Genomic DNA, 71,766 nt, shown 5'->3' with positions numbered 1-71,766 from the left:
GCAGAGCCCTGGGACAGTCAGTCCTTGAATTCTCCTTTTTAGAGACCTGAGTTGTTCTTGTGTCATGTTTAATACTCTTGTAATGCCTCTTGGCAAACTGGAACTGCTAGGAGTGAGAATATCTCCTTCAGAGTAGCACCACATTTCACATTACACGAGAAGCAAACCTCTCTTCATTATTCATTCCTGACACTTCATGTTAGCTCTCAAGGCTTCCTTAAGGTTTGCCACATTGGGTCAAATTTTTCACCTTTGAGTTCAGTGCTCTCTACATTCCCCAAACCAACTGGCACAGCCTTTCTCTAGCAAGCAAATGTTTTCCTGCTAACTATCCAGGCAAATTCTAGAAACCTCTTTTTCATAATGTGTTATGTAAATTACAAACCACTTCTACTTGTTTTTTTCTAATCTATTTAATTCACTTTTAGCTTACAAATAAGTGTGCATTTGTAACAAGAGAAACAGTCCTTGTTTCCTCCTCTGTTTTTAGGAATGAAGTTTCAGATGCCCACATTGGGTTGTGTATCCTGAAGAGAATAGGACTGACTTTATGAATGCTGACTTAGTACAGCTTGGTGCTTAATAGATGTTCAATACATTTTTGTTAATGTTATCTTCAGTCCAGCCTTGGGTGGCTCCCATCTTCCTTCTGTGGGACTTTTAAACCAGCTGCTAACGCTCATGCCAAACTGAAGACGTTTCTACATATGATTTTTCAGTTTCCATTCCTTTACAGATATATGGAGTAGTCTTGGTTTATTAATTGGAAAGTAAATTGTGGAAGAGAATGTATAGAATCCAGGTTTAATTGGAAAGCATGGATAATAAAAATGCTAATGGTTATCTCTGGTAATGTGTTATGTGGTTGATATTAGCTGTTAAGCGATTTAGAAGAACGTCATTGGCAATTGGTAAGCGGCTAATCGGTAAGCAAGTTAGGTTAAATTGTAAATCTCTTTTGAGGTCTGTTAATATTTTCCTGCTATTTAAATGATAACCTGTTTGTTCCCCTGTGTTTTTGTAAAGTTTCAAAGCTTATGTTCGTTTGTTTTACAGTTGAGTTTGTAAACTATTATACAGATGATTAGATTTCAATTTTTATTCACTTTTTAATCACTTAGGTAAAGGAGGCAGAAACAAGCGTAAGGGTAAGAAGGAGAATGAATATAAAAATAGAGACCTAGTCTTTAAAGAAGATGGACAAGGTAAGAATTCTTTACTTATACCTTTTCTAGTAATGTGAATTTCACAGTTTGATCTGAAACATGTCTTAGTCATAATGCTGAGGAGTTGTCTGATAACTCCCTTGTTTTTCTTCATCTAAATGATTTTTATCTGCTTATGTGTTTTTCTTTTTGTTTTTTTTTTTGCTGTGCTGGGCCTTCTTTACTGCGCATGGGCTTTTCTTTCGATGAGGACAGCAGGGGCTGCTCTGTAGCTGCAATGCACGAGCTTCCCATCGGGGTGCCCTCTCCACTTGTGGAGCAGAGGCTCTTGGGAGACCAGGCTTCAGTAGTTGCAGTGCATGGGCTCAGTAGTTGCAGCTTCTAGGCTGTAGAGCACAGGCGCAATAGCTGTGGCACAGGGGCTCAGTCTTTGGGAGGCATGTGAGTTCATCCTGGACCAGGGGTCAGACCAGTGTCTGCTGTATTGGCAGGTGGATTCCCTACCCCTGAGCCACGACGGAAGCCCCTCGTATCTCCATCTTTTCCCCATTTACAGTGCCCTATATTTCTCCATAATTTCTGTATTAATTTATTGTACACTATTTCTTTTCTCATGCAGGTTTACAATGTGGCATTTCTGTAAACAAGGTGTCCTGTTTTTATTCTGTGGATAACCATGGTATAAATGACAGTGAATTGTAGTGTTTGGAGCAGAGTAAGCCTGGCTGCCAACATTGAAAATCGCCTACTTTTGCACTCATTTTTCAGTAGACTATGAGAAATCCATGCCAAGACCTCAGCCCCTCAGTACTCCAATGTCACTAGTGCATGATCATATTTAATAAAGTAACAGAATAGTTGACTCTCTCTTACTTGAGTAAGTGCAGACTAAAATAAGAGTAAAATAACTGACTGAAGCACTTACTTTTTCCCCTTTCATATTTAGCTAAGCCCACAGAGGAGATGAAATATGAGTGCAACTCCCATATTTTGTTTATAACTTAGACTCACTAATTTTCAGTGCTTTCTTCTATTCTTTCTTTTGGAACATGCACATTTTCCTCCTACCATTTTGTTTGTTTGTTTGTTTTTTTCATTTATTTTTATTAGTTGGAGGCTAATTACTTTACAGTATTGTAGTGGTGTTTGCCATACATTGGCATGAATCAGCCATGGATATACATGTATTCCCCCACCCCAACCCCCCCTCCCACCTCTCTCTCCACCCGATCCCTCTGGGTCTTCCCAGTGCACCAGGCCCGAGCACTTGTCTCATGCATCCAACCTGGGCTGGTGATCTGTTTGACCCTTGATAGTATACATGTTTCGATGCTGTTCTCTCAAAACATCCCACCCTCGCCTTCTCGCACAGAGTCCAAAAGCCTGTTCTGTACATCTGTGTCTCTCTTTCTGTGTTGCATGTAGGGTTATGGTTACCAGCTTTCTAAATTCCATATATATGCATTAGTATACTGTATTGGTCTTTATCTTTCTGGCTTTCTTCACTCTGTATAATGGGCTCCAGTTTCATCCATCTCATTAGAACTGATTCAAATGAATTCTTTTTAATGGCTGAGTAATATTCCATGGTGTATATGTACCACAGCTTCCTTATCCATTCCTCTGCTGATGGACATCTGGGTTGCTTCCATGTCCTGGCTATTATAAACAGCGCTGCGATGAACCCTGGGGTGCATGTGTCTCTTTGAGATCTGGTTCCCTCCGTGTGTATGTCCAGAAGTGGGATTGCTGGGTCATATGGCAGTTCTATTTCCAGTTTTTAAAGACATCTCCACACTGTTCTCCATAGCGGCTGTACTAGTTTGCATTCCCACCAGCAGTGTAAGAGGGTTCCCTTTTCTCCACACCCTCTCCAGCATTTATTGCTTGTAGACTTTTGGATAGCAGCCATCCTGACTGGCGTGTAATGGTACTTCGTTGTGGTTTTGATTTGCATTTCTCTGATAATGAGTGATGTTGAGCATCTTCTCATGTGTTTGTTAGCCATCTGTATGTCTTCTTTGGAGAAATGTCTGTTTAGTTCTTTGGCCCATTTGTTGATTGGGTCATTTATTTTTCTGGAATTGAGCTGCAGGAGTTGCTTGTATATTTCTGAGATTAATCCTTTGTCTGTTGCTTCGTTTGCTATTATTTTCTCCCAATCTGAGGGCTGTCTTTTCACCTTGCTGATAGTTTCTTTGTTGTGCAAAAGCTTTTAAGTTTCATTAGGTCCCGTTTGTTTCTTTTTGCTTTTATTTCCAATATTCTGGGAGGTGGGTCATAGAGGATCCTGCTGTGATTTATGTCGGAGCGTGTTTTGCCTATGTTCTCCTCTGGGAGTTTTATAGTTTCTGGTCTTACATTTAGATCCTTACTGCATTGGAGTTTAGTTTTGTGTATGGTGTTAGAAGGTGTTCTCGTTTCATTCTTTTACAAGTGGTTGACCAGTTTTCCCAGCACCACTTGTTAAAAGAGGTTGTCTTTTTTCCACTGTATATTCTTGCCTCCTTTGTCAAAGTCCTCCTAACATATTAAACTTTCTTCTAGGCGGGTCTCGTTACATACAGTTATGGACTTTAGCCCTAAATATTCCATCTCGTAAGAGCGAAGCCTTTCTCCTATGTAACTCCAGTAGCATGGTCACAGGAAATTTAACCTTAGCATTATACTGTCACTTGGTAGGTACTCGGTTCTAGCCCCAGTGCTTGCGCTTAGTCACATCTGACTCTTTTGAGATCTCGGGGACTGTAGCCCACCTGGCTCCTGTGTCCACAGGATTCTCCAGGCAAGAATACTGGAGTATGTTGCCATTTGCTTCTCCACAGGCTCATCCTGGCCCGGAAGTCTAGTGCGTTGTCTCCTTTGTCTCTTGCGTTTGCAGGTGGATTCTTCATGGCTGAGCCACTGGGCAAACCCCTGTTCAGGAATAGCCAGGAGCCATATGTGGATGTTGAAATGAATTGAAGTTAGCATATTGTTCAGTTCTTGTGCATACCTTTCTCTCAATTGAAAATTCTATTCTCTGTTGTTGAGCTGGTGTATATATAACCACCATAAACATTTGTCCATTTGTTTCAGTCATTTCCAGCACTTCATAACAAAGCCATGTAGTTATTCCTGCATAGTGCAAGTCACTAAACACACACACACACACACACACACACACGCTCAGGAACAAACACAAATATTTTTATTGATTATTTGAAACATGATGTGTTTCTAAAGATAATCTGGTCTTTGACCTTCATATTTTTTCCTTACGTTAGAAGTGTGTTTCAGGGCCAGTCTTTAAATTATCATTATCTTTTCTTTGTTCTTTTCTCCTGTGTAGCAGCCCTGAGTACTGAGCTGGGTTCATGGCCTGTGATGCAAGGGACTGTCCATAGTTGGAATCCCATTTACCTTTCAGGATAATGACAGATGAGACAAGAATCTCTTTGGGGGAGTTGTTTCTCAGTCACTAAGCCATGTCTGTGACCCTTGCGGGACCCCGTGAACGGCAGTACACCTGGGTTCCCTGTCCTTACCATACCCTTGCATTCGCTCAGACGCTTATCCCTTGAATCCTGTGATACCATCCAACCGTCTCATCTTCTGTTGTCCTGTTCTCTTCCCCTCCTGCTTTCCCTCCCACATCAGGGTCTTCTCCTTGCAGTCGACTCTTTGCATCAGGTGGCCAAAGTATTGGAGCTTCAGCAGCAGTCCTTGCAGTGAATATTCAGGGTTGATCTCCTTTAGGATTGACTGATTTGATTTCCTTGCTGCCCAAGGGACTCTGAAGAGTCTTCTCCAGCGCTACAGTTGATACACTTCAACTCTTTGGCGTTCAGCCCTCTTCATGGTCCCAACTCGCACATCCATACATGACTACTGGAAGAACTAGAGCTTTGACGGTACAGAGCGTTGTCATCAAAGTAATATCTCTGCCTTTTAACATGCTGTCTAGAGTTGTCATCGCTTTTCTTCCAAGGAGCAGTTCAGTTCAGTTCAGTCGCTCAGTCATTTCCAACTCTTTGCAACGCCGTGGACTACAGCAAGCCAGGCCTCCCTGTCCATCAGCAACTCCTGGAGTTTAGCCAGACTCATGTCCCTTGAGTCAGTGATGCCATCCAACCAGCTCATCCTCTCTTGTTCCCTTCTCCTCCCGTCCTCAATCTTTGCCAGCATCAGGGTCTTTGCGAAAGAGTCAACTCGTCACATCAGGTGGCCAAAGTATTGGAGTTTCAGCTTCAAGATCAGTCCTTCCAATGAACACCCAGGACCGATCTCCTTTAGTATGGACTGGTTGGATCTCCTTGCAGTCCAAGTGACTCTCAAGAGTCTCCTCCAACAGCACAGTTCAAGAGCATCAGTTCTTCAGCACTCAGCTTTCTTTACCGTCCTGTCTCACACATCCATACATGACTGCTGGAAAAACCATAGCCTTTGCCTAGATGCACCTTTGTTGGCAAAGGAATGTCTCTGCTTTTCAATATGCTGTATAGTTTGGTTGTAACTTTCCATCCAAGCGTCTTTTTATGTCATGCTTATGGTCACCATCTGCAGTGGCTTTCAAGGCCCCGAAACTAAAGTCAGCCACTGTTTCCACTCTTCCTTATGTATTTGCCATGAAGTGATGGCACCGCAAGCCATGATCTTTGTTTTCAGAATGTTTAGCTTTAAGCCAACTTTTTCCCTCTCTTCTTTCACTCTCATAAAGAGGATCTTTCCTCAAGGGTGCTGTCATCTGCGTATCTGAGATTATTGAATTTTTGCCGGCAGTCTTGATTCCACCTTGTGCTTCATCCAGCCCAGCATTTCTCGTGATGTACTCTGCATAGAAGTTAAATAGGCAGGTTGACAATGTGCAGCCTAGATATGCTCCATTTCCTACTTGGAACCAGTCTGTTGTTCCACATCCACCAGTAACTGTTGCTTCCTGACTTGCATACAGATTTCTCAAGAGGCAGGTCAGGTGGGCTGGTATTCCCAACGTTTTTGAATTGTGCACAGTTTATTGTGATCTGCACAGTCAAAGGCTCTGGCATAGTCAGTAAAGCAGAAATAGATGTTTTTCTGGAACTCTCTTGCTTTTTCCATGATCCAGTGGATGTTGGCAATTTGATCTCCGTTCCTCTGCCTTTAGAAAACCAGGTTTGAACATCTGGAAGTTCACAGTTCATGTATTGTTGAAGCCTGGCTTGTAGAATTTTGAGCATTACTTTGCCAGCGTATGAGATGAGTACAGCAGTGCGGTACTTTGAGAGGTTTTGGCGTTGCCTTTCTTTGGGATTGGAAAGAAAACTGACGTTTCCTGTCCCCTTGCCCCTGCTGAGTATTCCAAATTTGCTGGCACATTGACTGCAGCACTTTCACAGCATCATCTTTGAGGATTTGAAATAGCTCAGCTGGAAATCCATCACCTCCACTAGCTTTGTCTGTAGTGATACTTCTAAGGCCCGCTTGATTTCACGTTCCAAGATGTCTGGCTCCAGGTGAGTGATCACTCCTTGGTGATTATCTGGGTCGGGCAGATCATTTTTGTGCACTTCTGTGTATTCTTGCCACCTCTTCTTAATATCTTCTGCTTCTGTTAAGTCCATACCATTTCTGCCTTTTCTGGAGCCCATCTTTGCATGACACGTTCCCTTGGTATCTCTAATTGTCCTGAAGAAATCTTTTCCATTCTTTTATTTTCCTCTCTTTGCTTGCACTGGTCGCCAAGGAAGGCTTTCTTATCTCTCCTTGCCATTGTTTGGAACTCTGCATTCAAATGGGTATGTCTTTCCTTTACTCCTTTGTTTTCACTTCCCTTCTTTTCATAGCTGTTTGTAAGGCCTCCTCGAGAGCCATCTTGCATTTTTTGCATTTCTTTTTCTTGGGGATGGTCTTGCTCCCTGTCTCCTGTACAATGTCACGAACCTCTGTCTGTAGTTCATCTGGCACTCTGTCTATCAGATCTAGTTCCTTAAATCTGTTTCTCACTTCCACGGTATAATCATCAGGGACTTTATTTATATCATACCTGAAAGGTCCAGGAGCAGTCGCCTTTAATATCGTGGCTGCAGTGGCTGTCACTTTGATGTTTGTCCTTAGTAAACCTTTAGTAATGTACCTGCTTTATATTAACTGCCTGTTTCTTTCTCTATTCTGATGCCTGCGTTTGTCATTTAAAGTCAAGAAGACGTCATCCCGTGCTGGCTAATGCTTATGTCAGTGTCTTCAACTGACAGTAGAATCTGGTGGCCTCTTGACTATGCTTAGATAGAATTGTCTTTAAGCATTTGACGCTTTATCTTGAAATACTCTATTAAGGACTTTAGAATAAGCATCAGTGTGTCCTCAAGCAAATGTTCGTTGGTGATCAGCCTGCTGTTGCTTATCAGTAGAGTTAATGAGGGAAAGGAGAGGCAAGATTTTGCAAATATGCAGCATGAGAGGTTGCTAAGCCAGCATGTAGGGCGCAGTCTGAAGTGAGCCACTTTGGTGTGCAGAGGTGGAGCATGCAGTCGTGAAGACAAAGACTGAACTGATTTTCTCAAATTAGTGGATGACTTAAATATACCCAGTAGCGATAGCTTTTCGTGGAAATAACGTTTGTGATTTTGGATTAACTGCTTCACTTTTGTCAACTTTTACTTGCTCAGAAAACAAGAGGATAAGTGCATCAGTTTAGCTGAATGAGACCGTAGCCATTGCTTGAGAGCCTAAGAGTTCTCCCATTTTTGTGGATAACATTAATATATGTCCCCTGAGACAGCTCTCATTTGTTGTCATACTTGAACCTTTTGTTCTGTTTTAAATTATGGTTTGGTCTAAAGTTAGCACTCACAGTGAAGTTACCAACTTAATCACAAGTGTTGCATTTTTAGGAAAACTGGACAGTATGTTACGGTTTTGTTTTTCTTTTTTCTTTTCTGCCCCTTCCTAAGAGTATGCCCAGGTAACCAAAATGTTGGGAAATGCACGGTTGGAAGCAGTGTGCTTTGACGGTGTGACAAGGATATGTCATATCCGAGGAAGCTTGAGAAAAAAGGTCAGTGTGGAGGTATATTTTCCTTTAGTCCAAAGCTTACCTTTAAAACATTTATCTGTGCTTCCAAGTGACTGAATTTGGTGAATTCTTGAAGACTTCAAGAATAGTGATTTATATGGCAATATAAACGCATAAAATTAGAAAATGCTTGATAACTTTAATACTAGGACTTAGATTTAGAAAGAATGATTTGTGACACCTAGACTGGACTTATGCCAGAAATGTTTGCTCTTGCGGAAACAGACAGAGTCCGTGTATGAACCAAATGGAAATGGTAAGCCGTGAAAGAAAGAAAGAAAGAAAGCAAGAAAAATAAAACACCTGAAGATTATTTTTCAGACAACAGAAGTCCAATTGTTAACTAAACCTAACATTTGGTCCTGGGTAAGACTTTGCTTTGTGGGAACAGCTGTATGTGTTGTTAGGAACATTTGAAATTGGAACATGGTAGAGCATCTTATTTAGTAATTTTGGCACGTTGATTGACCATATTGTTTAAAAGTTCCTTCAACCCTACTTTTTTGGATTAAAAATCAGTTTTGTTCTCTTGAGTCATTCTCTTCCAGTTAGTGGTTTGGGAACCTGAATTGACGTCGACTGGTAACTAGATGACTGTATTTGTGTAGATGACTTATTTTCATTTGTTGAAAAGAACTGAAAATGTCCAGAGTGATTTGTGAATAAAAGTAATTCACGTGACAAAGAACTATGCTCTTGTACATTCAGATGCTCGTAGGCATGAGCACACACACAGATAATACACACATACATGCACATGCACACACAACACACACACAGACCACACACACATACACACACACACTCAACTGTAGTTTTGCTGTAATTCATTAGTAGATATTTCTCACAGACCGAATGAATTATATTTTTTGTATTAAGTATTGCTTTACATTGAACACTATTGTTTGCATTTTACATACAATATAGCATGAGTTTTCTTTTATAGGTTTGGATAAATTCTTCAGATATTATATTGGTTGGTCTTCGAGACTATCAGGTAAGAATTACGTGTAAGTGTATAATCTTGAATTTAAGAATCATTAATATCAGTATCTAGATGATGCAATAAAATGCATTTGACCTGTTCTAGCCAGTTATGAGTCTCATCCTTCTGGCATCCAAATTTGTTATGATCCACAGTGTTTAAGATGATAGGATTCTGGCTGGCTGACGGTACATGTGTTTTGTGGGAAGACTGGTTGTTTCTTTCTTTATTTTAAATATAATAAGTAATAAATATTCTCTTATAATTTTGGATAAATACTAGAGCTCATCCTTCTGTCCTTCTTTAAAGTCCAGGTGTATTCAGGCCTCTGTGCTAGGTTTTCAGTGATTCTGGTGCAGGCTGACGTTTTCAGTATTCTGCAGTAAAATGAGAAGGTATCTTCATATTTTATGATATATATTTCACAGAGCTAGATTATTCATTTTCCTTTCACTTGTCTTTTCCTTTAATTTTTGATGGCGCTGAAGCTCGTGGGATCTTAGATCCCCAGTCAGAGATTGAACCCAGAATACATCTGAGGAAGCCCTGAGTCCTTGTCATTGGACCACCAGAGGACTCCGCCCATTTTGCTTTTTAAATACTTTTGTAAACTACCCTTTGCTGAAATAGAACAGTAGCATATGAGAGTGATTTTCATTAGCATTATTACTCACTAAAAAAAATTTAGTAATTTATGTTGGGTTCTCAGTTGCAGTTTTTAAATTTCAAGGTCTCAAATCGCAGTTTGAGAAATCACTGCTGTAAGATGATGCAATTAAGTCAGGCAAAACCTCTAATCTCCAAGGGGGGGGGGGTTTGGCTTGTAGGAGAAGGGTAAGACATAGACTAGGTCATTTAGAGTGTATGTTATAAATCTGAGATGAATGCTTAAAAAGCTACTTGTTAGTTGCCCGCTATGACCTCAGTGTTTGTACTAAGACTTGTGAGACAGAAGTCAAACCCATCACATGTGCCCAGTTAAATTTTAAGTGCAATAATTCTATTATCAGGTCATGTTTCTCTCTCTATTCTATTATCAAGTCATGTTTCCTGTAAATAATTAAGATGTGCTGATTTGTAAATTTCAGTCTTCTGTTTCCCTGTTGATTTTTTTGGTGTGATCATTCTATTAGTGATTAAAGCGACTTTTTTATCTCCACTAGTTTTCTTTTAAAGAATAAGTTTGTCTTGATTCTCTAGTGAAATATTCTTCACAATTAAAACGACATTATGCACACTGTTTCTTGTCTTCTTTTCACACATGCTACCCGAGGTAATGTCTCTGTTAAGTCCAGCTTGTAGGCTTTCTCAGTCATGCTTTGTATTGCCTACGTATTTTCTGGTATGTGAGCGAACACATTTTCCTTTTTCTTTGTACGTCCCATGTTTGTTCTTGTTTCTGTTTTTGTTGAAAACTCAAAAGTGCAAATATAACATGGTGAGACGGGAGATCCGATTTCTTCTCCCAGGGCTTTTTTCTTGCCATTGTTTGTTGAGTGATTTCTGAAACAGATTGTGTAAGGCATGAATCTTTTCCTTGCCTGTGGCCACTGGATGCTTCTTTATAACATCACAGACAGCCCGTGTTTGAGGTTTCATTAAAAACCAGCAGGCCTCTCATCCTCTGCATTCAGGCCCTGTGCTTGCAGTGGTATACCTTTGATACTAAGCCAGGCGACTGATAGCTCTTCATTTCAGGCTCGTGCAGAAAATCCAGGTGACTCGAAGCTGAGAGGTTAGGAGCATCCCTGAACTTTGATTAGTGTGTCTTCAGTCTTGATTCCACATATAAGTGAGGTCCTACAGTGTTTGCCTTCTCTGTGTGACTTGTTTCTCTTAGCACACTACCCTCCGGTTTCATCCTAGTTGCTCCAGATGGCAGGATTTATCTGCATTGGATGTTATCCCCTCATTGGTCATAACATTTGCAAATATTTTTACCGATCTAGTACACTGTCTTTTTGTAGTTGTTGTTGACAATTTGCTTTTCTGTGCAAAAGTGATTTAGTGTGATGTAGTTCCACTGAGTAGGTTTTGCTTGTGTTGCTTATGGCTTTGGTGTCGTATACAAAAAGCAAAGAGCAAGAGCGGCACTTGGTAGTTTTGCACTGCGTTCTCTTGCCAGTAGTTTGAGGGTTTCAGGCCTGTGTTTAAATTTCTGATCTACTTCAGGGTAATTTCAGGCAGTTTGTGGTGTAAGAAAGGCGTCCACTATATGTTAAGTATTGTTTTCCCAGTACTGTTTATTGGAGAGGATGTCTTTTCTATACTGAGATCTTGGTTCCCTTCATGGGTTTTGATTGTCTTTGAAAAATTTTATTTCTGAGTGATGAGTTTTGTCCCAAGAGTCCATATTACTGGTGAAATGCCGGAGACATATTGTTGGGACAGTTGTGTTTGGAAAGCAGGAAGTGTGTGTCCTCCAGCTTTATTCTTCCTCCAGGTTGCTTTGGTGGTTAGGATTGTTTGCGGTTCCATATAGCTTTGTCTCTGAAAATAACTGCTACTTGAATTTCTATGGGAATCGCATGGAATCTGTACATTACTTTGCGTAGTATGGACACATTACTACTATAACTGACTTTTGCATATTGATTTTATATCCTGAAACTTTACTGAATTTTTTTCCTTTGTATGTTTTTCTGATCTGGATCATCCATTTATAACCTTTCCATTTTTCATATGTGCTGAGTAAAAATATAGACTCTGTAAATGTGCATCATTTTCATGTGCATTTATTTTAGTTGAACTACATATAACCCCGGAAAGGAATGGAAAAATTGTTAGTTCCCAGTTTAATTCTTTGTTTCACGGGCAGTGTAACCACAATTATATTAATCCTATAAGGGATTGAGGTACTGACTTCAAAGTGATAGCCACAAACAGCTCTTCTGATTTTTAATCTGCTGTGGATAATTGCAAACCCTTGTTACTGAAATCATATTGTAAAGATAATAGCAGCACCCCCACTCTGTGGAAGTATCTTAGTACATTATTAGCTAATCTCTTCCCTACTGAGTTGCACTGAGACTTTTAACACAATACCTACATGTTTTTTTGTGCACATTATAGTTTGAGAAGTGTTGCTTTCTACTACACTGCAGTTTTATGACTGTGATATTTTCAGTTGCCTTTCTTTAGGCCTTTTCTAGGTTAATTGTAAGCATTCAGAATTGTTTGCTCTGTCAGTGACTGGGCGTCTTTAAAATGGAGAAAAGTGAACTTTGTTAGGGCAGTACTTCACAGGCATATTTGCATCAGAAGCACACAGAAGAGCTTTATAAACACACAAGGACTTCACTCCAAGCCTGTCAGGTTTTAGGAGAATATAGGTATCTTTTTAAATCACCACAAACAATGCAAATCAGTAAGATACTCTAAGAACTGTGGGTGATAGAAAGGTTTCTCTTGGGTAACAATACCATCTTCACTTAGAACTACAGTGTTAGAGAGTGAACAAGGACAGTAGTGCCACAGCATTCCCCCCCCCCCACCCCGCCCCGCCGCCGTGTTTCCTTTTCGTACTTTTGATTCAGTGCGTTATATACATCATTTTCCTAGTCTATATTTTATTTGGTCATGCATGCAGACTTCATCACGAGGACTTGTGTGTGTGTGTGTGTGTGTGTGTGCGCGCGTGTGTGCGGATGATAGAAGGAAGGTGAGAGAATGGTGAGGTTTCACATAAGTGTGTTTATCTGAAAGTAATTTATGAGACAGCTGATGATTCTTTGCATAACCAATTTTGATCCTTCCTTGTTCTTCTCCAAGGATAACAGAGCAGATGTAATCTTAAAGTACAGTGCAGATGAAGCTAGAAGTCTGAAGGCTTATGGAGAGCTTCCAGAATATGGTAGTTATTATCAAAGATTTTACATTTCCCTGTCTTCTCATAGCATTTGCTAATTAGTGTTTAGGTGAAGCAGTTGTTTCAGGATTCTCTCTCTTTATGTATTTTTACAAATATGCTTCAATCCTCTTTAACTATGTGTTAAATACTTCAGTATATTAAGAACTTAGTAATGGATTATCTTCCTGCAGTATATTCTTTTGGTGGGGAATGAAAAATTTACGGGCTCTAGACTTATACATACGAGTTGTTAAAGGAATGCCTCTTAACAATGCTTAAGAGATTATATAGCTGGTTTCAGCTACTCGATGACAACAGTTATGGTACTGGTATTGATTTTTGTGGAGGAGTATTCAGTTTTTCTTCGTATACAGAGTACTGTTGTGGCGTTTTGTGGAGAGTGCTTTTAAAAGATATCCCTTTTATTTTTTAAAGACAAAAGTATTCCTCTAGTAAGCTTGGAAAGATGAAAATACTTCTAGTAACCAAAAAGAGGAAGTGCACTAAACGCACATTTTGGACATGATAGCAATTTTACTTACTCTATTAGAGTGCATTTTATTATCAAGTTATGTGGTTTTAAGTAAGAGTGAAGATTCTGATGACAATTAGGTCGTTTAAGAAATACTAAGATAATTGGGAATCAGATCAATACTTACTTGGCAGTGAACTTCTTTTAGCAGTTTCATTGTGAGTTTGTTCTCTGTGATGTGTTTGCAGTTGGGAAGATTTTTCTTGGAATGAAACTGTTGAATCGAAGTTTGATTACAAGCAGTCTGTTGTACACTTCAGTGTTTTAGTAGTAATCCAGTATTGTTTCTTTAAATAGGCAATTAATCTAGTAACACCTTGATTTTATATTTTTAAGCGTATGCTCTTATTGTATTTTTAGTGGAACTTAGTGACACAGATACCTTTGAAACTGAAGATGATGATGAAATCCAGTTTAAGGACCCTGCAGCTGAGGGTGAAGACCCTGAGGTGTAAGTCAAGGCTGAACCGTGTGTGTGTATGCTTTTTAATGTTTTGTACATGAAAGTAGTCAGATCTTTTACCGTTTTAGGTCTCAGAAGGTTGAACACGTGAATATATATTGAGGCCTATGTATCCGTGAGTTTGAATATTCCTTAATATTCAGAATCCACCATGGCAACCTTTTTAAATTTTCAAAAACTTTATAGTTCTTTGGATCCTTGTTTGTTTGTCTTTTAAATCAGTTAGGTTTGACAGTGGGCACTCCATAATGAGCCTTTATTAAGCAAGGGGGTGTACAGTGATAGTATTAAGAAGTTTAGCAGACAGGTTTAAAGTGTATTGCCTCACAAGGCTGGTACATTAATAGAAGTAAAGCATGTTGAAGCCAGCTTGCTGAAGCACTGGAATTTTAGTTCACTGCAAAGCATTCTTAAAATGAAGGCCTGTTTTGTTGCCCGTGTATTTAGAGGTCACATTAATTGTCCTGTATCACTCTAGGACAAAGTTTTGGTTTGGAGTTTGTGGGAAATGGTTGTTTATCTTGGTAAGGAATTAGTGATGATAAGACTCCTCCATGTCTCACTGTTCTGCTATGAATGTATTTAAGTGAAAGTTTTATTGATTTGTATCTCTTGACTTTTGAGACAGGCCCATCGAGTAATTGGAATGACAGTATGGCTTATACTCTTGTAAGGCCTGTTAGACTTCTTCTTCTTTTGGTACTTCTGTGGTAAAAATGTACTGTAGAAACCAAACGTGCAAAAACATCAATGAGTGTTTGAACACCAAGGTAGAAGTTCAGAATTCCAGGAGCACATTTTAGGAAGTCTAAACCGGATCACTGCCCTCGGAAACAGATTTCAAGATCTTTCATTTACCAACATCCTTATTAAGAGCGTTTTCAGACACTGAGAGAAACTGAATTTTAAGTGGAAGTGAGCAATCACACGTTCACCTACATTATACAGTTTACTAGTTGCTAGTCAGTCTTTCGCATCTATTGTGTTCATACCAGTCCGTACTGTACTTTGATGGATTTTCAGATCATCTAGGAAATGAAACCAAAGCACTGCCCTGGTGGTCTAGTATTTTAAGATTTTCAGCATCCACTGTATGGATCACGGGTTCAATTCCTGGTTGGAAAAGAATGATCAGCAGCCTGCATGTCAGGGCCACAAATAACCATGAAAACCCAGGGCACTTTAAGCTTACTCACACCATGAATTAGAACAGCTGGATATGTACCTTTAATGCAGACAATTTTACCAGATTATTTTTTTTTACCAGATTGTTGCAGATTTTTAAACACATGATAATACTCTACTGATGTGAAAGTGAAGTCGCTCAGTCGTGTCCGACTCTTTGCAAGCTTGTGGACTATAGCCTACTAGGCTCCTCTGTCCATGTCAGTGGGGTTCTCCAGGCAAGAATACTGGAGTGGGTTGCCATTTCGTTCTCCAGGGGATCTTCCTGACCCAGGTATAGAAACCGGGTCTCCAGCATTGCAGGCAGACATTTTACCCTCTGAGCCACCAGGGAAGCCCAGTAATCTACTGATCTTGTACCCATTTTAAAGCACACCAGAAACAGGAGGTGAAAAAGGATTAGAAAAGTTGTGGTGCAATATCATTCAATGTTTTTTCATTTTTTCTCTTCCCAGTTTTGCTATCATTTTTCAGAGGCTCTAAAAGTTTTACATTTTTTTTTTTTTTAGATATTTCTGATGCTTCTGTCATTGTCTCTTATGTATTTGGAGTTACCAATTATGTAAAGGTTAAAGTGAACATCTTAAAGATGTCAGTTCAATTGTGGCTGAAGAAAACAAGGCAGTTTTATTTGAAAAAGTGGACCCGGGCTTTATAAATCAGTTGTAAATCAGAAAGTAGAAAATGGTTATATGCAAAGAAGGAATCCAGTAATTACATGTCTTTTAAATAGATGTCTATGTAATGATATCTTTGTAGTACATAGGTCGTTTGTAATGCTGACAACAAATTTCATAGAAATGCTGTCCTCTGTCTCTCAACATTTTGTTCAGTTTTGCCAGAGATCCCTTATGGCTCAATTAATAGTGTGGAGGTACAATTGACAAGTTACTTTCTGTGGTGAGAATGTAAAATGCACCAGTTGCATAGGATGTTCTATGAGACCTGAAGGTAGTCACGGCTGAGCTGGGGTTGAAGGCAAGGAATTGAAACAAAGGGAACACTTGAATACCAAGCGCCACAGAGTTAAGCCTTTCCTTAGTCTGAAAAGAGGACAGATTTCTGGAGCTGTGACTAAGCAGTTGAGTTGGGGAAAACACTAAAGACAATGGTCATGAAAAGAGTTTGTGTTATTTTGGAAATTTTGTTTAGGTTTATGTGTTCTTGTTGGTTTTGTTCTGTTTGTATTTATGTTTGTTTTGTTTATGTGTTTTATCTCGGAATCGCAGTTCTTGCCAGAGTCAGTTATGCTGGTGATGTACTAGAGTGTCACTCCTGTGATCAGATTGAGTCAGAGAATTTGATTTAGTACCGCTCTTCCCTTTTTTAGGAGAAGAAAGAACCCTAAACTGCAATTAAGATCAACAAGTTAATTTAAAACATTGAAAAAAGAATAGCTTGCATAACGTGCGATGTTCTCATGGAGATCATAGAGATACAGTGAAAACACATGGGAACTGAGAAAACAATCTGGTTGGTGTCCTTAACTTTAGTTCAAAAGGATTGATTTTCCAAGTAGTGTAGGAAGATCCTTTATGCATGATTAGAATTATTTTTTTCTGTAGATCTGATGTTCTTTTCACTTACAGATCTGAATTGAACTCAGAAGGTTGAGGATAATGCTACAGTTGGAATTTTGGTCATCACCTGCTAAGAAGAAGAAAAATTAAGTATGAATGTAGTTTGATGGGCCTTAAATAAACATGGTTTATTTTAATTGTTTTAAAGTACTGTATTTTTAAAAAAAACTGATGAAGTATTTTGAGTAAAATGTTAACACTTGCTTCTTTCAATGTAATGGAACTTAGGGGTAAAGACCACAAATTGTGCTGCAAAACACTGGAGAGGAAGAAGAAGAGAGAAGATTCCTCCCCTATTTTACCTCCAGTTAACGAATGTTTTGAATAAATTGCCTCAGCATCATATGCCCTCGTATGAACTCATCTGTTTGCAGAGTCTTTCTACGTATCCCAGTTATCTAGAGGTTTCTTGATATTTTTGATAGAATGTACATACAGCAAGGAGAACTATGCATTTGAGTTAATGCAAAGGGCTATTTTCTTATATACATTGCCCAAGTGTAATCTTATTGTTTGGTAACATATATTCTTTTCAAAACTTGGTGTTGCCACTATGGTAAGAAGGGCATTTCTACAGCGAAGCTTTCAGAAGACAGTTTGGAGTCCTAATGTTCAATACATGTGATTAGAAGTTGCAGAAATTTGACACTAAGTAATACTCAGTTTTCTAAACATTGAAAGTCTTGATCTGTATGTTGAAAGTGTTTTTACTTAGCATTTTAAATATTTCTCAACTATGACAACCATGAAGGATAAATAAGTAGATGATCCTTTACAGATAAAATATATTTCGCTCTCAAAAGTCATATGTGGTGTAACCAGATAGTGGTGAATTTGATGAGTAATAGAATCAAACTGTACGTGTGAAAATCTACTTCCATAAGTAAATTCTATGGACTAAGACTTTCGTAATTTTTTTCCCCTTAGCTGAGATAAGGGAAAGGAAGGAACAGCCACTGAAAAATACAGGAAATTGTTGCACTCAATATATTTTGGCCTTGCTTTATGTCACTGGTGTATTTGTGTGTGTGTTTTACGGCAATTTTAGATAGTCTCCTTGCTTTTAAACAGTGTGATTTGAAAGTATCCTCTGTAGTCAGAAGAAATGAAGTTCAGGGCTAGTTTAATGACCTCAATGGAACTTTACTGGTGTGTAGAGAGAGACCATTCATCAAGTAATTTCTGAAACTTATTTCTTTGGAGAATTTATAGGAATACACATTTAGATGGTTTCTGTAATATAAAAAAGGAGAGTCAACCTTCAGCTGGTTTCATTTCACTTTGTTAGAGTTTTCTTTCCCAAGATTAAAAACCGAGGGTGTATATAATTAATCCCAAGAAGAAGGCTCACCAATGTGATTTTGGTGCTTAATCTATGGACTTCCTGAACAGTCATATGCTGAATGTATTTGGGATGGAGGACTGGTTTTCATACTCTGAAGAAACAAACTTGAGTAGTTGACTTCATGGATAATCAAAACTTCCTGTTATTTAGGCTTTGTACATATCGGTCTTCAACCCTTTGCCAAAAATACCAGAATCTTCACACATGACATAGTGCAAAACTTGTCTGTGGACTTTCCCAAAGACATATGGGCCTGTCCAGAGATTTAATCGACACTCAGATTATGTTTGCTAGTTGTCATGGTCTGATTGTTTTAGGCTTGTTTGGTGTTTGGTTTTTGTTTTTATTTTCCTAAAACTTGTGCACTGATGCCCTAACCCCAGAAGATGATAATACTGGGGCCAGGCCCTCTGGGGTGTCATTATGCCACCACAGAGGAACTCATAGGAAATCAATCTCTGCTCTTAGCAAGCTAACCTCAGTGACAGAACTCAGAGCTTGCAAATCAGAGGAGGATTTTCACCAGAACCCTAACCCTACCAGCACACTGATCCTAGACTTCCCATATCTGGAACCAAAACGCTTGGTTGTTGAGAAGCCAGTTTGTAGTATTTCCATGTAAGAAGTTGAATAAAGGGAAACACTGGTGATGGCACTTTTTTTTTTTTTTTTTTGCCATTTAGTAACTGAGGCCTAGTGTTTCATCTTGAGTTGCTTATGTGCAGTTTTCCATGGAAGAATTCTTTTGATACATGTCATATAGAAATTGTATAGGTAAATTGGACTCTGCGGGAGAAGATGAGGGTGGGATATTCTGAGAGAATAGCACTGAAACAAGTATACTCTGAAGTGTGAAACAGATCACCAGCCCAGGTTGGATGCATGAGACAAGTGCTCAGGGATGGTGCACTGGGAAGACCCAGAGGGATCGGATGGGGAGGGAGGTGGGAGGGGGATCGGGATGGGGTACACATGTAAATCCATGGCTGATCCATGTCAAAGTATGGCTAAAACCACTACAATGGTGTAAAGTAATTAGCCTCCAACTAATAAAATAAATGAACAAAAAAAGAAACTGTATGGGTAAATTTTTATCGGGCCTAGGAACTTTATTCACAATTGACTGTCCCACATTAATTGCTGCTTAAAGGTGAATGATCTCTTTTGTTTCCTCTCCAGTCACTTGAAACATTCTATAAGATGCCCTGGAGGTGAAAACAAAGTAGTATTTTAATGGACAGTTAAAATATTGACAGTTCCGTTTTGTGGGATTTTCGAGTGTGGGAACACAGTTCTTGGCACGGTAATTTGACACTACCCTCTTTCCAATCAGACATTTTTACAAAGGTTTAGAAAATATGCTGGACCATGAACTCCCAACACTGCAATTTCAGAAAGCAACCTTTTCAGTTTTAACAATTATTTTGATGGGAGGATATTAAATTTACACTATCGGGGTGGTTTCTGCCTTACATCAACAAGAGTCAGTCACCAATGTACACGTGATCCCGCATCCAGAACCCTCCTCCCACCTCACTCCCCAGAGAGCCTATTGCTCTTTGTTGTCCCAGAGCACAGGCTTTGGGTGCCCTGCATCATGCACTGAACTGGCACCAGTCATCTGTTTGTATGGTAATGGGCATGGATCAATACTATTCTCTCAAATCATCCCACCATTGCCCTGTCCCACAGAGTCCAAAAGTCTGTTCTTTCTATCTCTGTCTTCTGTTGCCCTGCATGTAGGATCACTGTGACCATCTCGCTAAATTGCATACTTACGCATGACTATACAGTATTTGTATTTCTCCTTCTTACTTTATTTTACTCTGTAGAACAGGCTCCTGTTTCACCCACCTCATGAGAACTAACTCAAATACATTCCTTTTCACAGCTGAGTAATAGTCCAGTGTGTATATATTCCACAACTTCCGGATCCATTCATCTGCAGTGGATATCTAGGTTGTTTCCATGCCCTAGCTATTGTAAACTGTGCTGTGATGAATATTGAGGTACATGTGTCTCTTTCAGTTCTGCTTTCCCTGGGGTGTGTGCAAGCAGTGGGATTGCTGGGTCAAGGTTCTTAAGAACTCATAACGGTTTATTGTGGCGCTACCAGTTTGCATTTCTACTAAAAGTGTAAGGTTACCTTTTCACTTGTCCAGCATTTCTTGCTTGAGGCGTTTGTGTGATGGTCATTGTGACCAGCGTAAGATGACACCTCATTGTGGTTTTGACTTACCTCTCTCTGATAACTGATGTTGTGCATCTTTCGTGTGCTCATTCGTCATCTCTATATCTTCTCTAGAGAAACGTTTGGTTAGTTCTTTTGCCCACTTTCTGATTGATTCTTTGTTTTTCTGGCATTGAGCTGCAGGAGCTGCTTATATATGTGGGAGATCATGTCTTGGGCAGTTGTTTGATTTGCTGCAATTTTCTCCCATTCTGAAAGCTGTCTTTCCACCTTTGTTTTAGTGTCCTTCACTGCGCAGAAGCTTAGAAGTTTAAGTAGGTTCCTTTTGTTTGTTTTAATTTCCATTATTCTGGGAGGTGGGTCATAGAGGATCTTGCTGTCATTTCTGTCGGAAAGTGTTCTGCCTATGTTGTCCTCTAAGAGTTTTATAATTTCTGGTCTTCCGCTTCGGTCTTTAATGTATCTTGCATTTGTTTTCGTCTGTGGGTTTAGAAGGGAATGAACGTCTCATTCTTCGCATGTGATTGACCCGTTTTCTCAGCACCGCTTGTCCAAGAGGCTGTCTTTCCTCTGTTGTATATTTTTGTCTCCTCTGTCAAAGATAAGGTGGCTGTGGGTGTGTGGCTTCACCTCTGGACTTCCTATTTTGTTCCATTGGTCTGAATTTCTGTCTTTGGGCCAGTACCTTGCTGTCTGGATGACTGTAGCTTTGTAATATAGTTCTGAAGTCAGGAAGGCCAGGTCCTCCATTTCCATTGTTTCTGAAGATTGCTTTGCTCATTGGAGGTCTTTTGTGTTTCCACACACATTGTGAAATTATTTGTTCTGGGTCAGTGAAACACACCATTGGTGGTTGGATAGGGATTCCACGGTTGAATCTAAGAGTACCTATGGTGACTGAATGTACCAACAGATCACGTTGGGTTGTATACTGATTGTCACTGTATTGATTTTTCCGATCCAAGAACATGGTACATTTCTTCATCTATTTGTGCCATGTTTGATTTCTTTCAACATGGGTTTTGAGTTTTCTCTACCAGATCCTTGGTTTCGTTTTAGGGAAATATATTCCTAAATATTTTATTCTCTTCATTGGATACTGAATGGGATTCTTTCTTTAAGTTCTCGTTCTCAATTTTCATTGTTAATGTATAGGAATGCAAGGGATTCCTGAGTATTAACCTTGTATCCTGCAACTGTTCTATTCCTTGATTAGCTCAAGTAATTTTCTGCATGCATCCTTAGTGTTCTCTTTGGAGGGTCATGACATCTGCTAACAGTTAGAGGTGTGTTTTTCTTTTTTTTTTTCTTTTTTGTTCCCTCCCCAGTCTGTATTCCTTTTACTTCTTTTTTCTCTGATTGCTGTTGCTAGGACTAATTTAAAAACTAATTCTAACGTGTTCTCATCTCAGAAAAGCTTACTGATGAAATTAGGGAGCACTGAGAAATGTCAGTTCTACCAGATTCCCACAATAAAATCAGTAAGAACATTAGGAGTTAGGGGCAAGGTTTTCTGGGGGGAAGGCAAAAACTGTTTAATTCTTTAGATAAATATGTCATAATCAAAGTAGTCTGGAATACTTGTAGTCTCTCCTTCAGTTTCAGAAGATTCTACAGCCCCAAGAGTAATGCAGGGCTTTGCAAGTGAAACCCTGAAACTCACCAAGAGCTCACCAAACTCTAGCAGGGCACGTTAGAGAAGAGGTGTTAATGTGCTCTTCAAATTTGTGAGCTTTATAACCAAATTAAAGAAAGGCAAAAAGAGCTTCAAGATGATAGTGCTAAAGAGCCTGCTGAAACAAATGCAGTGCACATGAATGGTAAACATGGTTAGGGCAGAGGAAGCATGAATTCTATTAACGGAAAATATGTTAAAATTTTCTTAGTGTCTGTGTAGAAGGAGAAGTCTCCTCAGAAATTATAACAAGGAAAACGTATATCATCTTTTAGAAAATAAAAAAAGAAAGTCCAGGTGGCTTCAAAGGAAATATAAAGAGAATATGCTCATAGCTGCAGAACAGAGAGCTTAGGGGCTAAAGGGGATGTATATATGAATTATTTTATATGTGTGTGTGTATATATATATATATATGAATTACATGAGTGACATGATGATTCCTAGGTTGAGATATTCAAAACACAAATTAGAACACTGATGCTTGGGATGTCTTGACCTCTTCTCCTGGTGGAACTATTGCCCATTTTTATTTTCTGATAAATTCATACTAATGAGTATTATTTCATCATGTGTGGAAGAATACCTATTTTATGTCTTTTCAACATTAAAGAATATTTGCTTGTTACTATGTATATATAACTACACTTCTATTTTCCACAGACTCAGTCTTTCTCTAAGGTTTCAGTTTTTGTATCAGTATTATTTTTTTAATTTGTATTCATTTTTTCTTTGCAGTGCCTAGTCTTCATTGCTGCCCAAGGGCTTTCTCTAGCTGTGGCAAGTGAGGCACAGCCTTCTTCATGTGGTGGCTTCTCTTGTTGCAGAGCACTGGCTCTATTTCCAGCACATGAGCTCATTTGTTGTGGGGCATGGACTCCTTAGTTGTGACCCATGAGCCTAGTTACTCTTCAGCAGGTGGAATTTTCCCAGACCAGCAATATAACCCACATCCCCTGCATGGAGAAGCGACTCTAAGATACTGGATCACTAAGGAAGTCCTGAACAAGCCCAGTCTTGACAGAAGTTTGATCTAGCATACATGAAAGACAAGATAAAGAATCCACCTGCCAATGTAGGTGACCCAGGGTTAGGAAAACCTTGGGTGGGGAAGATAGATCCTCTGGAGAAGGGAATGGCAACCCACTTCATTATTCTTGTGTGGGAAATCCAAGGGACAGAGGAGCCTGGTGGTGTATGGTCCATGGAGGTAAAAATGAGGTGGACTTGACTTAGTGACTAATTACCACTACTACTATCAACATGTGGCTTTTAGTAAGGGGGACAAGTTGACAGCTTTGTTCAAATGACTTTGGATGGAACGTCTGAAAAGTGGTCACTGCTTTTGGTTATTAAAGCTATCAGTAACTCAAAGACACTCCTGTACTATTGACTGGAAAAGCAAAATCCTTTATAATACTGTCTGTGTAGTTTTATAGTGTACTGGAAGATAATTCAGTCAGTCATTTATATGCACGTATGTAGTTCTCTTTGGAGGTCATGTCTTACAACTGCAGCTGACAGCAGTTTTGCTCTTGCTTTGGTACTGATCTTGAATTCCACATTGCTTCATTGGTGAAAGCAGCATGTCACTAGGAATATGTTGTTTGTTTAATCTTTTAACATATTCTACCAGAACAACTTGCCTCTGAAAGGGGAACAGACACTCCAGTTGTCCTAGGGTTCTATAGACAAGAGAGGAGTAAAAGTTCATTGCTTTTTGAATTTTTTTCAGGGTCAAATACACTTTCTTAGTCAGACCTCCATATATCAAGCTTTTCAAGCACTTTTCTTACAAAAATAAATTTTGGTTTCTAGTATGCTTAGTTTTGCAGTTGTGTCTGATTCTTTGTGACATCATAGACTCTTGTCCGTCAAGCTCCTGTGTCCACAGGTAGTCTCCAGGCCAGAATACTGGAGTGGGTTGCTCCGCCCTCTTCGAGGGATCTGCCCAACCCAGGGGCGGAAGACAGGTTGACCGCATTGCAGTCAGATCGTTTCCCATCTGAGCCATGAAGGAAGCACAAGAATACTGGAGTGGGTAGCCTATGCCTCCTCCAGAGGATCTTTCAACCTTGGGAAACAAACTGGGGTGTCCTGCCATTGCAGTGGATTCTTTACTGGTTGAGCTACCAGGGAAGCCCTCAATTCTGCTAAAAAGTATCAATTGTCAATCCTTGCTATGTGGGCTCATTGATTATAGGGCATGATTGAAGGAAACCAACTTTCCATACACCGTTTTGACCTTGAGGCAAAACAAAAAGCAAAAGTGAGGGAAATCATAGTATTGTTGATAAAATATCATAAATAATTAATAGTATAAATAGAAAATCATAAGTTCAGGAAACTTGAAGACCACAGGCTGGAAATGGTCTTTCACACAGTTTTGAGAGGAGGCTTAGAGGCAGACGCAGGGGCAGAGCCAGTACATATACAACCTTCTTTAACGCAGAAACTATATGTAGTGAAACACATAACTTTCGTAAACATTCCTGATAATCACAAAGAAAAAAAAAAAAAAAAAACACGCCAAACAAACAAGGATTGAAAGCAAGAGATTGTAGCGTTTCTCTAGGCAAGCATGTGGAATCACTAAAGTTTCCATTCCCATATTCATCTTAACCATCTAGGGACCCATAGACCCAAGCACAGAAATGCTTCATCATGTTTTTCCCATCCGGAGTTTCTCAAGCATGCACTGCTGATGGACAACTGCAGTAGATTTTGACGTCTTTCCTTAAGTCGATCAAGAGTGACTTTTCTTTAGTGGTTAAAGCACATGGACAATAGTGGTTTCTCACGTCAAAAGGTAGGGCGTCTTGCATAAATTAGTTCAAGTGAAGTAACACGTAGTCCCGAATGTTTCCTCATACTTAAAATAGGTGAAACTATCCATCACTTCCATCACTATGAAAAACAATCCTGAACATTTCTGAAGAGAAAGTTTTTGATATTTCTAAATTTTATTCTTTATCCATTTATTTTGTTTGTTTACACTAACTTTAAACTTTATTCTACCCATCTGACACTGGATATGACATCTGGATACACCAATCTTGGTGGACCTAAGAGGGGTCTGTAATGATCCTGGGCTCAATCTTTTGAGAGACATCTATACCCTTTCTCTTTAATTCTTCCACCAGTGTACTATGTACCATATTTCTAACAGAAGCCTCCTGGTGGAATTTGTTTCTCCAAGAAGGAAGACAACACATACAATTCAAACAAAGAAACGATCAGAGAGCAAATGGTCAAGAGCACTTATTACAAAATAGCAAAAGTCTACTCAGTAGTTTGAGTCAGCTCAAGCCCTTTCTAGTTGGGGAAATGCATGCGGTCTCCACTATATTGACACATCTCGCTCAGCGCAGTGTTCTCCAAAAATCTATACCTGTCTACTGCAATCTGTCACAGCGTCCCTCACATTGTTGAGTGCCAGGAAGTCAGTGGGTTTGGACTACACGTGCTCCGTAGGGCGGAAGAGACTGTGCTTGGAGGATAGGCCCATAGCGTCAGAGGCGGGGAAAGTGACGTTAACCACGTGACACTGGCTGGGTCGCCATTTTGCTGCCGCTAGGCGTGGCTGCGCTCCGATTTCTCGCGCAAGTTCTCAAGTCGGAGTGTGTAGGTTAGCTCCTTGGAAACCTCGGAGGATTACCTGCCAGCGGCAGCGGCACCGGAAGCTGCTTGGAAACAGTGAGCCTGCCGTTGCAGCTATGCCCAAGAATAAAGGTAATGACTCGGCTTCCCGGCACCAGGGTCTGCTCTGCCGCGGTCAGTGGTAGTTTCTCCGTCGTGTGGTTGGCTGAGGTCTTTGAGCGGACTCCACAGTCCACAGAGGAGCTAGGAAGCGGCTCCTGCTTCCTCCCGCTCTGTAGACAGAGCGGGATAATTTCCTCTCCGCTTTTGTCAGTTTTACACGGAGCTGAAAATACGATTAGTTTTGGATTCATGCCAGTTTAACTGCAGGCCGTTAGTAAACTGGCAGAAGGCTACTTTCGGGCAGCTGAGGCTTCGTCCCTGAGGCCTTCATCCCTTCCGAAGACTCTCCTTAGCTGTTGTTTGTGACACACTGATTCTCTCTTTGGGTCTAGTAAATACTTGTCAGTAGTTTACTTTGTGCGCGGTTGACTACTGGTGAAAAGACTGCTTTGCAAACACGGAGGCAAAACGCTGTTGCACGTTTAGGTTCATGTCTGCCAGTTTACTTTCTTCTGCCTGTCACAAACCTTAACCTTCTTTAGAACGCACACATATCCCAACGTGTTCAGCCTTCTTATCCAGTAAAATAGATGCTGGCACTGTGTATTTCTATTTGTCTTTATTCTGAGTCAGACAGTTCACAAATAACCAGATTTGACAATACTTCTGCTTGTAACTTCCAAAACGGTACTTCTAAGCTAACTGAAGCAGAGCCCTGGGACAGTCAGTCCTTGAATTCTCCTTTTTAGAGACCTGAGTTGTTCTTGTGTCATGTTTAATACTCTTGTAATGCCTCTTGGCAAACTGGAACTGCTAGGAGTGAGAATATCTCCTTCAGAGTAGCACCACATTTCACATTACACGAGAAGCAAACCTCTCTTCATTATTCATTCCTGACACTTCATGTTAGCTCTCAAGGCTTCCTTAAGGTTTGCCACATTGGGTCAAATTTTTCACCTTTGAGTTCAGTGCTCTCTACATTCCCCAAACCAACTGGCACAGCCTTTCTCTAGCAAGCAAATGTTTTCCTGCTAACTATCCAGGCAAATTCTAGAAACCTCTTTTTCATAATGTGTTAGGTAAATTACAAACCACTTCTACTTGTTTTTTTCTAATCTATTTAATTCACTTTTAGCTTACAAATAAGTGTGCATTTGTAACAAGAGAAACAGTCCTTGTTTCCTCCTCTGTTTTTAGGAATGAAGTTTCAGATGCCCACATTGGGTTGTGTATCCTGAAGAGAATAGGACTGACTTTATGAATGCTGACTTAGTACAGCTTGGTGCTTAATAGATGTTCAATACATTTTTGTTAATGTTATCTTCAGTCCAGCCTTGGGTGGCTCCCGTCTTCCTTCTGTGGGACTTTTAAACCAGCTGCTAACGCTCATGCCAAACTGAAGACGTTTCTACATATGATTTTTCAGTTTCCATTCCTTTACAGATATATGGAGTAGTCTTGGTTTATTAATTGGAAAGTAAATTGTGGAAGAGAATGTATAGAATCCAGGTTTAATTGGAAAGCATGGATAATAAAAATGCTAATGGTTATCTCTGGTAATGTGTTATGTGGTTGATATTAGCTGTTAAGCGATTTAGAAGAACGTCATTGGCAATTGGTAAGCGGCTAATCGGTAAGCAAGTTAGGTTAAATTGTAAATCTCTTTTGAGGTCTGTTAATATTTTCCTGCTATTTAAATGATAACCTGTTTGTTCCCCTGTGTTTTTGTAAAGTTTCAAAGCTTATGTTCGTTTGTTTTACAGTTGAGTTTGTAAACTATTATACAGATGATTAGATTTCAATTTTTATTCACTTTTTAATCACTTAGGTAAAGGAGGCAGAAACAAGCGTAAGGGTAAGAAGGAGAATGAATATAAAAATAGAGACCTAGTCTTTAAAGAAGATGGACAAGGTAAGAATTCTTTACTTATACCTTTTCTAGTAATGTGAATTTCACAGTTTGATCTGAAACATGTCTTAGTCATAATGCTGAGGAGTTGTCTGATAACTCCCTTGTTTTTCTTCATCTAAATGATTTTTATCTGCTTATGTGTTTTTCTTTTTGTTTTTTTTTTTTGCTGTGCTGGGCCTTCTTTACTGCGCATGGGCTTTTCTTTCGATGAGGACAGCAGGGGCTGCTCTGTAGCTGCAATGCACGAGCTTCCCATCGGGGTGCCCTCTCCACTTGTGGAGCAGAGGCTCTTGGGAGACCAGGCTTCAGTAGTTGCAGTGCATGGGCTCAGTAGTTGCAGCTTCTAGGCTGTAGAGCACAGGCGCAATAGCTGTGGCACAGGGGCTCAGTCTTTGGGAGGCATGTGAGTTCATCCTGGACCAGGGGTCAGACCAGTGTCTGCTGTATTGGCAGGTGGATTCCCTACCCCTGAGCCACGACGGAAGCCCCTCGTATCTCCATCTTTTCCCCATTTACAGTGCCCTATATTTCTCCATAATTTCTGTATTAATTTATTGTACACTATTTCTTTTCTCATGCAGGTTTACAATGTGGCATTTCTGTAAACAAGGTGTCCTGTTTTTATTCTGTGGATAACCATGGTATAAATGACAGTGAATTGTAGTGTTTGGAGCAGAGTAAGCCTGGCTGCCAACATTGAAAATCGCCTACTTTTGCACTCATTTTTCAGTAGACTATGAGAAATCCATGCCAAGACCTCAGCCCCTCAGTACTCCAATGTCACTAGTGCATGATCATATTTAATAAAGTAACAGAATAGTTGACTCTCTCTTACTTGAGTAAGTGCAGACTAAAATAAGAGTAAAATAACTGACTGAAGCACTTACTTTTTCCCCTTTCATATTTAGCTAAGCCCACAGAGGAGATGAAATATGAGTGCAACTCCCATATTTTGTTTATAACTTAGACTCACTAATTTTCAGTGCTTTCTTCTATTCTTTCTTTTGGAACATGCACATTTTCCTCCTACCATTTTGTTTGTTTGTTTGTTTTTTTCATTTATTTTTATTAGTTGGAGGCTAATTACTTTACAGTATTGTAGTGGTGTTTGCCATACATTGGCATGAATCAGCCATGGATATACATGTATTCCCCCACCCCAACCCCCCCTCCCACCTCTCTCTCCACCCGATCCCTCTGGGTCTTCCCAGTGCACCAGGCCCGAGCACTTGTCTCATGCATCCAACCTGGGCTGGTGATCTGTTTGACCCTTGATAGTATACATGTTTCGATGCTGTTCTCTCAAAACATCCCACCCTCGCCTTCTCGCACAGAGTCCAAAAGCCTGTTCTGTACATCTGTGTCTCTCTTTCTGTGTTGCATGTAGGGTTATGGTTACCAGCTTTCTAAATTCCATATATATGCATTAGTATACTGTATTGGTCTTTATCTTTCTGGCTTTCTTCACTCTGTATAATGGGCTCCAGTTTCATCCATCTCATTAGAACTGATTCAAATGAATTCTTTTTAATGGCTGAGTAATATTCCATGGTGTATATGTACCACAGCTTCCTTATCCATTCCTCTGCTGATGGACATCTGGGTTGCTTCCATGTCCTGGCTATTATAAACAGCGCTGCGATGAACCCTGGGGTGCATGTGTCTCTTTGAGATCTGGTTCCCTCCGTGTGTATGTCCAGAAGTGGGATTGCTGGGTCATATGGCAGTTCTATTTCCAGTTTTTAAAGACATCTCCACACTGTTCTCCATAGCGGCTGTACTAGTTTGCATTCCCACCAGCAGTGTAAGAGGGTTCCCTTTTCTCCACACCCTCTCCAGCATTTATTGCTTGTAGACTTTTGGATAGCAGCCATCCTGACTGGCGTGTAATGGTACTTCGTTGTGGTTTTGATTTGCATTTCTCTGATAATGAGTGATGTTGAGCATCTTCTCATGTGTTTGTTAGCCATCTGTATGTCTTCTTTGGAGAAATGTCTGTTTAGTTCTTTGGCCCATTTGTTGATTGGGTCATTTATTTTTCTGGAATTGAGCTGCAGGAGTTGCTTGTATATTTCTGAGATTAATCCTTTGTCTGTTGCTTCGTTTGCTATTATTTTCTCCCAATCTGAGGGCTGTCTTTTCACCTTGCTGATAGTTTCTTTGTTGTGCAAAAGCTTTTAAGTTTCATTAGGTCCCGTTTGTTTCTTTTTGCTTTTATTTCCAATATTCTGGGAGGTGGGTCATAGAGGATCCTGCTGTGATTTATGTCGGAGCGTGTTTTGCCTATGTTCTCCTCTGGGAGTTTTATAGTTTCTGGTCTTACATTTAGATCCTTACTGCACTGGAGTTTAGTTTTGTGTATGGTGTTAGAAGGTGTTCTCGTTTCATTCTTTTACAAGTGGTTGACCAGTTTTCCCAGCACCACTTGTTAAAAGAGGTTGTCTTTTTTCCACTGTATATTCTTGCCTCCTTTGTCAAAGTCCTCCTAACATATTAAACTTTCTTCTAGGCGGGTCTCGTTACATACAGTTATGGACTTTAGCCCTAAATATTCCATCTCGTAAGAGCGAAGCCTTTCTCCTATGTAACTCCAGTAGCATGGTCACAGGAAATTTAACCTTAGCATTATACTGTCACTTGGTAGGTACTCGGTTCTAGCCCCAGTGCTTGCGCTTAGTCACATCTGACTCTTTTGAGATCTCGGGGACTGTAGCCCACCTGGCTCCTGTGTCCACAGGATTCTCCAGGCAAGAATACTGGAGTATGTTGCCATTTGCTTCTCCACAGGCTCATCCTGGCCCGGAAGTCTAGTGCGTTGTCTCCTTTGTCTCTTGCGTTTGCAGGTGGATTCTTCATGGCTGAGCCACTGGGCAAACCCCTGTTCAGGAATAGCCAGGAGCCATATGTGGATGTTGAAATGAATTGAAGTTAGCATATTGTTCAGTTCTTGTGCATACCTTTCTCTCAATTGAAAATTCTATTCTCTGTTGTTGAGCTGGTGTATATATAACCACCATAAACATTTGTCCATTTGTTTCAGTCATTTCCAGCACTTCATAACAAAGCCATGTAGTTATTCCTGCATAGTGCAAGTCACTAAACACACACACACACACACACACACACACACACGCTCAGGAACAAACACAAATATTTTTATTGATTATTTGAAACATGATGTGTTTCTAAAGATAATCTGGTCTTTGACCTTCATATTTTTTCCTTACGTTAGAAGTGTGTTTCAGGGCCAGTCTTTAAATTATCATTATCTTTTCTTTGTTCTTTTCTCCTGTGTAGCAGCCCTGAGTACTGAGCTGGGTTCATGGCCTGTGATGCAAGGGACTGTCCATAGTTGGAATCCCATTTACCTTTCAGGATAATGACAGATGAGACAAGAATCTCTTTGGGGGAGTTGTTTCTCAGTCACTAAGCCATGTCTGTGACCCTTGCGGGACCCCGTGAACGGCAGTACACCTGGGTTCCCTGTCCTTACCATACCCTTGCATTCGCTCAGACGCTTATCCCTTGAATCCTGTGATACCATCCAACCGTCTCATCTTCTGTTGTCCTGTTCTCTTCCCCTCCTGCTTTCCCTCCCACATCAGGGTCTTCTCCTTGCAGTCGACTCTTTGCATCAGGTGGCCAAAGTATTGGAGCTTCAGCAGCAGTCCTTGCAGTGAATATTCAGGGTTGATCTCCTTTAGGATTGACTGATTTGATTTCCTTGCTGCCCAAGGGACTCTGAAGAGTCTTCTCCAGCGCTACAGTTGATACACTTCAACTCTTTGGCGTTCAGCCCTCTTCATGGTCCCAACTCGCACATCCATACATGGCTACTGGAAGAACTAGAGCTTTGACGGTACAGAGCGTTGTCATCAAAGTAATATCTCTGCCTTTTAACATGCTGTCTAGAGTTGTCATCGCTTTTCTTCCAAGGAGCAGTTCAGTTCAGTTCAGTCGCTCAGTCATTTCCAACTCTTTGCAACGCCGTGGACTACAGCAAGCCAGGCCTCCCTGTCCATCAGCAACTCCTGGAGTTTAGCCAGACTCATGTCCCTTGAGTCAGTGATGCCATCCAACCAGCTCATCCTCTCTTGTTCCCTTCTCCTCCCGTCCTCAATCTTTGCCAGCATCAGGGTCTTTGCGAAAGAGTCAACTCGTCACATCAGGTGGCCAAAGTATTGGAGTTTCAGCTTCAAGATCAGTCCTTCCAATGAACACCCAGGACCGATCTCCTTTAGTATGGACTGGTTGGATCTCCTTGCAGTCCAAGTGACTCTCAAGAGTCTCCTCCAACAGCACAGTTCAAGAGCATCAGTTCTTCAGCACTCAGCTTTCTTTACCGTCCTGTCTCACACATCCATACATGACTGCTGGAAAAACCATAGCCTTTGCCTAGATGCACCTTTGTTGGCAAAGGAATGTCTCTGCTTTTCAATATGCTGTATAGTTTGGTTGTAACTTTCCATCCAAGCGTCTTTTTATGTCATGCTTATGGTCACCATCTGCAGTGGCTTTCAAGGCCCCGAAACTAAAGTCAGCCACTGTTTCCACTCTTCCTTATGTATTTGCCATGAAGTGATGGCACCGCAAGCCATGATCTTTGTTTTCAGAATGTTTAGCTTTAAGCCAACTTTTTCCCTCTCTTCTTTCACTCTCATAAAGAGGATCTTTCCTCAAGGGTGCTGTCATCTGCGTATCTGAGATTATTGAATTTTTGCCGGCAGTCTTGATTCCACCTTGTGCTTCATCCAGCCCAGCATTTCTCGTGATGTACTCTGCATAGAAGTTAAATAGGCAGGTTGACAATGTGCAGCCTAGATATGCTCCATTTCCTACTTGGAACCAGTCTGTTGTTCCACATCCACCAGTAACTGTTGCTTCCTGACTTGCATACAGATTTCTCAAGAGGCAGGTCAGGTGGGCTGGTATTCCCAACGTTTTTGAATTGTGCACAGTTTATTGTGATCTGCACAGTCAAAGGCTCTGGCATAGTCAGTAAAGCAGAAATAGATGTTTTTCTGGAACTCTCTTGCTTTTTCCATGATCCAGTGGATGTTGGCAATTTGATCTCCGTTCCTCTGCCTTTAGAAAACCAGGTTTGAACATCTGGAAGTTCACAGTTCATGTATTGTTGAAGCCTGGCTTGTAGAATTTTGAGCATTACTTTGCCAGCGTATGAGATGAGTACAGCAGTGCGGTACTTTGAGAGGTTTTGGCGTTGCCTTTCTTTGGGATTGGAAAGAAAACTGACGTTTCCTGTCCCCTTGCCCCTGCTGAGTATTCCAAATTTGCTGGCACATTGACTGCAGCACTTTCACAGCATCATCTTTGAGGATTTGAAATAGCTCAGCTGGAAATCCATCACCTCCACTAGCTTTGTCTGTAGTGATACTTCTAAGGCCCGCTTGATTTCACGTTCCAAGATGTCTGGCTCCAGGTGAGTGATCACTCCTTGGTGATTATCTGGGTCGGGCAGATCATTTTTGTGCACTTCTGTGTATTCTTGCCACCTCTTCTTAATATCTTCTGCTTCTGTTAAGTCCATACCATTTCTGCCTTTTCTGGAGCCCATCTTTGCATGACACGTTCCCTTGGTATCTCTAATTGTCCTGAAGAAATCTTTTCCATTCTTTTATTTTCCTCTCTTTGCTTGCACTGGTCGCCAAGGAAGGCTTTCTTATCTCTCCTTGCCATTGTTTGGAACTCTGCATTCAAATGGGTATGTCTTTCCTTTACTCCTTTGTTTTCACTTCCCTTCTTTTCATAGCTGTTTGTAAGGCCTCCTCGAGAGCCATCTTGCATTTTTTGCATTTCTTTTTCTTGGGGATGGTCTTGCTCCCTGTCTCCTGTACAATGTCACGAACCTCTGTCTGTAGTTCATCTGGCACTCTGTCTATCAGATCTAGTTCCTTAAATCTGTTTCTCACTTCCACGGTATAATCATCAGGGACTTTATTTATATCATACCTGAAAGGTCCAGGAGCAGTCGCCTTTAATATCGTGGCTGCAGTGGCTGTCACTTTGATGTTTGTCCTTAGTAAACCTTTAGTAATGTACCTGCTTTATATTAACTGCCTGTTTCTTTCTCTATTCTGATGCCTGCGTTTGTCATTTAAAGTCAAGAAGACGTCATCCCGTGCTGGCTAATGCTTATGTCAGTGTCTTCAACTGACAGTAGAATCTGGTGGCCTCTTGACTATGCTTAGATAGAATTGTCTTTAAGCATTTGACGCTTTATCTTGAAATACTCTATTAAGGACTTTAGAATAAGCATCAGTGTGTCCTCAAGCAAATGTTCGTTGGTGATCAGCCTGCTGTTGCTTATCAGTAGAGTTAATGAGGGAAAGGAGAGGCAAGATTTTGCAAATATGCAGCATGAGAGGTTGCTAAGCCAGCATGTAGGGCGCAGTCTGAAGTGAGCCACTTTGGTGTGCAGAGGTGGAGCATGCAGTCGTGAAGACAAAGACTGAACTGATTTTCTCAAATTAGTGGATGACTTAAATATACCCAGTAGCGATAGCTTTTCGTGGAAATAACGTTTGTGATTTTGGATTAACTGCTTCACTTTTGTCAACTTTTACTTGCTCAGAAAACAAGAGGATAAGTGCATCAGTTTAGCTGAATGAGACCGTAGCCATTGCTTGAGAGCCTAAGAGTTCTCCCATTTTTGTGGATAACATTAATATATGTCCCCTGAGACAGCTCTCATTTGTTGTCATACTTGAACCTTTTGTTCTGTTTTAAATTATGGTTTGGTCTAAAGTTAGCACTCACAGTGAAGTTACCAACTTAATCACAAGTGTTGCATTTTTAGGAAAACTGGACAGTATGTTACGGTTTTGTTTTTCTTTTTTCTTTTCTGCCCCTTCCTAAGAGTATGCCCAGGTAACCAAAATGTTGGGAAATGCACGGTTGGAAGCAGTGTGCTTTGACGGTGTGACAAGGATATGTCATATCCGAGGAAGCTTGAGAAAAAAGGTCAGTGTGGAGGTATATTTTCCTTTAGTCCAAAGCTTACCTTTAAAACATTTATCTGTGCTTCCAAGTGACTGAATTTGGTGAATTCTTGAAGACTTCAAGAATAGTGATTTATATGGCAATATAAACGCATAAAATTAGAAAATGCTTGATAACTTTAATACTAGGACTTAGATTTAGAAAGAATGATTTGTGACACCTAGACTGGACTTATGCCAGAAATGTTTGCTCTTGCGGAAACAGACAGAGTCCGTGTATGAACCAAATGGAAATGGTAAGCCGTGAAAGAAAGAAAGAAAGAAAGCAAGAAAAATAAAACACCTGAAGATTATTTTTCAGACAACAGAAGTCCAATTGTTAACTAAACCTAACATTTGGTCCTGGGTAAGACTTTGCTTTGTGGGAACAGCTGTATGTGTTGTTAGGAACATTTGAAATTGGAACATGGTAGAGCATCTTATTTAGTAATTTTGGCACGTTGATTGACCATATTGTTTAAAAGTTCCTTCAACCCTACTTTTTTGGATTAAAAATCAGTTTTGTTCTCTTGAGTCATTCTCTTCCAGTTAGTGGTTTGGGAACCTGAATTGACGTCGACTGGTAACTAGATGACTGTATTTGTGTAGATGACTTATTTTCATTTGTTGAAAAGAACTGAAAATGTCCAGAGTGATTTGTGAATAAAAGTAATTCACGTGACAAAGAACTATGCTCTTGTACATTCAGATGCTCGTAGGCATGAGCACACACACAGATAATACACACATACATGCACATGCACACACAACACACACACAGACCACACACACATACACACACACACTCAACTGTAGTTTTGCTGTAATTCATTAGTAGATATTTCTCACAGACCGAATGAATTATATTTTTTGTATTAAGTATTGCTTTACATTGAACACTATTGTTTGCATTTTACATACAATATAGCATGAGTTTTCTTTTATAGGTTTGGATAAATTCTTCAGATATTATATTGGTTGGTCTTCGAGACTATCAGGTAAGAATTACGTGTAAGTGTATAATCTTGAATTTAAGAATCATTAATATCAGTATCTAGATGATGCAATAAAATGCATTTGACCTGTTCTAGCCAGTTATGAGTCTCATCCTTCTGGCATCCAAATTTGTTATGATCCACAGTGTTTAAGATGATAGGATTCTGGCTGGCTGACGGTACATGTGTTTTGTGGGAAGACTGGTTGTTTCTTTCTTTATTTTAAATATAATAAGTAATAAATATTCTCTTATAATTTTGGATAAATACTAGAGCTCATCCTTCTGTCCTTCTTTAAAGTCCAGGTGTAGTCAGGCCTCTGTGCTAGGTTTTCAGTGATTCTGGTGCAGGCTGACGTTTTCAGTATTCTGCAGTAAAATGAGAAGGTATCTTCATATTTTATGATATATATTTCACAGAGCTAGATTATTCATTTTCCTTTCACTTGTCTTTTCCTTTAATTTTTGATGGCGCTGAAGCTCGTGGGATCTTAGATCCCCAGTCAGAGATTGAACCCAGAATACATCTGAGGAAGCCCTGAGTCCTTGTCATTGGACCACCAGAGGACTCCGCCCATTTTGCTTTTTAAATACTTTTGTAAACTACCCTTTGCTGAAATAGAACAGTAGCATATGAGAGTGATTTTCATTAGCATTATTACTCACTAAAAAAAATTTAGTAATTTATGTTGGGTTCTCAGTTGCAGTTTTTAAATTTCAAGGTCTCAAATCGCAGTTTGAGAAATCACTGCTGTAAGATGATGCAATTAAGTCAGGCAAAACCTCTAATCTCCAAGGGGGGGGGGGTTTGGCTTGTAGGAGAAGGGTAAGACATAGACTAGGTCATTTAGAGTGTATGTTATAAATCTGAGATGAATGCTTAAAAAGCTACTTGTTAGTTGCCCGCTATGACCTCAGTGTTTGTACTAAGACTTGTGAGACAGAAGTCAAACCCATCACATGTGCCCAGTTAAATTTTAAGTGCAATAATTCTATTATCAGGTCATGTTTCTCTCTCTATTCTATTATCAAGTCATGTTTCCTGTAAATAATTAAGATGTGCTGATTTGTAAATTTCAGTCTTCTGTTTCCCTGTTGATTTTTTTGGTGTGATCATTCTATTAGTGATTAAAGCGACTTTTTTATCTCCACTAGTTTTCTTTTAAAGAATAAGTTTGTCTTGATTCTCTAGTGAAATATTCTTCACAATTAAAACGACATTATGCACACTGTTTCTTGTCTTCTTTTCACACATGCTACCCGAGGTAATGTCTCTGTTAAGTCCAGCTTGTAGGCTTTCTCAGTCATGCTTTGTATTGCCTACGTATTTTCTGGTATGTGAGCGAACACATTTTCCTTTTTCTTTGTACGTCCCATGTTTGTTCTTGTTTCTGTTTTTGTTGAAAACTCAAAAGTGCAAATATAACATGGTGAGACGGGAGATCCGATTTCTTCTCCCAGGGCTTTTTTCTTGCCATTGTTTGTTGAGTGATTTCTGAAACAGATTGTGTAAGGCATGAATCTTTTCCTTGCCTGTGGCCACTGGATGCTTCTTTATGACATCACAGACAGCCCGTGTTTGAGGTTTCATTAAAAACCAGCAGGCCTCTCATCCTCTGCATTCAGGCCCTGTGCTTGCAGTGGTATACCTTTGATACTAAGCCAGGCGACTGATAGCTCTTCATTTCAGGCTCGTGCAGAAAATCCAGGTGACTCGAAGCTGAGAGGTTAGGAGCATCCCTGAACTTTGATTAGTGTGTCTTCAGTCTTGATTCCACATATAAGTGAGGTCCTACAGTGTTTGCCTTCTCTGTGTGACTTGTTTCTCTTAGCACACTACCCTCCGGTTTCATCCTAGTTGCTCCAGATGGCAGGATTTATCTGCATTGGATGTTATCCCCTCATTGGTCATAACATTTGCAAATATTTTTACCGATCTAGTACACTGTCTTTTTGTAGTTGTTGTTGACAATTTGCTTTTCTGTGCAAAAGTGATTTAGTGTGATGTAGTTCCACTGAGTAGGTTTTGCTTGTGTTGCTTATGGCTTTGGTGTCGTATACAAAAAGCAAAGAGCAAGAGCGGCACTTGGTAGTTTTGCACTGCGTTCTCTTGCCAGTAGTTTGAGGGTTTCAGGCCTGTGTTTAAATTTCTGATCTACTTCAGGGTAATTTCAGGCAGTTTGTGGTGTAAGAAAGGCGTCCACTATATGTTAAGTATTGTTTTCCCAGTACTGTTTATTGGAGAGGATGTCTTTTCTATACTGAGATCTTGGTTCCCTTCATGGGTTTTGATTGTCTTTGAAAAATTTTATTTCTGAGTGATGAGTTTTGTCCCAAGAGTCCATATTACTGGTGAAATGCCGGAGACATATTGTTGGGACAGTTGTGTTTGGAAAGCAGGAAGTGTGTGTCCTCCAGCTTTATTCTTCCTCCAGGTTGCTTTGGTGGTTAGGATTGTTTGCGGTTCCATATAGCTTTGTCTCTGAAAATAACTGCTACTTGAATTTCTATGGGAATCGCATGGAATCTGTACATTACTTTGCGTAGTATGGACACATTACTACTATAACTGACTTTTGCATATTGATTTTATATCCTGAAACTTTACTGAATTTTTTTCCTTTGTATGTTTTTCTGATCTGGATCATCCATTTATAACCTTTCCATTTTTCATATGTGCTGAGTAAAAATATAGACTCTGTAAATGTGCATCATTTTCATGTGCATTTATTTTAGTTGAACTACATATAACCCCGGAAAGGAATGGAAAAATTGTTAGTTCCCAGTTTAATTCTTTGTTTCACGGGCAGTGTAACCACAATTATATTAATCCTATAAGGGATTGAGGTACTGACTTCAAAGTGATAGCCACAAACAGCTCTTCTGATTTTTAATCTGCTGTGGATAATTGCAAACCCTTGTTACTGAAATCATATTGTAAAGATAATAGCAGCACCCCCACTCTGTGGAAGTATCTTAGTACGTTATTAGCTAATCTCTTCCCTACTGAGTTGCACTGAGACTTTTAACACAATACCTACATGTTTTTTTGTGCACATTATAGTTTGAGAAGTGTTGCTTTCTACTACACTGCAGTTTTATGACTGTGATATTTTCAGTTGCCTTTCTTTAGGCCTTTTCTAGGTTAATTGTAAGCATTCAGAATTGTTTGCTCTGTCAGTGACTGGGCGTCTTTAAAATGGAGAAAAGTGAACTTTGTTAGGGCAGTACTTCACAGGCATATTTGCATCAGAAGCACACAGAAGAGCTTTATAAACACACAAGGACTTCACTCCAAGCCTGTCAGGTTTTAGGAGAATATAGGTATCTTTTTAAATCACCACAAACAATGCAAATCAGTAAGATACTCTAAGAACTGTGGGTGATAGAAAGGTTTCTCTTGGGTAACAATACCATCTTCACTTAGAACTACAGTGTTAGAGAGTGAACAAGGACAGTAGTGCCACAGCATTCCCCCCCCCCACCCCGCCCCGCCGCCGTGTTTCCTTTTCGTACTTTTGATTCAGTGCATTATATACATCATTTTCCTAGTCTATATTTTATTTGGTCATGCATGCAGACTTCATCACGAGGACTTGTGTGTGTGTGCGCGTGTGTGCGGATGATAGAAGGAAGGTGAGAGAATGGTGAGGTTTCACATAAGTGTGTTTATCTGAAAGTAATTTATGAGACAGCTGATGATTCTTTGCATAACCAATTTTGATCCTTCCTTGTTCTTCTCCAAGGATAACAGAGCAGATGTAATCTTAAAGTACAGTGCAGATGAAGCTAGAAGTCTGAAGGCTTATGGAGAGCTTCCAGAATATGGTAGTTATTATCAAAGATTTTACATTTCCCTGTCTTCTCATAGCATTTGCTAATTAGTGTTTAGGTGAAGCAGTTGTTTCAGGATTCTCTCTCTTTATGTATTTTTACAAATATGCTTCAATCCTCTTTAACTATGTGTTAAATACTTCAGTATATTAAGAACTTAGTAATGGATTATCTTCCTGCAGTATATTCTTTTGGTGGGGAATGAAAAATTTACGGGCTCTAGACTTATACATACGAGTTGTTAAAGGAATGCCTCTTAACAATGCTTAAGAGATTATATAGCTGGTTTCAGCTACTCGATGACAACAGTTATGGTACTGGTATTGATTTTTGTGGAGGAGTATTCAGTTTTTCTTCGTATACAGAGTACTGTTGTGGCGTTTTGTGGAGAGTGCTTTTAAAAGATATCCCTTTTATTTTTTAAAGACAAAAGTATTCCTCTAGTAAGCTTGGAAAGATGAAAATACTTCTAGTAACCAAAAAGAGGAAGTGCACTAAACGCACATTTTGGACATGATAGCAATTTTACTTACTCTATTAGAGTGCATTTTATTATCAAGTTATGTGGTTTTAAGTAAGAGTGAAGATTCTGATGACAATTAGGTCGTTTAAGAAATACTAAGATAATTGGGAATCAGATCAATACTTACTTGGCAGTGAACTTCTTTTAGCAGTTTCATTGTGAGTTTGTTCTCTGTGATGTGTTTGCAGTTGGGAAGATTTTTCTTGGAATGAAACTGTTGAATCGAAGTTTGATTACAAGCAGTCTGTTGTACACTTCAGTGTTTTAGTAGTAATCCAGTATTGTTTCTTTAAATAGGCAATTAATCTAGTAACACCTTGATTTTATATTTTTAAGCGTATGCTCTTATTGTATTTTTAGTGGAACTTAGTGACACAGATACCTTTGAAACTGAAGATGATGATGAAATCCAGTTTAAGGACCCTGCAGCTGAGGGTGAAGACCCTGAGGTGTAAGTCAAGGCTGAACCGTGTGTGTGTATGCTTTTTAATGTTTTGTACATGAAAGTAGTCAGATCTTTTACCGTTTTAGGTCTCAGAAGGTTGAACACGTGAATATATATTGAGGCCTATGTATCCGTGAGTTTGAATATTCCTTAATATTCAGAATCCACCATGGCAACCTTTTTAAATTTTCAAAAACTTTATAGTTCTTTGGATCCTTGTTTGTTTGTCTTTTAAATCAGTTAGGTTTGACAGTGGGCACTCCATAATGAGCCTTTATTAAGCAAGGGGGTGTACAGTGATAGTATTAAGAAGTTTAGCAGACAGGTTTAAAGTGTATTGCCTCACAAGGCTGGTACATTAATAGAAGTAAAGCATGTTGAAGCCAGCTTGCTGAAGCACTGGAATTTTAGTTCACTGCAAAGCATTCTTAAAATGAAGGCCTGTTTTGTTGCCCGTGTATTTAGAGGTCACATTAATTGTCCTGTATCACTCTAGGACAAAGTTTTGGTTTGGAGTTTGTGGGAAATGGTTGTTTATCTTGGTAAGGAATTAGTGATGATAAGACTCCTCCATGTCTCACTGTTCTGCTATGAATGTATTTAAGTGAAAGTTTTATTGATTTGTATCTCTTGACTTTTGAGACAGGCCCATCGAGTAATTGGAATGACAGTATGGCTTATACTCTTGTAAGGCCTGTTAGACTTCTTCTTCTTTTGGTACTTCTGTGGTAAAAATGTACTGTAGAAACCAAACGTGCAAAAACATCAATGAGTGTTTGAACACCAAGGTAGAAGTTCAGAATTCCAGGAGCACATTTTAGGAAGTCTAAACCGGATCACTGCCCTCGGAAACAGATTTCAAGATCTTTCATTTACCAACATCCTTATTAAGAGCGTTTTCAGACACTGAGAGAAACTGAATTTTAAGTGGAAGTGAGCAATCACACGTTCACCTACATTATACAGTTTACTAGTTGCTAGTCAGTCTTTCGCATCTATTGTGTTCATACCAGTCCGTACTGTACTTTGATGGATTTTCAGATCATCTAGGAAATGAAACCAAAGCACTGCCCTGGTGGTCTAGTATTTTAAGATTTTCAGCATCCACTGTATGGATCACGGGTTCAATTCCTGGTTGGAAAAGAATGATCAGCAGCCTGCATGTCAGGGCCACAAATAACCATGAAAACCCAGGGCACTTTAAGCTTACTCACACCATGAATTAGAACAGCTGGATATGTACCTTTAATGCAGACAATTTTACCAGATTATTTTTTTTTACCAGATTGTTGCAGATTTTTAAACACATGATAATACTCTACTGATGTGAAAGTGAAGTCGCTCAGTCGTGTCCGACTCTTTGCAAGCTTGTGGACTATAGCCTACTAGGCTCCTCTGTCCATGTCAGTGGGGTTCTCCAGGCAAGAATACTGGAGTGGGTTGCCATTTCGTTCTCCAGGGGATCTTCCTGACCCAGGTATAGAAACCGGGTCTCCAGCATTGCAGGCAGACATTTTACCCTCTGAGCCACCAGGGAAGCCCAGTAATCTACTGATCTTGTACCCATTTTAAAGCACACCAGAAACAGGAGGTGAAAAAGGATTAGAAAAGTTGTGGTGCAATATCATTCAATGTTTTTTCATTTTTTCTCTTCCCAGTTTTGCTATCATTTTTCAGAGGCTCTAAAAGTTTTACATTTTTTTTTTTTTAGATATTTCTGATGCTTCTGTCATTGTCTCTTATGTATTTGGAGTTACCAATTATGTAAAGGTTAAAGTGAACATCTTAAAGATGTCAGTTCAATTGTGGCTGAAGAAAACAAGGCAGTTTTATTTGAAAAAGTGGACCCGGGCTTTATAAATCAGTTGTAAATCAGAAAGTAGAAAATGGTTATATGCAAAGAAGGAATCCAGTAATTACATGTCTTTTAAATAGATGTCTATGTAATGATATCTTTGTAGTACATAGGTCGTTTGTAATGCTGACAACAAATTTCATAGAAATGCTGTCCTCTGTCTCTCAACATTTTGTTCAGTTTTGCCAGAGATCCCTTATGGCTCAATTAATAGTGTGGAGGTACAATTGACAAGTTACTTTCTGTGGTGAGAATGTAAAATGCACCAGTTGCATAGGATGTTCTATGAGACCTGAAGGTAGTCACGGCTGAGCTGGGGTTGAAGGCAAGGAATTGAAACAAAGGGAACACTTGAATACCAAGCGCCACAGAGTTAAGCCTTTCCTTAGTCTGAAAAGAGGACAGATTTCTGGAGCTGTGACTAAGCAGTTGAGTTGGGGAAAACACTAAAGACAATGGTCATGAAAAGAGTTTGTGTTATTTTGGAAATTTTGTTTAGGTTTATGTGTTCTTGTTGGTTTTGTTCTGTTTGTATTTATGTTTGTTTTGTTTATGTGTTTTATCTCGGAATCGCAGTTCTTGCCAGAGTCAGTTATGCTGGTGATGTACTAGAGTGTCACTCCTGTGATCAGATTGAGTCAGAGAATTTGATTTAGTACCGCTCTTCCCTTTTTTAGGAGAAGAAAGAACCCTAAACTGCAATTAAGATCAACAAGTTAATTTAAAACATTGAAAAAAGAATAGCTTGCATAACGTGCGATGTTCTCATGGAGATCATAGAGATACAGTGAAAACACATGGGAACTGAGAAAACAATCTGGTTGGTGTCCTTAACTTTAGTTCAAAAGGATTGATTTTCCAAGTAGTGTAGGAAGATCCTTTATGCATGATTAGAATTATTTTTTTCTGTAGATCTGATGTTCTTTTCACTTACAGATCTGAATTGAACTCAGAAGGTTGAGGATAATGCTACAGTTGGAATTTTGGTCATCACCTGCTAAGAAGAAGAAAAATTAAGTATGAATGTAGTTTGATGGGCCTTAAATAAACATGGTTTATTTTAATTGTTTTAAAGTACTGTATTTTTAAAAAAAACTGATGAAGTATTTTGAGTAAAATGTTAACACTTGCTTCTTTCAATGTAATGGAACTTAGGGGTAAAGACCACAAATTGTGCTGCAAAACACTGGAGAGGAAGAAGAAGAGAGAAGATTCCTCCCCTATTTTACCTCCAGTTAACGAATGTTTTGAATAAATTGCCTCAGCATCATATGCCCTCGTATGAACTCATCTGTTTGCAGAGTCTTTCTACGTATCCCAGTTATCTAGAGGTTTCTTGATATTTTTGATAGAATGTACATACAGCAAGGAGAACTATGCATTTGAGTTAATGCAAAGGGCTATTTTCTTATATACATTGCCCAAGTGTAATCTTATTGTTTGGTAACATATATTCTTTTCAAAACTTGGTGTTGCCACTATGGTAAGAAGGGCATTTCTACAGCGAAGCTTTCAGAAGACAGTTTGGAGTCCTAATGTTCAATACACGTGATTAGAAGTTGCAGAAATTTGACACTAAGTAATACTCAGTTTTCTAAACATTGAAAGTCTTGATCTGTATGTTGAAAGTGTTTTTACTTAGCATTTTAAATATTTCTCAACTATGACAACCATGAAGGATAAATAAGTAGATGATCCTTTACAGATAAAATATATTTCGCTCTCAAAAGTCATATGTGGTGTAACCAGATAGTGGTGAATTTGATGAGTAATAGAATCAAACTGTACGTGTGAAAATCTACTTCCATAAGTAAATTCTATGGACTAAGACTTTCGTAATTTTTTTCCCCTTAGCTGAGATAAGGGAAAGGAAGGAACAGCCACTGAAAAATACAGGAAATTGTTGCACTCAATATATTTTGGCCTTGCTTTATGTCACTGGTGTATTTGTGTGTGTGTTTTACGGCAATTTTAGATAGTCTCCTTGCTTTTAAACAGTGTGATTTGAAAGTATCCTCTGTAGTCAGAAGAAATGAAGTTCAGGGCTAGTTTAATGACCTCAATGGAACTTTACTGGTGTGTAGAGAGAGACCATTCATCAAGTAATTTCTGAAACTTATTTCTTTGGAGAATTTATAGGAATACACATTTAGATGGTTTCTGTAATATAAAAAAGGAGAGTCAACCTTCAGCTGGTTTCATTTCACTTTGTTAGAGTTTTCTTTCCCAAGATTAAAAACCGAGGGTGTATATAATTAATCCCAAGAAGAAGGCTCACCAATGTGATTTTGGTGCTTAATCTATGGACTTCCTGAACAGTCATATGCTGAATGTATTTGGGATGGAGGACTGGTTTTCATACTCTGAAGAAACAAACTTGAGTAGTTGACTTCATGGATAATCAAAACTTCCTGTTATTTAGGCTTTGTACATATCGGTCTTCAACCCTTTGCCAAAAATACCAGAATCTTCACACATGACATAGTGCAAAACTTGTCTGTGGACTTTCCCAAAGACATATGGGCCTGTCCAGAGATTTAATCGACACTCAGATTATGTTTGCTAGTTGTCATGGTCTGATTGTTTTAGGCTTGTTTGGTGTTTGGTTTTTGTTTTTATTTTCCTAAAACTTGTGCACTGATGCCCTAACCCCAGAAGATGATAATACTGGGGCCAGGCCCTCTGGGGTGTCATTATGCCACCACAGAGGAACTCATAGGAAATCAATCTCTGCTCTTAGCAAGCTAACCTCAGTGACAGAACTCAGAGCTTGCAAATCAGAGGAGGATTTTCACCAGAACCCTAACCCTACCAGCACACTGATCCTAGACTTCCCATATCTGGAACCAAAACGCTTGGTTGTTGAGAAGCCAGTTTGTAGTATTTCCATGTAAGAAGTTGAATAAAGGGAAACACTGGTGATGGCACTTTTTTTTTTTTTTTTGCCATTTAGTAACTGAGGCCTAGTGTTTCATCTTGAGTTGCTTATGTGCAGTTTTCCATGGAAGAATTCTTTTGATACATGTCATATAGAAATTGTATAGGTAAATTGGACTCTGCGGGAGAAGATGAGGGTGGGATATTCTGAGAGAATAGCACTGAAACAAGTATACTCTGAAGTGTGAAACAGATCACCAGCCCAGGTTGGATGCATGAGACAAGTGCTCAGGGATGGTGCACTGGGAAGACCCAGAGGGATCGGATGGGGAGGGAGGTGGGAGGGGGATCGGGATGGGGTACACATGTAAATCCATGGCTGATCCATGTCAAAGTATGGCTAAAACCACTACAATGGTGTAAAGTAATTAGCCTCCAACTAATAAAATAAATGAACAAAAAAAGAAACTGTATGGGTAAATTTTTATCGGGCCTAGGAACTTTATTCACAATTGACTGTCCCACATTAATTGCTGCTTAAAGGTGAATGATCTCTTTTGTTTCCTCTCCAGTCACTTGAAACATTCTATAAGATGCCCTGGAGGTGAAAACAAAGTAGTATTTTAATGGACAGTTAAAATATTGACAGTTCCGTTTTGTGGGATTTTCGAGTGTGGGAACACAGTTCTTGGCACGGTAATTTGACACTACCCTCTTTCCAATCAGACATTTTTACAAAGGTTTAGAAAATATGCTGGACCATGAACTCCCAACACTGCAATTTCAGAAAGCAACCTTTTCAGTTTTAACAATTATTTTGATGGGAGGATATTAAATTTACACTATCGGGGTGGTTTCTGCCTTACATCAACAAGAGTCAGTCACCAATGTACACGTGATCCCGCATCCAGAACCCTCCTCCCACCTCACTCCCCAGAGAGCCTATTGCTCTTTGTTGTCCCAGAGCACAGGCTTTGGGTGCCCTGCATCATGCACTGAACTGGCACCAGTCATCTGTTTGTATGGTAATGGGCATGGATCAATACTATTCTCTCAAATCATCCCACCATTGCCCTGTCCCACAGAGTCCAAAAGTCTGTTCTTTCTATCTCTGTCTTCTGTTGCCCTGCATGTAGGATCACTGTGACCATCTCGCTAAATTGCATACTTACGCATGACTATACAGTATTTGTATTTCTCCTTCTTACTTTATTTTACTCTGTAGAACAGGCTCCTGTTTCACCCACCTCATGAGAACTAACTCAAATACATTCCTTTTCACAGCTGAGTAATAGTCCAGTGTGTATATATTCCACAACTTCCGGATCCATTCATCTGCAGTGGATATCTAGGTTGTTTCCATGCCCTAGCTATTGTAAACTGTGCTGTGATGAATATTGAGGTACATGTGTCTCTTTCAGTTCTGCTTTCCCTGGGGTGTGTGCAAGCAGTGGGATTGCTGGGTCAAGGTTCTTAAGAACTCATAACGGTTTATTGTGGCGCTACCAGTTTGCATTTCTACTAAAAGTGTAAGGTTACCTTTTCACTTGTCCAGCATTTCTTGCTTGAGGCGTTTGTGTGATGGTCATTGTGACCAGCGTAAGATGACACCTCATTGTGGTTTTGACTTACCTCTCTCTGATAACTGATGTTGTGCATCTTTCGTGTGCTCATTCGTCATCTCTATATCTTCTCTAGAGAAACGTTTGGTTAGTTCTTTTGCCCACTTTCTGATTGATTCTTTGTTTTTCTGGCATTGAGCTGCAGGAGCTGCTTATATATGTGGGAGATCATGTCTTGGGCAGTTGTTTGATTTGCTGCAATTTTCTCCCATTCTGAAAGCTGTCTTTCCACCTTTGTTTTAGTGTCCTTCACTGCGCAGAAGCTTAGAAGTTTAAGTAGGTTCCTTTTGTTTGTTTTAATTTCCATTATTCTGGGAGGTGGGTCATAGAGGATCTTGCTGTCATTTCTGTCGGAAAGTGTTCTGCCTATGTTGTCCTCTAAGAGTTTTATAATTTCTGGTCTTCCGCTTCGGTCTTTAATGTATCTTGCATTTGTTTTCGTCTGTGGGTTTAGAAGGGAATGAACGTCTCATTCTTCGCATGTGATTGACCCGTTTTCTCAGCACCGCTTGTCCAAGAGGCTGTCTTTCCTCTGTTGTATATTTTTGTCTCCTCTGTCAAAGATAAGGTGGCTGTGGGTGTGTGGCTTCACCTCTGGACTTCCTATTTTGTTCCATTGGTCTGAATTTCTGTCTTTGGGCCAGTACCTTGCTGTCTGGATGACTGTAGCTTTGTAATATAGTTCTGAAGTCAGGAAGGCCAGGTCCTCCATTTCCATTGTTTCTGAAGATTGCTTTGCTCATTGGAGGTCTTTTGTGTTTCCACACACATTGTGAAATTATTTGTTCTGGGTCAGTGAAACACACCATTGGTGGTTGGATAGGGATTCCACGGTTGAATCTAAGAGTACCTATGGTGACTGAATGTACCAACAGATCACGTTGGGTTGTATACTGATTGTCACTGTATTGATTTTTCCGATCCAAGAACATGGTACATTTCTTCATCTATTTGTGCCATGTTTGATTTCTTTCAACATGGGTTTTGAGTTTTCTCTACCAGATCCTTGGTTTCGTTTTAGGGAAATATATTCCTAAATATTTTATTCTCTTCATTGGATACTGAATGGGATTCTTTCTTTAAGTTCTCGTTCTCAATTTTCATTGTTAATGTATAGGAATGCAAGGGATTCCTGAGTATTAACCTTGTATCCTGCAACTGTTCTATTCCTTGATTAGCTCAAGTAATTTTCTGCATGCATCCTTAGTGTTCTCTTTGGAGGGTCATGACATCTGCTAACAGTTAGAGGTGTGTTTTTCTTTTTTTTTTTCTTTTTTGTTCCCTCCCCAGTCTGTATTCCTTTTACTTCTTTTTTCTCTGATTGCTGTTGCTAGGACTAATTTAAAAACTAATTCTAACGTGTTCTCATCTCAGAAAAGCTTACTGATGAAATTAGGGAGCACTGAGAAATGTCAGTTCTACCAGATTCCCACAATAAAATCAGTAAGAACATTAGGAGTTAGGGGCAAGGTTTTCTGGGGGGAAGGCAAAAACTGTTTAATTCTTTAGATAAATATGTCATAATCAAAGTAGTCTGGAATACTTGTAGTCTCTCCTTCAGTTTCAGAAGATTCTACAGCCCCAAGAGTAATGCAGGGCTTTGCAAGTGAAACCCTGAAACTCACCAAGAGCTCACCAAACTCTAGCAGGGCACGTTAGAGAAGAGGTGTTAATGTGCTCTTCAAATTTGTGAGCTTTATAACCAAATTAAAGAAAGGCAAAAAGAGCTTCAAGATGATAGTGCTAAAGAGCCTGCTGAAACAAATGCAGTGCACATGAATGGTAAACATGGTTAGGGCAGAGGAAGCATGAATTCTATTAACGGAAAATATGTTAAAATTTTCTTAGTGTCTGTGTAGAAGGAGAAGTCTCCTCAGAAATTATAACAAGGAAAACGTATATCATCTTTTAGAAAATAAAAAAAGAAAGTCCAGGTGGCTTCAAAGGAAATATAAAGAGAATATGCTCATAGCTGCAGAACAGAGAGCTTAGGGGCTAAAGGGGATGTATATATGAATTATTTTATATGTGTGTGTGTATATATATATATATATGAATTACATGAGTGACATGATGATTCCTAGGTTGAGATATTCAAAACACAAATTAGAACACTGATGCTTGGGATGTCTTGACCTCTTCTCCTGGTGGAACTATTGCCCATTTTTATTTTCTGATAAATTCATACTAATGAGTATTATTTCATCATGTGTGGAAGAATACCTATTTTATGTCTTTTCAACATTAAAGAATATTTGCTTGTTACTATGTATATATAACTACACTTCTATTTTCCACAGACTCAGTCTTTCTCTAAGGTTTCAGTTTTTGTATCAGTATTATTTTTTTAATTTGTATTCATTTTTTCTTTGCAGTGCCTAGTCTTCATTGCTGCCCAAGGGCTTTCTCTAGCTGTGGCAAGTGAGGCACAGCCTTCTTCATGTGGTGGCTTCTCTTGTTGCAGAGCACTGGCTCTATTTCCAGCACATGAGCTCATTTGTTGTGGGGCATGGACTCCTTAGTTGTGACCCATGAGCCTAGTTACTCTTCAGCAGGTGGAATTTTCCCAGACCAGCAATATAACCCACATCCCCTGCATGGAGAAGCGACTCTAAGATACTGGATCACTAAGGAAGTCCTGAACAAGCCCAGTCTTGACAGAAGTTTGATCTAGCATACATGAAAGACAAGATAAAGAATCCACCTGCCAATGTAGGTGACCCAGGGTTAGGAAAACCTTGGGTGGGGAAGATAGATCCTCTGGAGAAGGGAATGGCAACCCACTTCATTATTCTTGTGTGGGAAATCCAAGGGACAGAGGAGCCTGGTGGTGTATGGTCCATGGAGGTAAAAATGAGGTGGACTTGACTTAGTGACTAATTACCACTACTACTATCAACATGTGGCTTTTAGTAAGGGGGACAAGTTGACAGCTTTGTTCAAATGACTTTGGATGGAACGTCTGAAAAGTGGTCACTGCTTTTGGTTATTAAAGCTATCAGTAACTCAAAGACACTCCTGTACTATTGACTGGAAAAGCAAAATCCTTTATAATACTGTCTGTGTAGTTTTATAGTGTACTGGAAGATAATTCAGTCAGTCATTTATATGCACGTATGTAGTTCTCTTTGGAGGTCATGTCTTACAACTGCAGCTGACAGCAGTTTTGCTCTTGCTTTGGTACTGATCTTGAATTCCACATTGCTTCATTGGTGAAAGCAGCATGTCACTAGGAATATGTTGTTTGTTTAATCTTTTAACATATTCTACCAGAACAACTTGCCTCTGAAAGGGGAACAGACACTCCAGTTGTCCTAGGGTTCTATAGACAAGAGAGGAGTAAAAGTTCATTGCTTTTTGAATTTTTTTCAGGGTCAAATACACTTTCTTAGTCAGACCTCCATATATCAAGCTTTTCAAGCACTTTTCTTACAAAAATAAATTTTGGTTTCTAGTATGCTTAGTTTTGCAGTTGTGTCTGATTCTTTGTGACATCATAGACTCTTGTCCGTCAAGCTCCTGTGTCCACAGGTAGTCTCCAGGCCAGAATACTGGAGTGGGTTGCTCCGCCCTCTTCGAGGGATCTGCCCAACCCAGGGGCGGAAGACAGGTTGACCGCATTGCAGTCAGATCGTTTCCCATCTGAGCCATGAAGGAAGCACAAGAATACTGGAGTGGGTAGCCTATGCCTCCTCCAGAGGATCTTTCAACCTTGGGAAACAAACTGGGGTGTCCTGCCATTGCAGTGGATTCTTTACTGGTTGAGCTACCAGGGAAGCCCTCAATTCTGCTAAAAAGTATCAATTGTCAATCCTTGCTATGTGGGCTCATTGATTATAGGGCATGATTGAAGGAAACCAACTTTCCATACACCGTTTTGACCTTGAGGCAAAACAAAAAGCAAAAGTGAGGGAAATCATAGTATTGTTGATAAAATATCATAAATAATTAATAGTATAAATAGAAAATCATAAGTTCAGGAAACTTGAAGACCACAGGCTGGAAATGGTCTTTCACACAGTTTTGAGAGGAGGCTTAGAGGCAGACGCAGGGGCAGAGCCAGTACATATACAACCTTCTTTAACGCAGAAACTATATGTAGTGAAACACATAACTTTCGTAAACATTCCTGATAATCACAAAGAAAAAAAAAAAAAAAAAACACGCCAAACAAACAAGGATTGAAAGCAAGAGACTGTAGCGTTTCTCTAGGCAAGCATGTGGAATCACTAAAGTTTCCATTCCCATATTCATCTTAACCATCTAGGGACCCATAGACCCAAGCACAGAAATGCTTCATCATGTTTTTCCCATCCGGAGTTTCTCAAGCATGCACTGCTGATGGACAACTGCAGTAGATTTTGACGTCTTTCCTTAAGTCGATCAAGAGTGACTTTTCTTTAGTGGTTAAAGCACATGGACAATAGTGGTTTCTCACGTCAAAAGGTAGGGCGTCTTGCATAAATTAGTTCAAGTGAAGTAACACGTAGTCCCGAATGTTTCCTCATACTTAAAATAGGTGAAACTATCCATCACTTCCATCACTATGAAAAACAATCCTGAACATTTCTGAAGAGAAAGTTTTTGATATTTCTAAATTTTATTCTTTATCCATTTATTTTGTTTGTTTACACTAACTTTAAACTTTATTCTACCCATCTGACACTGGATACGACATCTGGATACACCAATCTTGGTGGACCTAAGAGGGGTCTGTAATGATCCTGGGCTCAATCTTTTGAGAGACATCTATACCCTTTCTCTTTAATTCTTCCACCAGTGTACTATGTACCATATTTCTAACAGAAGCCTCCTGGTGGAATTTGTTTCTCCAAGAAGGAAGACAACACATACAATTCAAACAAAGAAACGATCAGAGAGCAAATGGTCAAGAGCACTTATTACAAAATAGCAAAAGTCTACTCAGTAGTTTGAGTCAGCTCAAGCCCTTTCTAGTTGGGGAAATGCATGCGGTCTCCACTATATTGACACATCTCGCTCAGCGCAGTGTTCTCCAAAAATCTATACCTGTCTACTGCAATCTGTCACAGCGTCCCTCACATTGTTGAGTGCCAGGAAGTCAGTGGGTTTGGACTACACGTGCTCCGTAGGGCGGAAGAGACTGTGCTTGGAGGATAGGCCCATAGCGTCAGAGGCGGGGAAAGTGACGTTAACCACGTGACACTGGCTGGGTCGCCATTTTGCTGCTGCTAGGCGTGGCTGCGCTCCGATTTCTCGCGCAAGTTCTCAAGTCGGAGTGTGTAGGTTAGCTCCTTGGAAACCTCGGAGGATTACCTGCCAGCGGCAGCGGCACCGGAAGCTGCTTGGAAACAGTGAGCCTGCCGTTGCAGCTATGCCCAAGAATAAAGGTAATGACTCGGCTTCCCGGCACCAGGGTCTGCTCTGCCGCGGTCAGTGGTAGTTTCTCCGTCGTGTGGTTGGCTGAGGTCTTTGAGCGGACTCCACAGTCCACAGAGGAGCTAGGAAGCGGCTCCTGCTTCCTCCCGCTCTGTAGACAGAGCGGGATAATTTCCTCTCCGCTTTTGTCAGTTTTACACGGAGCTGAAAATACGATTAGTTTTGGATTCATGCCAGTTTAACTGCAGGCCGTTAGTAAACTGGCAGAAGGCTACTTTCGGGCAGCTGAGGCTTCGTCCCTGAGGCCTTCATCCCTTCCGAAGACTCTCCTTAGCTGTTGTTTGTGACACACTGATTCTCTCTTTGGGTCTAGTAAATACTTGTCAGTAGTTTACTTTGTGCGCGGTTGACTACTGGTGAAAAGACTGCTTTGCAAACACGGAGGCAAAACGCTGTTGCACGTTTAGGTTCATGTCTGCCAGTTTACTTTCTTCTGCCTGTCACAAACCTTAACCTTCTTTAGAACGCACACATATCCCAACGTGTTCAGCCTTCTTATCCAGTAAAATAGATGCTGGCACTGTGTATTTCTATTTGTCTTTATTCTGAGTCAGACAGTTCACAAATAACCAGATTTGACAATACTTCTGCTTGTAACTTCCAAAACGGTACTTCTAAGCTAACTGAAGCAGAGCCCTGGGACAGTCAGTCCTTGAATTCTCCTTTTTAGAGACCTGAGTTGTTCTTGTGTCATGTTTAATACTCTTGTAATGCCTCTTGGCAAACTGGAACTGCTAGGAGTGAGAATATCTCCTTCAGAGTAGCACCACATTTCACATTACACGAGAAGCAAACCTCTCTTCATTATTCATTCCTGACACTTCATGTTAGCTCTCAAGGCTTCCTTAAGGTTTGCCACATTGGGTCAAATTTTTCACCTTTGAGTTCAGTGCTCTCTACATTCCCCAAACCAACTGGCACAGCCTTTCTCTAGCAAGCAAATGTTTTCCTGCTAACTATCCAGGCAAATTCTAGAAACCTCTTTTTCATAATGTGTTAGGTAAATTACAAACCACTTCTACTTGTTTTTTTCTAATCTATTTAATTCACTTTTAGCTTACAAATAAGTGTGCATTTGTAACAAGAGAAACAGTCCTTGTTTCCTCCTCTGTTTTTAGGAATGAAGTTTCAGATGCCCACATTGGGTTGTGTATCCTGAAGAGAATAGGACTGACTTTATGAATGCTGACTTAGTACAGCTTGGTGCTTAATAGATGTTCAATACATTTTTGTTAATGTTATCTTCAGTCCAGCCTTGGGTGGCTCCCGTCTTCCTTCTGTGGGACTTTTAAACCAGCTGCTAACGCTCATGCCAAACTGAAGACGTTTCTACATATGATTTTTCAGTTTCCATTCCTTTACAGATATATGGAGTAGTCTTGGTTTATTAATTGGAAAGTAAATTGTGGAAGAGAATGTATAGAATCCAGGTTTAATTGGAAAGCATGGATAATAAAAATGCTAATGGTTATCTCTGGTAATGTGTTATGTGGTTGATATTAGCTGTTAAGCGATTTAGAAGAACGTCATTGGCAATTGGTAAGCGGCTAATCGGTAAGCAAGTTAGGTTAAATTGTAAATCTCTTTTGAGGTCTGTTAATATTTTCCTGCTATTTAAATGATAACCTGTTTGTTCCCCTGTGTTTTTGTAAAGTTTCAAAGCTTATGTTCGTTTGTTTTACAGTTGAGTTTGTAAACTATTATACAGATGATTAGATTTCAATTTTTATTCACTTTTTAATCACTTAGGTAAAGGAGGCAGAAACAAGCGTAAGGGTAAGAAGGAGAATGAATATAAAAATAGAGACCTAGTCTTTAAAGAAGATGGACAAGGTAAGAATTCTTTACTTATACCTTTTCTAGTAATGTGAATTTCACAGTTTGATCTGAAACATGTCTTAGTCATAATGCTGAGGAGTTGTCTGATAACTCTCTTGTTTTTCTTCATCTAAATGATTTTTATCTGCTTATGTGTTTTTCTTTTTGTTTTTTTTTTTTGCTGTGCTGGGCCTTCTTTACTGCGCATGGGCTTTTCTTTCGATGAGGACAGCAGGGGCTGCTCTGTAGCTGCAATGCACGAGCTTCCCATCGGGGTGCCCTCTCCACTTGTGGAGCAGAGGCTCTTGGGAGACCAGGCTTCAGTAGTTGCAGTGCATGGGCTCAGTAGTTGCAGCTTCTAGGCTGTAGAGCACAGGCGCAATAGCTGTGGCACAGGGGCTCAGTCTTTGGGAGGCATGTGAGTTCATCCTGGACCAGGGGTCAGACCAGTGTCTGCTGTATTGGCAGGTGGATTCCCTACCCCTGAGCCACGACGGAAGCCCCTCGTATCTCCATCTTTTCCCCATTTACAGTGCCCTATATTTCTCCATAATTTCTGTATTAATTTATTGTACACTATTTCTTTTCTCATGCAGGTTTACAATGTGGCATTTCTGTAAACAAGGTGTCCTGTTTTTATTCTGTGGATAACCATGGTATAAATGACAGTGAATTGTAGTGTTTGGAGCAGAGTAAGCCTGGCTGCCAACATTGAAAATCGCCTACTTTTGCACTCATTTTTCAGTAGACTATGAGAAATCCATGCCAAGACCTCAGCCCCTCAGTACTCCAATGTCACTAGTGCATGATCATATTTAATAAAGTAACAGAATAGTTGACTCTCTCTTACTTGAGTAAGTGCAGACTAAAATAAGAGTAAAATAACTGACTGAAGCACTTACTTTTTCCCCTTTCATATTTAGCTAAGCCCACAGAGGAGATGAAATATGAGTGCAACTCCCATATTTTGTTTATAACTTAGACTCACTAATTTTCAGTGCTTTCTTCTATTCTTTCTTTTGGAACATGCACATTTTCCTCCTACCATTTTGTTTGTTTGTTTGTTTTTTTCATTTATTTTTATTAGTTGGAGGCTAATTACTTTACAGTATTGTAGTGGTGTTTGCCATACATTGGCATGAATCAGCCATGGATATACATGTATTCCCCCACCCCAACCCCCCCTCCCACCTCTCTCTCCACCCGATCCCTCTGGGTCTTCCCAGTGCACCAGCCCCGAGCACTTGTCTCATGCATCCAACCTGGGCTGGTGATCTGTTTGACCCTTGATAGTATACATGTTTCGATGCTGTTCTCTCAAAACATCCCACCCTCGCCTTCTCGCACAGAGTCCAAAAGCCTGTTCTGTACATCTGTGTCTCTCTTTCTGTGTTGCATGTAGGGTTATGGTTACCAGCTTTCTAAATTCCATATATATGCATTAGTATACTGTATTGGTCTTTATCTTTCTGGCTTTCTTCACTCTGTATAATGGGCTCCAGTTTCATCCATCTCATTAGAACTGATTCAAATGAATTCTTTTTAATGGCTGAGTAATATTCCATGGTGTATATGTACCACAGCTTCCTTATCCATTCCTCTGCTGATGGACATCTGGGTTGCTTCCATGTCCTGGCTATTATAAACAGCGCTGCGATGAACCCTGGGGTGCATGTGTCTCTTTGAGATCTGGTTCCCTCCGTGTGTATGTCCAGAAGTGGGATTGCTGGGTCATATGGCAGTTCTATTTCCAGTTTTTAAAGACATCTCCACACTGTTCTCCATAGCGGCTGTACTAGTTTGCATTCCCACCAGCAGTGTAAGAGGGTTCCCTTTTCTCCACACCCTCTCCAGCATTTATTGCTTGTAGACTTTTGGATAGCAGCCATCCTGACTGGCGTGTAATGGTACTTCGTTGTGGTTTTGATTTGCATTTCTCTGATAATGAGTGATGTTGAGCATCTTCTCATGTGTTTGTTAGCCATCTGTATGTCTTCTTTGGAGAAATGTCTGTTTAGTTCTTTGGCCCATTTGTTGATTGGGTCATTTATTTTTCTGGAATTGAGCTGCAGGAGTTGCTTGTATATTTCTGAGATTAATCCTTTGTCTGTTGCTTCGTTTGCTATTATTTTCTCCCAATCTGAGGGCTGTCTTTTCACCTTGCTGATAGTTTCTTTGTTGTGCAAAAGCTTTTAAGTTTCATTAGGTCCCGTTTGTTTCTTTTTGCTTTTATTTCCAATATTCTGGGAGGTGGGTCATAGAGGATCCTGCTGTGATTTATGTCGGAGCGTGTTTTGCCTATGTTCTCCTCTGGGAGTTTTATAGTTTCTGGTCTTACATTTAGATCCTTACTGCACTGGAGTTTAGTTTTGTGTATGGTGTTAGAAGGTGTTCTCGTTTCATTCTTTTACAAGTGGTTGACCAGTTTTCCCAGCACCACTTGTTAAAAGAGGTTGTCTTTTTTCCACTGTATATTCTTGCCTCCTTTGTCAAAGTCCTCCTAACATATTAAACTTTCTTCTAGGCGGGTCTCGTTACATACAGTTATGGACTTTAGCCCTAAATATTCCATCTCGTAAGAGCGAAGCCTTTCTCCTATGTAACTCCAGTAGCATGGTCACAGGAAATTTAACCTTAGCATTATACTGTCACTTGGTAGGTACTCGGTTCTAGCCCCAGTGCTTGCGCTTAGTCACATCTGACTCTTTTGAGATCTCGGGGACTGTAGCCCACCTGGCTCCTGTGTCCACAGGATTCTCCAGGCAAGAATACTGGAGTATGTTGCCATTTGCTTCTCCACAGGCTCATCCTGGCCCGGAAGTCTAGTGCGTTGTCTCCTTTGTCTCTTGCGTTTGCAGGTGGATTCTTCATGGCTGAGCCACTGGGCAAACCCCTGTTCAGGAATAGCCAGGAGCCATATGTGGATGTTGAAATGAATTGAAGTTAGCATATTGTTCAGTTCTTGTGCATACCTTTCTCTCAATTGAAAATTCTATTCTCTGTTGTTGAGCTGGTGTATATATAACCACCATAAACATTTGTCCATTTGTTTCAGTCATTTCCAGCACTTCATAACAAAGCCATGTAGTTATTCCTGCATAGTGCAAGTCACTAAACACACACACACACACACACACACACACACACGCTCAGGAACAAACACAAATATTTTTATTGATTATTTGAAACATGATGTGTTTCTAAAGATAATCTGGTCTTTGACCTTCATATTTTTTCCTTACGTTAGAAGTGTGTTTCAGGGCCAGTCTTTAAATTATCATTATCTTTTCTTTGTTCTTTTCTCCTGTGTAGCAGCCCTGAGTACTGAGCTGGGTTCATGGCCTGTGATGCAAGGGACTGTCCATAGTTGGAATCCCATTTACCTTTCAGGATAATGACAGATGAGACAAGAATCTCTTTGGGGGAGTTGTTTCTCAGTCACTAAGCCATGTCTGTGACCCTTGCGGGACCCCGTGAACGGCAGTACACCTGGGTTCCCTGTCCTTACCATACCCTTGCATTCGCTCAGACGCTTATCCCTTGAATCCTGTGATACCATCCAACCGTCTCATCTTCTGTTGTCCTGTTCTCTTCCCCTCCTGCTTTCCCTCCCACATCAGGGTCTTCTCCTTGCAGTCGACTCTTTGCATCAGGTGGCCAAAGTATTGGAGCTTCAGCAGCAGTCCTTGCAGTGAATATTCAGGGTTGATCTCCTTTAGGATTGACTGATTTGATTTCCTTGCTGCCCAAGGGACTCTGAAGAGTCTTCTCCAGCGCTACAGTTGATACACTTCAACTCTTTGGCGTTCAGCCCTCTTCATGGTCCCAACTCGCACATCCATACATGGCTACTGGAAGAACTAGAGCTTTGACGGTACAGAGCGTTGTCATCAAAGTAATATCTCTGCCTTTTAACATGCTGTCTAGAGTTGTCATCGCTTTTCTTCCAAGGAGCAGTTCAGTTCAGTTCAGTCGCTCAGTCATTTCCAACTCTTTGCAACGCCGTGGACTACAGCAAGCCAGGCCTCCCTGTCCATCAGCAACTCCTGGAGTTTAGCCAGACTCATGTCCCTTGAGTCAGTGATGCCATCCAACCAGCTCATCCTCTCTTGTTCCCTTCTCCTCCCGTCCTCAATCTTTGCCAGCATCAGGGTCTTTGCGAAAGAGTCAACTCGTCACATCAGGTGGCCAAAGTATTGGAGTTTCAGCTTCAAGATCAGTCCTTCCAATGAACACCCAGGACCGATCTCCTTTAGTATGGACTGGTTGGATCTCCTTGCAGTCCAAGTGACTCTCAAGAGTCTCCTCCAACAGCACAGTTCAAGAGCATCAGTTCTTCAGCACTCAGCTTTCTTTACCGTCCTGTCTCACACATCCATACATGACTGCTGGAAAAACCATAGCCTTTGCCTAGATGCACCTTTGTTGGCAAAGGAATGTCTCTGCTTTTCAATATGCTGTATAGTTTGGTTGTAACTTTCCATCCAAGCGTCTTTTTATGTCATGCTTATGGTCACCATCTGCAGTGGCTTTCAAGGCCCCGAAACTAAAGTCAGCCACTGTTTCCACTCTTCCTTATGTATTTGCCATGAAGTGATGGCACCGCAAGCCATGATCTTTGTTTTCAGAATGTTTAGCTTTAAGCCAACTTTTTCCCTCTCTTCTTTCACTCTCATAAAGAGGATCTTTCCTCAAGGGTGCTGTCATCTGCGTATCTGAGATTATTGAATTTTTGCCGGCAGTCTTGATTCCACCTTGTGCTTCATCCAGCCCAGCATTTCTCGTGATGTACTCTGCATAGAAGTTAAATAGGCAGGTTGACAATGTGCAGCCTAGATATGCTCCATTTCCTACTTGGAACCAGTCTGTTGTTCCACATCCACCAGTAACTGTTGCTTCCTGACTTGCATACAGATTTCTCAAGAGGCAGGTCAGGTGGGCTGGTATTCCCAACGTTTTTGAATTGTGCACAGTTTATTGTGATCTGCACAGTCAAAGGCTCTGGCATAGTCAGTAAAGCAGAAATAGATGTTTTTCTGGAACTCTCTTGCTTTTTCCATGATCCAGTGGATGTTGGCAATTTGATCTCCGTTCCTCTGCCTTTAGAAAACCAGGTTTGAACATCTGGAAGTTCACAGTTCATGTATTGTTGAAGCCTGGCTTGTAGAATTTTGAGCATTACTTTGCCAGCGTATGAGATGAGTACAGCAGTGCGGTACTTTGAGAGGTTTTGGCGTTGCCTTTCTTTGGGATTGGAAAGAAAACTGACGTTTCCTGTCCCCTTGCCCCTGCTGAGTATTCCAAATTTGCTGGCACATTGACTGCAGCACTTTCACAGCATCATCTTTGAGGATTTGAAATAGCTCAGCTGGAAATCCATCACCTCCACTAGCTTTGTCTGTAGTGATACTTCTAAGGCCCGCTTGATTTCACGTTCCAAGATGTCTGGCTCCAGGTGAGTGATCACTCCTTGGTGATTATCTGGGTCGGGCAGATCATTTTTGTGCACTTCTGTGTATTCTTGCCACCTCTTCTTAATATCTTCTGCTTCTGTTAAGTCCATACCATTTCTGCCTTTTCTGGAGCCCATCTTTGCATGACACGTTCCCTTGGTATCTCTAATTGTCCTGAAGAAATCTTTTCCATTCTTTTATTTTCCTCTCTTTGCTTGCACTGGTCGCCAAGGAAGGCTTTCTTATCTCTCCTTGCCATTGTTTGGAACTCTGCATTCAAATGGGTATGTCTTTCCTTTACTCCTTTGTTTTCACTTCCCTTCTTTTCATAGCTGTTTGTAAGGCCTCCTCGAGAGCCATCTTGCATTTTTTGCATTTCTTTTTCTTGGGGATGGTCTTGCTCCCTGTCTCCTGTACAATGTCACGAACCTCTGTCTGTAGTTCATCTGGCACTCTGTCTATCAGATCTAGTTCCTTAAATCTGTTTCTCACTTCCACGGTATAATCATCAGGGACTTTATTTATATCATACCTGAAAGGTCCAGGAGCAGTCGCCTTTAATATCGTGGCTGCAGTGGCTGTCACTTTGATGTTTGTCCTTAGTAAACCTTTAGTAATGTACCTGCTTTATATTAACTGCCTGTTTCTTTCTCTATTCTGATGCCTGCGTTTGTCATTTAAAGTCAAGAAGACGTCATCCCGTGCTGGCTAATGCTTATGTCAGTGTCTTCAACTGACAGTAGAATCTGGTGGCCTCTTGACTATGCTTAGATAGAATTGTCTTTAAGCATTTGACGCTTTATCTTGAAATACTCTATTAAGGACTTTAGAATAAGCATCAGTGTGTCCTCAAGCAAATGTTCGTTGGTGATCAGCCTGCTGTTGCTTATCAGTAGAGTTAATGAGGGAAAGGAGAGGCAAGATTTTGCAAATATGCAGCATGAGAGGTTGCTAAGCCAGCATGTAGGGCGCAGTCTGAAGTGAGCCACTTTGGTGTGCAGAGGTGGAGCATGCAGTCGTGAAGACAAAGACTGAACTGATTTTCTCAAATTAGTGGATGACTTAAATATACCCAGTAGCGATAGCTTTTCGTGGAAATAACGTTTGTGATTTTGGATTAACTGCTTCACTTTTGTCAACTTTTACTTGCTCAGAAAACAAGAGGATAAGTGCATCAGTTTAGCTGAATGAGACCGTAGCCATTGCTTGAGAGCCTAAGAGTTCTCCCATTTTTGTGGATAACATTAATATATGTCCCCTGAGACAGCTCTCATTTGTTGTCATACTTGAACCTTTTGTTCTGTTTTAAATTATGGTTTGGTCTAAAGTTAGCACTCACAGTGAAGTTACCAACTTAATCACAAGTGTTGCATTTTTAGGAAAACTGGACAGTATGTTACGGTTTTGTTTTTCTTTTTTCTTTTCTGCCCCTTCCTAAGAGTATGCCCAGGTAACCAAAATGTTGGGAAATGCACGGTTGGAAGCAGTGTGCTTTGACGGTGTGACAAGGATATGTCATATCCGAGGAAGCTTGAGAAAAAAGGTCAGTGTGGAGGTATATTTTCCTTTAGTCCAAAGCTTACCTTTAAAACATTTATCTGTGCTTCCAAGTGACTGAATTTGGTGAATTCTTGAAGACTTCAAGAATAGTGATTTATATGGCAATATAAACGCATAAAATTAGAAAATGCTTGATAACTTTAATACTAGGACTTAGATTTAGAAAGAATGATTTGTGACACCTAGACTGGACTTATGCCAGAAATGTTTGCTCTTGCGGAAACAGACAGAGTCCGTGTATGAACCAAATGGAAATGGTAAGCCGTGAAAGAAAGAAAGAAAGAAAGCAAGAAAAATAAAACACCTGAAGATTATTTTTCAGACAACAGAAGTCCAATTGTTAACTAAACCTAACATTTGGTCCTGGGTAAGACTTTGCTTTGTGGGAACAGCTGTATGTGTTGTTAGGAACATTTGAAATTGGAACATGGTAGAGCATCTTATTTAGTAATTTTGGCACGTTGATTGACCATATTGTTTAAAAGTTCCTTCAACCCTACTTTTTTGGATTAAAAATCAGTTTTGTTCTCTTGAGTCATTCTCTTCCAGTTAGTGGTTTGGGAACCTGAATTGACGTCGACTGGTAACTAGATGACTGTATTTGTGTAGATGACTTATTTTCATTTGTTGAAAAGAACTGAAAATGTCCAGAGTGATTTGTGAATAAAAGTAATTCACGTGACAAAGAACTATGCTCTTGTACATTCAGATGCTCGTAGGCATGAGCACACACACAGATAATACACACATACATGCACATGCACACACAACACACACACAGACCACACACACATACACACACACACTCAACTGTAGTTTTGCTGTAATTCATTAGTAGATATTTCTCACAGACCGAATGAATTATATTTTTTGTATTAAGTATTGCTTTACATTGAACACTATTGTTTGCATTTTACATACAATATAGCATGAGTTTTCTTTTATAGGTTTGGATAAATTCTTCAGATATTATATTGGTTGGTCTTCGAGACTATCAGGTAAGAATTACGTGTAAGTGTATAATCTTGAATTTAAGAATCATTAATATCAGTATCTAGATGATGCAATAAAATGCATTTGACCTGTTCTAGCCAGTTATGAGTCTCATCCTTCTGGCATCCAAATTTGTTATGATCCACAGTGTTTAAGATGATAGGATTCTGGCTGGCTGACGGTACATGTGTTTTGTGGGAAGACTGGTTGTTTCTTTCTTTATTTTAAATATAATAAGTAATAAATATTCTCTTATAATTTTGGATAAATACTAGAGCTCATCCTTCTGTCCTTCTTTAAAGTCCAGGTGTAGTCAGGCCTCTGTGCTAGGTTTTCAGTGATTCTGGTGCAGGCTGACGTTTTCAGTATTCTGCAGTAAAATGAGAAGGTATCTTCATATTTTATGATATATATTTCACAGAGCTAGATTATTCATTTTCCTTTCACTTGTCTTTTCCTTTAATTTTTGATGGCGCTGAAGCTCGTGGGATCTTAGATCCCCAGTCAGAGATTGAACCCAGAATACATCTGAGGAAGCCCTGAGTCCTTGTCATTGGACCACCAGAGGACTCCGCCCATTTTGCTTTTTAAATACTTTTGTAAACTACCCTTTGCTGAAATAGAACAGTAGCATATGAGAGTGATTTTCATTAGCATTATTACTCACTAAAAAAAATTTAGTAATTTATGTTGGGTTCTCAGTTGCAGTTTTTAAATTTCAAGGTCTCAAATCGCAGTTTGAGAAATCACTGCTGTAAGATGATGCAATTAAGTCAGGCAAAACCTCTAATCTCCAAGGGGGGGGGGTTTGGCTTGTAGGAGAAGGGTAAGACATAGACTAGGTCATTTAGAGTGTATGTTATAAATCTGAGATGAATGCTTAAAAAGCTACTTGTTAGTTGCCCGCTATGACCTCAGTGTTTGTACTAAGACTTGTGAGACAGAAGTCAAACCCATCACATGTGCCCAGTTAAATTTTAAGTGCAATAATTCTATTATCAGGTCATGTTTCTCTCTCTATTCTATTATCAAGTCATGTTTCCTGTAAATAATTAAGATGTGCTGATTTGTAAATTTCAGTCTTCTGTTTCCCTGTTGATTTTTTTGGTGTGATCATTCTATTAGTGATTAAAGCGACTTTTTTATCTCCACTAGTTTTCTTTTAAAGAATAAGTTTGTCTTGATTCTCTAGTGAAATATTCTTCACAATTAAAACGACATTATGCACACTGTTTCTTGTCTTCTTTTCACACATGCTACCCGAGGTAATGTCTCTGTTAAGTCCAGCTTGTAGGCTTTCTCAGTCATGCTTTGTATTGCCTACGTATTTTCTGGTATGTGAGCGAACACATTTTCCTTTTTCTTTGTACGTCCCATGTTTGTTCTTGTTTCTGTTTTTGTTGAAAACTCAAAAGTGCAAATATAACATGGTGAGACGGGAGATCCGATTTCTTCTCCCAGGGCTTTTTTCTTGCCATTGTTTGTTGAGTGATTTCTGAAACAGATTGTGTAAGGCATGAATCTTTTCCTTGCCTGTGGCCACTGGATGCTTCTTTATGACATCACAGACAGCCCGTGTTTGAGGTTTCATTAAAAACCAGCAGGCCTCTCATCCTCTGCATTCAGGCCCTGTGCTTGCAGTGGTATACCTTTGATACTAAGCCAGGCGACTGATAGCTCTTCATTTCAGGCTCGTGCAGAAAATCCAGGTGACTCGAAGCTGAGAGGTTAGGAGCATCCCTGAACTTTGATTAGTGTGTCTTCAGTCTTGATTCCACATATAAGTGAGGTCCTACAGTGTTTGCCTTCTCTGTGTGACTTGTTTCTCTTAGCACACTACCCTCCGGTTTCATCCTAGTTGCTCCAGATGGCAGGATTTATCTGCATTGGATGTTATCCCCTCATTGGTCATAACATTTGCAAATATTTTTACCGATCTAGTACACTGTCTTTTTGTAGTTGTTGTTGACAATTTGCTTTTCTGTGCAAAAGTGATTTAGTGTGATGTAGTTCCACTGAGTAGGTTTTGCTTGTGTTGCTTATGGCTTTGGTGTCGTATACAAAAAGCAAAGAGCAAGAGCGGCACTTGGTAGTTTTGCACTGCGTTCTCTTGCCAGTAGTTTGAGGGTTTCAGGCCTGTGTTTAAATTTCTGATCTACTTCAGGGTAATTTCAGGCAGTTTGTGGTGTAAGAAAGGCGTCCACTATATGTTAAGTATTGTTTTCCCAGTACTGTTTATTGGAGAGGATGTCTTTTCTATACTGAGATCTTGGTTCCCTTCATGGGTTTTGATTGTCTTTGAAAAATTTTATTTCTGAGTGATGAGTTTTGTCCCAAGAGTCCATATTACTGGTGAAATGCCGGAGACATATTGTTGGGACAGTTGTGTTTGGAAAGCAGGAAGTGTGTGTCCTCCAGCTTTATTCTTCCTCCAGGTTGCTTTGGTGGTTAGGATTGTTTGCGGTTCCATATAGCTTTGTCTCTGAAAATAACTGCTACTTGAATTTCTATGGGAATCGCATGGAATCTGTACATTACTTTGCGTAGTATGGACACATTACTACTATAACTGACTTTTGCTTATTGATTTTATATCCTGAAACTTTACTGAATTTTTTTCCTTTGTATGTTTTTCTGATCTGGATCATCCATTTATAACCTTTCCATTTTTCATATGTGCTGAGTAAAAATATAGACTCTGTAAATGTGCATCATTTTCATGTGCATTTATTTTAGTTGAACTACATATAACCCCGGAAAGGAATGGAAAAATTGTTAGTTCCCAGTTTAATTCTTTGTTTCACGGGCAGTGTAACCACAATTATATTAATCCTATAAGGGATTGAGGTACTGACTTCAAAGTGATAGCCACAAACAGCTCTTCTGATTTTTAATCTGCTGTGGATAATTGCAAACCCTTGTTACTGAAATCATATTGTAAAGATAATAGCAGCACCCCCACTCTGTGGAAGTATCTTAGTACGTTATTAGCTAATCTCTTCCCTACTGAGTTGCACTGAGACTTTTAACACAATACCTACATGTTTTTTTGTGCACATTATAGTTTGAGAAGTGTTGCTTTCTACTACACTGCAGTTTTATGACTGTGATATTTTCAGTTGCCTTTCTTTAGGCCTTTTCTAGGTTAATTGTAAGCATTCAGAATTGTTTGCTCTGTCAGTGACTGGGCGTCTTTAAAATGGAGAAAAGTGAACTTTGTTAGGGCAGTACTTCACAGGCATATTTGCATCAGAAGCACACAGAAGAGCTTTATAAACACACAAGGACTTCACTCCAAGCCTGTCAGGTTTTAGGAGAATATAGGTATCTTTTTAAATCACCACAAACAATGCAAATCAGTAAGATACTCTAAGAACTGTGGGTGATAGAAAGGTTTCTCTTGGGTAACAATACCATCTTCACTTAGAACTACAGTGTTAGAGAGTGAACAAGGACAGTAGTGCCACAGCATTCCCCCCCCCCCACCCCGCCCCGCCGCCGTGTTTCCTTTTCGTACTTTTGATTCAGTGCATTATATACATCATTTTCCTAGTCTATATTTTATTTGGTCATGCATGCAGACTTCATCACGAGGACTTGTGTGTGTGTGTGTGTGCGCGTGTGTGCGGATGATAGAAGGAAGGTGAGAGAATGGTGAGGTTTCACATAAGTGTGTTTATCTGAAAGTAATTTATGAGACAGCTGATGATTCTTTGCATAACCAATTTTGATCCTTCCTTGTTCTTCTCCAAGGATAACAGAGCAGATGTAATCTTAAAGTACAGTGCAGATGAAGCTAGAAGTCTGAAGGCTTATGGAGAGCTTCCAGAATATGGTAGTTATTATCAAAGATTTTACATTTCCCTGTCTTCTCATAGCATTTGCTAATTAGTGTTTAGGTGAAGCAGTTGTTTCAGGATTCTCTCTCTTTATGTATTTTTACAAATATGCTTCAATCCTCTTTAACTATGTGTTAAATACTTCAGTATATTAAGAACTTAGTAATGGATTATCTTCCTGCAGTATATTCTTTTGGTGGGGAATGAAAAATTTACGGGCTCTAGACTTATACATACGAGTTGTTAAAGGAATGCCTCTTAACAATGCTTAAGAGATTATATAGCTGGTTTCAGCTACTCGATGACAACAGTTATGGTACTGGTATTGATTTTTGTGGAGGAGTATTCAGTTTTTCTTCGTATACAGAGTACTGTTGTGGCGTTTTGTGGAGAGTGCTTTTAAAAGATATCCCTTTTATTTTTTAAAGACAAAAGTATTCCTCTAGTAAGCTTGGAAAGATGAAAATACTTCTAGTAACCAAAAAGAGGAAGTGCACTAAACGCACATTTTGGACATGATAGCAATTTTACTTACTCTATTAGAGTGCATTTTATTATCAAGTTATGTGGTTTTAAGTAAGAGTGAAGATTCTGATGACAATTAGGTCGTTTAAGAAATACTAAGATAATTGGGAATCAGATCAATACTTACTTGGCAGTGAACTTCTTTTAGCAGTTTCATTGTGAGTTTGTTCTCTGTGATGTGTTTGCAGTTGGGAAGATTTTTCTTGGAATGAAACTGTTGAATCGAAGTTTGATTACAAGCAGTCTGTTGTACACTTCAGTGTTTTAGTAGTAATCCAGTATTGTTTCTTTAAATAGGCAATTAATCTAGTAACACCTTGATTTTATATTTTTAAGCGTATGCTCTTATTGTATTTTTAGTGGAACTTAGTGACACAGATACCTTTGAAACTGAAGATGATGATGAAATCCAGTTTAAGGACCCTGCAGCTGAGGGTGAAGACCCTGAGGTGTAAGTCAAGGCTGAACCGTGTGTGTGTATGCTTTTTAATGTTTTGTACATGAAAGTAGTCAGATCTTTTACCGTTTTAGGTCTCAGAAGGTTGAACACGTGAATATATATTGAGGCCTATGTATCCGTGAGTTTGAATATTCCTTAATATTCAGAATCCACCATGGCAACCTTTTTAAATTTTCAAAAACTTTATAGTTCTTTGGATCCTTGTTTGTTTGTCTTTTAAATCAGTTAGGTTTGACAGTGGGCACTCCATAATGAGCCTTTATTAAGCAAGGGGGTGTACAGTGATAGTATTAAGAAGTTTAGCAGACAGGTTTAAAGTGTATTGCCTCACAAGGCTGGTACATTAATAGAAGTAAAGCATGTTGAAGCCAGCTTGCTGAAGCACTGGAATTTTAGTTCACTGCAAAGCATTCTTAAAATGAAGGCCTGTTTTGTTGCCCGTGTATTTAGAGGTCACATTAATTGTCCTGTATCACTCTAGGACAAAGTTTTGGTTTGGAGTTTGTGGGAAATGGTTGTTTATCTTGGTAAGGAATTAGTGATGATAAGACTCCTCCATGTCTCACTGTTCTGCTATGAATGTATTTAAGTGAAAGTTTTATTGATTTGTATCTCTTGACTTTTGAGACAGGCCCATCGAGTAATTGGAATGACAGTATGGCTTATACTCTTGTAAGGCCTGTTAGACTTCTTCTTCTTTTGGTACTTCTGTGGTAAAAATGTACTGTAGAAACCAAACGTGCAAAAACATCAATGAGTGTTTGAACACCAAGGTAGAAGTTCAGAATTCCAGGAGCACATTTTAGGAAGTCTAAACCGGATCACTGCCCTCGGAAACAGATTTCAAGATCTTTCATTTACCAACATCCTTATTAAGAGCGTTTTCAGACACTGAGAGAAACTGAATTTTAAGTGGAAGTGAGCAATCACACGTTCACCTACATTATACAGTTTACTAGTTGCTAGTCAGTCTTTCGCATCTATTGTGTTCATACCAGTCCGTACTGTACTTTGATGGATTTTCAGATCATCTAGGAAATGAAACCAAAGCACTGCCCTGGTGGTCTAGTATTTTAAGATTTTCAGCATCCACTGTATGGATCACGGGTTCAATTCCTGGTTGGAAAAGAATGATCAGCAGCCTGCATGTCAGGGCCACAAATAACCATGAAAACCCAGGGCACTTTAAGCTTACTCACACCATGAATTAGAACAGCTGGATATGTACCTTTAATGCAGACAATTTTACCAGATTATTTTTTTTTACCAGATTGTTGCAGATTTTTAAACACATGATAATACTCTACTGATGTGAAAGTGAAGTCGCTCAGTCGTGTCCGACTCTTTGCAAGCTTGTGGACTATAGCCTACTAGGCTCCTCTGTCCATGTCAGTGGGGTTCTCCAGGCAAGAATACTGGAGTGGGTTGCCATTTCGTTCTCCAGGGGATCTTCCTGACCCAGGTATAGAAACCGGGTCTCCAGCATTGCAGGCAGACATTTTACCCTCTGAGCCACCAGGGAAGCCCAGTAATCTACTGATCTTGTACCCATTTTAAAGCACACCAGAAACAGGAGGTGAAAAAGGATTAGAAAAGTTGTGGTGCAATATCATTCAATGTTTTTTCATTTTTTCTCTTCCCAGTTTTGCTATCATTTTTCAGAGGCTCTAAAAGTTTTACATTTTTTTTTTTTTTAGATATTTCTGATGCTTCTGTCATTGTCTCTTATGTATTTGGAGTTACCAATTATGTAAAGGTTAAAGTGAACATCTTAAAGATGTCAGTTCAATTGTGGCTGAAGAAAACAAGGCAGTTTTATTTGAAAAAGTGGACCCGGGCTTTATAAATCAGTTGTAAATCAGAAAGTAGAAAATGGTTATATGCAAAGAAGGAATCCAGTGATTACATGTCTTTTAAATAGATGTCTATGTAATGATATCTTTGTAGTACATAGGTCGTTTGTAATGCTGACAACAAATTTCATAGAAATGCTGTCCTCTGTCTCTCAACATTTTGTTCAGTTTTGCCAGAGATCCCTTATGGCTCAATTAATAGTGTGGAGGTACAATTGACAAGTTACTTTCTGTGGTGAGAATGTAAAATGCACCAGTTGCATAGGATGTTCTATGAGACCTGAAGGTAGTCACGGCTGAGCTGGGGTTGAAGGCAAGGAATTGAAACAAAGGGAACACTTGAATACCAAGCGCCACAGAGTTAAGCCTTTCCTTAGTCTGAAAAGAGGACAGATTTCTGGAGCTGTGACTAAGCAGTTGAGTTGGGGAAAACACTAAAGACAATGGTCATGAAAAGAGTTTGTGTTATTTTGGAAATTTTGTTTAGGTTTATGTGTTCTTGTTGGTTTTGTTCTGTTTGTATTTATGTTTGTTTTGTTTATGTGTTTTATCTCGGAATCGCAGTTCTTGCCAGAGTCAGTTATGCTGGTGATGTACTAGAGTGTCACTCCTGTGATCAGATTGAGTCAGAGAATTTGATTTAGTACCGCTCTTCCCTTTTTTAGGAGAAGAAAGAACCCTAAACTGCAATTAAGATCAACAAGTTAATTTAAAACATTGAAAAAAGAATAGCTTGCATAACGTGCGATGTTCTCATGGAGATCATAGAGATACAGTGAAAACACATGGGAACTGAGAAAACAATCTGGTTGGTGTCCTTAACTTTAGTTCAAAAGGATTGATTTTCCAAGTAGTGTAGGAAGATCCTTTATGCATGATTAGAATTATTTTTTTCTGTAGATCTGATGTTCTTTTCACTTACAGATCTGAATTGAACTCAGAAGGTTGAGGATAATGCTACAGTTGGAATTTTGGTCATCACCTGCTAAGAAGAAGAAAAATTAAGTATGAATGTAGTTTGATGGGCCTTAAATAAACATGGTTTATTTTAATTGTTTTAAAGTACTGTATTTTTAAAAAAAACTGATGAAGTATTTTGAGTAAAATGTTAACACTTGCTTCTTTCAATGTAATCGAACTTAGGGGTAAAGACCACAAATTGTGCTGCAAAACACTGGAGAGGAAGAAGAAGAGAGAAGATTCCTCCCCTATTTTACCTCCAGTTAACGAATGTTTTGAATAAATTGCCTCAGCATCATATGCCCTCGTATGAACTCATCTGTTTGCAGAGTCTTTCTACGTATCCCAGTTATCTAGAGGTTTCTTGATATTTTTGATAGAATGTACATACAGCAAGGAGAACTATGCATTTGAGTTAATGCAAAGGGCTATTTTCTTATATACATTGCCCAAGTGTAATCTTATTGTTTGGTAACATATATTCTTTTCAAAACTTGGTGTTGCCACTATGGTAAGAAGGGCATTTCTACAGCGAAGCTTTCAGAAGACAGTTTGGAGTCCTAATGTTCAATACATGTGATTAGAAGTTGCAGAAATTTGACACTAAGTAATACTCAGTTTTCTAAACATTGAAAGTCTTGATCTGTATGTTGAAAGTGTTTTTACTTAGCATTTTAAACATTTCTCAACTATGACAACCATGAAGGATAAATAAGTAGATGATCCTTTACAGATAAAATATATTTCGCTCTCAAAAGTCATATGTGGTGTAACCAGATAGTGGTGAATTTGATGAGTAATAGAATCAAACTGTACGTGTGAAAATCTACTTCCATAAGTAAATTCTATGGACTAAGACTTTCGTAATTTTTTTCCCCTTAGCTGAGATAAGGGAAAGGAAGGAACAGCCACTGAAAAATACAGGAAATTGTTGCACTCAATATATTTTGGCCTTGCTTTATGTCACTGGTGTATTTGTGTGTGTGTTTTACGGCAATTTTAGATAGTCTCCTTGCTTTTAAACAGTGTGATTTGAAAGTATCCTCTGTAGTCAGAAGAAATGAAGTTCAGGGCTAGTTTAATGACCTCAATGGAACTTTACTGGTGTGTAGAGAGAGACCATTCATCAAGTAATTTCTGAAACTTATTTCTTTGGAGAATTTATAGGAATACACATTTAGATGGTTTCTGTAATATAAAAAAGGAGAGTCAACCTTCAGCTGGTTTCATTTCACTTTGTTAGAGTTTTCTTTCCCAAGATTAAAAACCGAGGGTGTATATAATTAATCCCAAGAAGAAGGCTCACCAATGTGATTTTGGTGCTTAATCTATGGACTTCCTGAACAGTCATATGCTGAATGTATTTGGGATGGAGGACTGGTTTTCATACTCTGAAGAAACAAACTTGAGTAGTTGACTTCATGGATAATCAAAACTTCCTGTTATTTAGGCTTTGTACATATCGGTCTTCAACCCTTTGCCAAAAATACCAGAATCTTCACACATGACATAGTGCAAAACTTGTCTGTGGACTTTCCCAAAGACATATGGGCCTGTCCAGAGATTTAATCGACACTCAGATTATGTTTGCTAGTTGTCATGGTCTGATTGTTTTAGGCTTGTTTGGTGTTTGGTTTTTGTTTTTATTTTCCTAAAACTTGTGCACTGATGCCCTAACCCCAGAAGATGATAATACTGGGGCCAGGCCCTCTGGGGTGTCATTATGCCACCACAGAGGAACTCATAGGAAATCAATCTCTGCTCTTAGCAAGCTAACCTCAGTGACAGAACTCAGAGCTTGCAAATCAGAGGAGGATTTTCACCAGAACCCTAACCCTACCAGCACACTGATCCTAGACTTCCCATATCTGGAACCAAAACGCTTGGTTGTTGAGAAGCCAGTTTGTAGTATTTCCATGTAAGAAGTTGAATAAAGGGAAACACTGGTGATGGCACTTTTTTTTTTTTTTTTTTGCCATTTAGTAACTGAGGCCTAGTGTTTCATCTTGAGTTGCTTATGTGCAGTTTTCCATGGAAGAATTCTTTTGATACATGTCATATAGAAATTGTATAGGTAAATTGGACTCTGCGGGAGAAGATGAGGGTGGGATATTCTGAGA

The 71,766-nt window shown here is 39.6% G+C and overlaps 3 protein-coding genes across 3 annotated transcripts in view; all 3 read left to right on the top strand.

The window, feature by feature from the left end:
- LOC133053609 (eukaryotic translation initiation factor 1A, Y-chromosomal-like) overlaps window positions 1-14,021 on the top strand; it is a 14,715-nt gene extending 694 nt beyond the window's left edge. The window contains exons 2-6 of the mRNA XM_061138161.1: window positions 1,122-1,205; window positions 8,078-8,181; window positions 9,146-9,196; window positions 12,956-13,037; window positions 13,927-14,021. Coding sequence (XP_060994144.1) covers window positions 1,122-1,205; window positions 8,078-8,181; window positions 9,146-9,196; window positions 12,956-13,037; window positions 13,927-14,021 — 416 coding nt within the window. The remainder of the gene's footprint in view (window positions 1-1,121; window positions 1,206-8,077; window positions 8,182-9,145; window positions 9,197-12,955; window positions 13,038-13,926) is intronic.
- An 11,700-nt stretch (window positions 14,022-25,721) lies between these two features.
- LOC133053608 (eukaryotic translation initiation factor 1A, Y-chromosomal-like) lies at window positions 25,722-40,423 on the top strand. The gene is made up of 6 exons (XM_061138160.1): window positions 25,722-25,737; window positions 27,536-27,619; window positions 34,497-34,600; window positions 35,565-35,615; window positions 39,358-39,439; window positions 40,329-40,423. The coding sequence occupies exons 1-6, from the start codon at window positions 25,722-25,724 to the stop codon at window positions 40,421-40,423; spliced, it is 432 nt and encodes a 143-aa protein (XP_060994143.1).
- An 11,697-nt stretch (window positions 40,424-52,120) lies between these two features.
- On the top strand, window positions 52,121-66,828 carry LOC133053607 (eukaryotic translation initiation factor 1A, Y-chromosomal-like). Its single transcript, XM_061138159.1, has 6 exons — window positions 52,121-52,136; window positions 53,935-54,018; window positions 60,896-60,999; window positions 61,964-62,014; window positions 65,763-65,844; window positions 66,734-66,828. The coding sequence occupies exons 1-6, from the start codon at window positions 52,121-52,123 to the stop codon at window positions 66,826-66,828; spliced, it is 432 nt and encodes a 143-aa protein (XP_060994142.1).
- Window positions 66,829-71,766: the final 4,938 nt, after the last annotated feature.

Source organism: Dama dama, chromosome Y (genome assembly GCF_033118175.1).
Source record: "Dama dama isolate Ldn47 chromosome Y, ASM3311817v1, whole genome shotgun sequence".
NCBI lineage: Eukaryota > Metazoa > Chordata > Mammalia > Artiodactyla > Cervidae > Dama > Dama dama.
This window is presented reverse-complemented; position numbering and strand designations above follow the sequence as displayed.

Excerpts from the sequence above, each read along its gene's own strand:
- LOC133053607 (XM_061138159.1), top strand. Across the intron at positions 54,019-60,895 it reads CTTTAAAGAAGATGGACAAG|AGTATGCCCAGGTAACCAAA; the intron begins GTAAGAATTCTT and ends CCCCTTCCTAAG. Across the intron at positions 65,845-66,733 it reads TGGAGAGCTTCCAGAATATG|TGGAACTTAGTGACACAGAT; the intron begins GTAGTTATTATC and ends TTGTATTTTTAG.
- LOC133053608 (XM_061138160.1), top strand. Across the intron at positions 27,620-34,496 it reads CTTTAAAGAAGATGGACAAG|AGTATGCCCAGGTAACCAAA; the intron begins GTAAGAATTCTT and ends CCCCTTCCTAAG. Across the intron at positions 39,440-40,328 it reads TGGAGAGCTTCCAGAATATG|TGGAACTTAGTGACACAGAT; the intron begins GTAGTTATTATC and ends TTGTATTTTTAG.